This window comes from Wyeomyia smithii, chromosome 1 (assembly GCF_029784165.1).
Source record: "Wyeomyia smithii strain HCP4-BCI-WySm-NY-G18 chromosome 1, ASM2978416v1, whole genome shotgun sequence".
NCBI lineage: Eukaryota > Metazoa > Arthropoda > Insecta > Diptera > Culicidae > Wyeomyia > Wyeomyia smithii.
In genome coordinates, this window is record NC_073694.1 from 83,341,452 (window position 1) to 83,413,540 (window position 72,089).

The following is a 72,089-nucleotide window of genomic DNA, read 5'->3' on the forward strand; positions in this document are numbered from 1 at the left end:
GGACGAATTAAATAAAAACCTCGAGACACCAAATCTACTCCATCAGAAGAATTCCCAATATAATTTGCCTCGCCAACCAAAGTGTAACTTTGTCGTTTTCCATCAACTATCATTCTATTTATCACCTTCTGAATTGATAACACTAAATCCAGCTTCGGCAATCGAATGTGCAAGTAGTTTGGCAAGATTCCTTACCTATGCTTGCTTCAATGCATGTATGCTCTTCAACCGATCGGCAATCATATTCGCAAAAACTTTTGCGAAAACGCACTATAATCTGGATTGTAACCCTTTTCGGACAAACAGTAAATTATGACCGTGACCATCACTCGCTGATTTTTGATGACCAATCCGAGAATCCTATCTAACATTCATCCGTATCATTTTATCACCCGTACTCATTCGTTGTTCCCGGGCCAGATAATGCAACTGCTACTAAAAAGCTTTTTCGTTGCCCTTTAATGCAGCTCCTACTGTACCAATTCCTCTAAATCAGCGGTTCTCAACCTTTTTTTTGCGTACCTCTTGGCGATATTTTTCAAATCAATTGTACCCCCTGACTTGGAATATTCTAGCAGAGTGGAAGAGAGGTGGTAGATAATGTTGTGGTAGTCTAATTCACGTTTCAAATTGAATTATGGTTTGTTTGATTACTATGCTCATGTTTCAAGAGCAAGTTGAACAACAAATGAAGTATTATAAGAAACATTGCTTTATCCGCCATTACTGATTTTTCTTTCGCGTACCCCTAAAAGCTTTCATGTGCCCCTAGGGGTACGCGTACCCCAGGTTGATAACCGCTGCTCTAAATCATCAAAATTGAGGCGCATGTGTTGTTAAGTTAAACGACCAGACGTCCTGCATTTTGCGAGTCAGTCCCGCTGCTTAACAAAATGTCCTACCTAGAAAAACGTCCCGCAAAATGTCCCACATTTATCAAAAGTATCTTGCACGCCTTTGAAATATTCCACGGTTCACAAATATGAACCAATAAATGTAACATTTTTTCACTGGGACATTGCACCTTTAAATCACGTTTTACTTAGAAAATGCAGATCTTTTAGATGGTATAAAAAACTGATATAGCTAAACAACCCAATTCTCTGTGCAAAAATATCCAAAAATCAAAATGGCGAAACGTTTGTCTGATTCAGTGTCAACATAAACAGAATTTCTCGATGGTTTGCAAATAAGTGAGTTTTGGGAAAATTTAAATAATATTCATTCTTTAGCTTACAGGTTTCACATCACTTTAGTTCGGTGGTGGAGGAGTTACCTGAACACAAGCAGCTTCAGCGGATAGTAACCATCGTCGATGAATGTCGTTATGTTTATCAGTTTTGACGTTGTATTATTCATTTACGAATTGACGAATTTGTATACCCGAGATTTATTACGCAATATATTTCGTTAATGTCTGATAACCATTTCTGATCTATTGAAAATTATAGAAATAAATAAAACATATACGTTGCATAAAACGTGTTAGCATTCGGACAGGCTTCGTTTTGCTCGTCTTCATCTTAAAGAGAAAGAGTTTTCTTGCCTCTTAACAACTGCGAGCTTACATTCAATGTGCATTCTCTGACGAAAAAACGCTCCTAATTTGACAGAGCAAAAATCCAGTGAAACTCTTGTAAATTGCTCATACGCGCACGCAAGAAAAATGAAATAAAGTGCTCGGCGACCAACTGAGCATTGCGTTACCGTTCTCATCGTTCTGGGGTGCGACAAAAACAGTATAAAATCGAACTTTCTGCAGAATACGCACCCATGGTGAGTTGTGAATCTTCCTATAATATTAAATTCAAAAACGGTTAGGATGTGGCTTCAATGTGAACCTAAATGATTTATATTTGGCCAACTTCTCTTCTAGTAAAGAAGAAGCTAACGAAAACTTATTCACTTCTGTTAGAGCGTCTTGATAGAAAAACTTCACTACACTTTCACTTTTTGCCTTTCTCCTAGAAAGGTATAGCAATCACTGGAAAAACCAAAGGTATAAAAGTGGTCCCAATGGCCGAATGTCATATACCACTCGACTTCTTTCGACGAACTGAGCATTTCCTGTATGTATGAATGTATGTGTGTATGTGTGTGTGTGTGTGTGTAAGTATGTGCAACTTTTTTTTCTCACTCACTTTTCTTAGAGATGGCTGGACCGATTTTCATAAAATTAATTGCAAATGAAAGGTCTAGTTGCGCCATAGGTTGCTAGTGATTTTCATTGTAATCGGATTTTAAGTTTAGAGGTTATGTATCAAAATGTAAAAATCACGAAACATCAATATCTCAGAAACCACACAACCGATTTTAATAAAATTGGTTTCAAATGATTGGGCTGTCTCCAAAACCCTTAACTTTTGAACAATGATTGAACATATGGTTCAAAAGTTATGTAAAGAAAAGTTATCCTGAGGTTGTTTAAACTCACTCATTTTTCTCAGAGATGGCTGAACCGATTTTCACAAAATTAGTGTCATATGAAAGGTCTAGTTGCCCCATAGGTTGCTATTGAATTTCATTGCAATCGGATTGTAACTTTGTCCGTTGTTCATGAAAACGTGAAATCACATAATGAAAGTTAACATATTGACTTCCTCCTAACGATCACTGGCTAATTAAAAGGTAGAAAAGTGATCCAAATGGCCGAATGTCATATACTACTCGACTCAGTTAGACGAATCGAGCATTTTCTGCATAAAAGCATGTATAGGTGTATATGTTTGTGTGTGGGTGTGTACGTGTGTATGTGCACCTTTTTTCGCACTCACTATTCACAGAGATGGTCTGACCGAACAGATTTCAATGAAATTAATTGCAAATGAAAGGTCTAGTTGCCCTATAAGACCCTATTGAATTTTATTGTAATCTGATTTCTAGTTTAGAGGTTATGTATCAAAGTGTAAAAATCACGAAACATCAATATCTCAGAAACCACACATCTGATTTGATTAAAATTAGTTTCAAATGAACGGGCTACCATAAAAACCCTTAACTTTTGAATTTTATGAAGATTGAACATGTGGTTCAGGAGTTATGGAAAGAAACGTGTTCTGGAGACTATTTAATCTCACTCATGTTTCTCAGAGATGGCTGGCCTGATTTTTATAAAATTAGTGTCATATGAAAGGTCTTGTTGCCCCATAAGACCCTAATGATTTTTTTTTTCAAACGGATTATTACTTTGCCTGTTATGTTTAAAAATGTGAAATCCAGCTATGAAAAGAAACATATTCCAAGACAACTTACTTGGACTCACTCATATTTCTCAGAGATGGTTGACCCGATTTCCACAGAATTAGTATCAAATGAAAGGTCTACCTACCTCATAACTCCCTATTGAATTTTGCAGTAATCGGACTGTAACTTCGTCTGTAATGTATCGAAATGTGAAAATCACGAAACTTCATTATCTTAGAAACTACACAACCGATTTGAACAATATTGATATCAGATGAACGGGCTAGTTAAGGGTTAACTGATGAATTATGATTGAACACGTGGTTTCAAAGTTTGGCTGCCCCATACGTTACCTTTTCATTTGATTGTAATCAAGCTTAAGCAAGCGTTATGTTTTAATTTGTAAAACAACGAAAGTCTATTATCTCAAGTACTACACGACTTATTTGAACATAACTAGTGTCATACAAATGAGTCATCTCTCAAACTTACAAATAACAAACTTCATAACAATTTGATATGCTGTTTAAAAGTTTTAGAAAGAACAGAAATTCAAAGACTATTCAACACTTTACCTGCTTCGATCAATATATATGGCTTCAACATGATTTAAATGTGGTATCGTACTATCTGAACGTTCCCGGCATCGCTCGTGATTAAATTGTTCGAAATTAAGAGACATTGCTTTTATTTCGCTATTTCTTAAGTTCTAACATTACGTCAAATTTCATATTTTATACTTTAATTACAACATCAATATTTTAGAACCCAAAGAGTGGATAAACATTTATTGGATTTAAGCATTTATGTAAATCTATTTTTACAAATAATAAGTTTGAATGAGAAAGGCTGAGTCTGACCGCTAGGTGGATTAATTTAGGTTTTTTTTATTCACTTTCACTATTTAATTTTATCACTTTTCACTTTTCACTTGCATATACGTACACTTTTGAAATACGTATAGTGTTGAAATACGTATATGCAAGTGAAAAGTGAAAAGTGATAGAATTATATAGTGAACGCGAATAAAAAAAAGTGAAAGTGTACTAACGAGAACTACTCCCTCTTAAACTGAGAGAGCAAATAAATGTTTATCCCTAACACGTGTTGATAAAGAGTGAAGAAACTCTGCGACTGAAATACTCTACGCCTAAATGTGGATAATTACTCACTCTGTGTGAGAGAAAGTCTAGTTCTCCAAGGGGTTTGGCAGGTAGAAAAGGAAATTCAGGCAAAAATCAAGAGAACGGAAGAAGCCTGCTTTCGGATACTCAAATGTTTTTTACTTTACCAGTAATGAATTCTACGTGAAATTCACACGAAATGCATATGTCTACTGCATAAGATTCATAGGACAAATGGGACAAATCAGAGTCTACACGCAGCTTTATTTTAACTCTAATTTGATTAGGATCTACTCAGTTTGGTAATCTTATGCAAAATGTCAAAATGTCCTGCGATGCCGTTTTAAGTCGGGCTTTTATTCGTGATAATGAACGGAAACATTTGTATCGATGTACAGTGCCCAATACATGCAATCGATACAATTTAAATCCTTCGCAGTGTTTGGTGACGGATGATGACGGATTTTCTGGTGTGCGTACTGTACAAAAACATGAGCCACAGTTCACGGGCAACTGTGAACCGGTTGGTTGCCGCATTATATAAAGACACGTGAATGATTTAAAACTTTTGTAATGTTTCGATGAAAAATAAATCTATGATTTTGATTGTTCTGAATTTATTTTATTTATTAAGTCAGATTTACAAAAACCAGAAATCATCAAATTTCCATATTTAGGCAAACTGGGTAACTTGTACTCATTTTCGTTAATTCCTGGTTTGCATAAACAGAGTAGATTCTAATCAGTTTTTGACGTATGACGCCCTTACTCAGAAGTGAGTAACCGTAAAAGTACTCAAATTAGGGTACCTCCACTTTTTTTCAAAAATGGGTCATATCTAACTCACTTTAGAGTAACAATTAATGAGCGTGTATGTTTATAATATAGAGTCGCGCAAAGATGAAACCAAAGGAACCAAATCAGTTTCAAACGAGGGTACCAATCGAGCAATGTAAATAAACAAGGTGATAATGTTAGGAGTGGATGAAAAGTGTTGTAATTAAGCGTGATGAAGAATATGTATTTTGACGTAGAACTACGTTTTTCTTTAGCCTACCACATAGGGATGTAAATAGGAAAACTATTAACGAAAAGGGGACGAAAATTGTCCCTTTTTAAATGCTTATAAATCGGTTTGTTTTCAACCACAGTACACAGTACACAGCAGCAGCGAGGTAGCACCAAACGTCTCGATTTGCCAGTTAAGGGCTTCGGCCTTCTGTCCGCAATGAAGTTTTGCTTTACCTTGGCAACAGCACATTCTGTAGTGAATCCAAGAAAACACAATCTGTCGCGACCGTCTTATTTACTGAATGAGAAAACAGCTTTTACAGATTTATAACAGCAAAATGCCTTTCTCAAGGCAAATAATCAAGTAATTGAAGGTTAATATTTTTTGGCAATAACACAATCATTCTGTGCTGGATCCTAGCAATCAAATTCTGTCGCGGTCAAAAAATTTACTTTATTTATTTACCTAATCCTCCCCACTGTTGGGGCAGCACGAAGGCTGCGATCAGCATAACCGATTTTGAGCAACAAACTGCCCTGTCCTGTTAGAACGCCTCAACAAAGGTGATTAATTCGACTTTACAGGAATAAATTGAAGTTCATTCAATCAATCTGCATGAAAAGAATTTCGTCGTCTCCCAGCTGCTCAGTTGCAACAGGATGCAACACGCAATAGCGAGCAAACGAAATCGCTTGCTTGATATTACAAGCCGTAATACGTACGATACGATTTAAAATCGTTGCGTGCATGAGAGCACCATCGGTGTTTATTCGCTGTATACCAAAAATCAAATGCGAATTGTGGAATAATTCGTCTAAAAAAAATTACAGAATGGGCAAACAGAACAGAAAGGCGTGGCCTATTTCGTAGCAACTTTCGGCTATAAAAGAGTGTTTCTGGTAAAATCAGCTACATTCATAAATCGAAAGGGGCACTGGCTGGACCATCCACAACGTTGGCAGCAGTAGATATCAGCACTTAGCAGTAACAACGGATTGGTCACCGTGTCTCAGGAGCAGCGCGGTTTTTCTCAGCGTGTGTCGCCAGACTGCCATTATTCCCCCCGTGTTGAAGCAGCATAAAGATTGCCATCAGCAAATCTAGTTTTGTACAGCAAAATGCCTTTTTCAAGGCAAATTAACAAGTCATTGAAAGTTAATAATTTTTGACAACGCAAGCAAGCGTTCTGTGTTGGATCCTAGCAATTTAAATCTGTGGCGCCCGTCTAATTCACTGAATGTGAAATAGCTTCCACAGTGCATGTTGTCCGTGTATCTTAATTCCCCCACTGTTAGGGCAGCTCAAAGGTTGCGATCAGCAACCGATTTTGAACCGCAAAATGCCTTTTTCAAAGTAAATAAACAAATAATTGAAGAGTAATGCAGACATTCTGTGCGGGATGCAATCAAATTCTGTTGTAGTCTAATTTTTACTTTATTTAGTAAACCCCCCACGGTTGGGACAGCGCAAAGGCTGCGATCAGCATAACCGACTTTGAATAATAAACTGCCCTGTTAGAACGCATTCACAAAAGGAGTTAATTCGACTATGCAGAGCTAATATGAAGTCGATTCAATCAATCAGCATGAACAGAATTTCGTCGTCTCCCAGCTGCCAAGTTGCAACATGATGCAACACGCAACAGCGAGCAAACGAAATCGCTTGATGTTACAAATCGCAATAAGATACGGGTTGAAACCGTTGCCTGTGTGAGAGCTCCATCGGTGTTTATTCGCTGGACACAAAAATCAAATGCGAATTATGGAATGGAATTATGGAATGCGAATTATGGAATCAAATGCGAATTATGGAATTAGAAAACTGAACAGAAAGGCGTGGCTCATTTCGTAGCTCCCTTCGGCTATAAAAGAGTGTTTCTGGTGAATTCAGTTACATTTCTTAGTCGAAAGGTGGACTGAACGGACCGTCCGAAACGTTGACAGTAGCAGGAGCGGATTATTGCAGCAGTAGCAGCGGGTTGCTTGGTCTCTGATTTACGATTAAACAAATCACTTGCCCGGTGGTTGGTCATGGTCACATGTCTCAGTAGCAGCGCGGTTCTTTTCAGCGTGTGTCGTCAGAGTGTCGTTATTCCCCCATTGTTGGGGCAGCAAATAGGTTGCCATCAGCAAATCTAATTTTGAACAGTAAAATGCTTTTTTCAAGGCTCATAAACAGGTTATTGAAAGTTAATAATTTTTTGACAACACAAGCAAGTTATCTGTGCTGGATCCTAGCAATCAAATTCTGTCGCGGCCATCTAATTTACTGAATGTGGAAACAGCTTTCCCAGTGCGTGTTGTCAGATTGTCTTTATTCCCCTACATATTTTGAACAGAAAACTGTGCCTTACTTAAGGAAAAAAAACAAGTGATTGAAGAAGTATTTTCGAAAGATCTCGAGCGCCAGATTTCAACAGCAATTTCTTTCTGTTCGTTCATTCATATCGTATTCTTTCATATGCGAATTAGAAGCCTATAGCACTGCAATTGCAAAAAAAAAAACAAATATGAAGTGTCACTGCATGTTAATTTTTTTTCGCTGTTGTTCTCATTCATGTCAAGCTAGCAACATTTACTACAGTAGTGAAAACCCTTTTCTAATCTTATGGCTGTTGTAGTTCAAGGTAAAGCGCTCGCTTAGCATGTGAAAGGTACGGGGATATTGTTCTGTTGAAATGGGTCGATAGATGTGGAATTTTCTTAACTCTGGAGGTTCCAGATCACACAGCCATATATTTTGTACTCCAGCACAGCACAAAACGTGCACAGTATTGTATTATTCTCGTACAGTAGACTTCCAGAGTTTATTCAATGAAAATTTTCTCGATTTGAGCAAGCAATAGTAGATTTCAAGACTCGTTAATGAAACAATCCAAACTATACATTTGTTAAGGGGGAACCCTACATTAGAAGTTTGAAAAATAAAAAATCCCTAATTTTTTTCGGATGTTTGGAGTAGAGTGATGTGTTCGAGTATTTTGCCTATCGAGTAATGTATATTTGGAGATATAATTTGCATGTGTTGGATACATATATAGTGAGTATTACGCTGCTGTCAGCGTAACTCTCAAAACCATGTTTTTCAACAGGTGGGGCGTTTTTCTCAGCATCCATTGCGCCAATTTGGCTGAAATTTTTTTACAGCTGCTTGTAAAATTTTAGCCAAATCGGTTTGTAGATGCTGAGGAAAACTTACCACTAGTTGAAAAAAAATATGGTTTCGAGAAAAACACTGCCAATAGCGTAATACTCACTATATTTGCCGCACGGTACATAATACATCTTCAAATATACCTTAATCAATAGCCGAAATGCCCGAACACTTCACCTTTCTCTAAACATCCAATTTTCCAATTATCACAAAAATTCATTATTTTTCAATTTTCCAGAGTCGGTTATGCGGTCGTGTCTGGGATACAACCTCCTACTTTTTTCCGAAGTTTAACTACACATTTCAATCCAACATTAAACCTGTACACTGGTTCAGTTAAATTGAACAAAGCATCACCGGTGTTATCTTTCAAAACTGTGTACCTTGTGAAGAATTTCAAAAAATGATATTCGCTTATGCATGGTGAAAAACAGAACATAGTTCTAGATATGGCGACAGATGAAAAGTCAGCGAGTGTTATACGGCTTAGAAGTTCGACGATTTCCCGGACTATATCTGTAATTTTTTCAAGGTAAGTGATTTATCGCGTAAAAGAATCGAATTCTAATTTTGTTCCATTGTTTCAGCACAAGATCACAGAGATTCTGAAGAAAGCATCTTTACGCTAGAGGCAAGTATTTGTTTACTAAAACATCAGTTAATTAAATTAAATTCTTTGTTTGCTCTACAGGCTTCTTCAACAGAGAACTAAAGTTTATACTTGGTGATGAATTGTTATAGTAAAAATTTAATTTTAAATTTTATAAATAAAACAAACATTACATTATATGCAATCATTTCCATGTGAAACTGTTTTCATTTTAAAATCGAATAAAAATCATTTGAAGCTCGGTAAACATTCATTTAAGATTCAAAATCCAAAAACTTTATGTTTATATGTCATAACACGAGAATTGAAAGTGTTTTCCTTTTGAAAATGTGGTGTTGCACGATAAATAATTCTAAAGTGTTTTGCATATGAATTCTATATGTTGTGACCAGTAGGGCGAAATCAAGTGCAAAACACTTTATAATGTCGTGTCGATTTCTTTGAGTGTACGAATATGCTATGTGTAAAAAAATGTTTTACCTTCGCATATTTTTTCTCTAAAAAGACAATCTTTCGTATAAGATTCGTGGAAGGGGGGGGGGGGGGGGAGAGGGTAATGCAAAGCCTTATTATGGGGCCTTATTATGGGGGGAGGAGGGGTTAAAAATTTCAAAAGTCATTACATAATAATAAATGACGCCTAAATGTATATTCACTCTTTGGGTTCCAAAATATTGATGTTGGAATTGAAGTATAAAATATGAAATTTGAGGTAATGTTAGTGCTTAAGAAATGGTGAAATGACTCTTAATTTCGAACAATTTAATCTCGAGCGATACCGGGAACGTTCAAATAGTACGAAACCACATTTAAATTATATTGAGGCCACATATATAGATCAAAGAGAGTGTAGTTTTAAATAGTCTTTGAGTTTCTTCTCTTCCACTAACTTTTGAGCCACGTATCAAATTGTTATGAAGTTGGTTATTTGTAAGTTTGAGAGATGACTCGTTCGTATGACACTAGTTATGTTCAAATAAGTCGTGTAATCTTTGAGATAATAGACTTTCGTTGTTTTATTAACGATTTAATACATAACGGTTGCTAAGGTTCGATTATAATCAAATGAAATGGGAACGTATAGGACAGCCAAACTTCGACACCGATCAAACAAACCGTTTTGGCCCTAAAAATATGTTTAATCATCAATATTTTCCCAAGATAACATTTTTAAATAGTTTCTTATAATTGAGTCGTGTTCCAAAAAATTATACCAATAGCACAAAATGGCATCTTTTGCCTATGAAAATGCTATGCAAAGTTTCAGCCACATCAAAATGGTCGATTAAATTGGTTGCCCTTTTCTGTGGAATTGCTCATTATTAAAGAAATATCAACAGATATTGACCTAGTTTCCGCACCATGACAGAACACAGTTTGTAGAAATATTTGTTATATATTTTGTGATTAAAATCATATCAAAAATCGAGAAGTACAACCCGGGTAGCTCCGTTCCGGTCCGGTTCGAAATAAAATCGAGCTTCGAAGATTCCGGTCCCATCTGACTTTTGATTGGATTCTACCCGATCCGATGTCATACACTATTCAAAAGAACTTTCAATACGCCTCCCGCGACGCTGATAGCATCGTATACGATGTTTTGAGCAATCAATATTTCTTTCACCTGATCCAGGATATGCAACAGGAGAACATTGAATTATTTTCTTTGAAAATCTGACAAAATATGTTACGGAACAGTAAACTATGTTTATTCGCCTGACCAAGCTTGATTTTATTTAACGCAGATCTTGCTGCGAAGCCGCTTTCGACTTTGGCTGAAACCAACAACCAACTTTTCCATAACCGGCAGAATCGTGCCAGTTGGGTCAACGTGCAAAAAACAACAGGTTTTCAAGTTGACATTTGCCGGGATTTTCCCGGCGTGAAGCCCAATTTCCCTTTTTTTTCCCGGTGATTTGAAATTCCCGGCTTTTCCCGGTAGAGTGGCCACCCTGTATTATAATCGTAGAGTAATTAGGTTGTATAACGTTTCCCCGAAAAAAAATTTTTCGAACCGAAATGTTTTCCGCGAAGGATATATCCCCGAATGTACCGTTTTCCCGAATGTAACATTTTTCCGAAAATCATCCCCGAAACCCAATTCCTTCAGTGTACCATTTCCCCGTAATGTAATAATTATGCCAAACAACTGTTTGAGGCAGCAGCAGCATCAATGTTAAAGGTCTCAGTAGACATCTCTTCCACCGAGCAGCTTAAAACTGTTTCCTCAACTTTTGATATGATGTTTTTTATTAGACTCACTTAATCCGACGGTGTTAACCTTGTACAGTCAGGTTTTTTTTTACGAAAACCCGTGTAAAAAAACGCGTTAATTCAAAAATCCGCGTAAAAAAACCGCGTTAATCCGAAAATCAGAAAACCGGTGCAAAACCTCAAAAAATCCACGTAAAAAACTGACTGTATAGGGTTCCACTTTGGTCATCTGTGTAGTAGAATTATCAACAATAAATTCGATTCCTTGCCTTTTGAAACATCATGTTCGATTTAAAGATTTCTGCTGTCATCATACAAAGAACATACCGTGTACGGAAGTGGACAATCATAAAATATATTATTTCTGTCGTTAGCTCCTGTTCAAATGAGGGTGGAACATTTGAAATAGTATTTACTCGTTCCATACTTTTATGGTATAAGGTGTTTTTCCATTAAATATGCCTTTAGCTAGTAGTTGTATTTTTTTAATTTTGTTGATTACACTGCTTATCATGTACAATCATATTACGTTCACTATTTTCCGATCGTTGCTCATGGTTGGGAACTATTTGTATAACATAAGCATGAATTGAAAATTTTCAACATAGGTTCACTTGGTTCCATTGTTAAATTGAGTAATTTGATACGTAGCAGGAAAGAAATATTGTAAAATGAAAACATTTGTATTGAAATATGATAGTACAAAGGCTAAAATTCGCTTCGTTTAATATGTCATAATTGTAGATTTACAGGTAATGAATTCAATTTGCGAAGCTCATTTGGAATGAACGACGAAAACATTGTACAAAAATTGATTTCCGCTTTTCAACTGTAATAAATTCAATTTATTTATCCGCGTCAAACCAATTCAGATGTAAAAATGATACAAAACATTCTCTATCTTCTACATGGTATTCCAATCTGTTGAAAAACGTGGGGAGAATTGTTGCTGCATGTGATGAGTTTTCGGCGATTTGGTTAAGAAAAAAACTATGTTTCTAATTTAGCATCTAATGCGCGCACACGTTTACGACCATCATCTACTCTTTCGTGCTTTTTCCATACACGGTGATATTTGTTCTCTAGCGAGAGCATATTTAGCTGGAAGCACACTGCTGCACTCGCACCCCGGGGCCGTGATGATGATCTTCGTCCTCGTCGTAAGCATTCTTGTAGCCATAATTTCGACGATCGCTTTCTGGGTCCAATTCCACCTATAACAAGATAACTCAGTTAATTTATTATGTAAACCACACGAACTTGATTTCCTCGAATACTGCATTTATGTCTAAATGATTGTATGGAACTTTGCCAGATTTCACAATCAATAGGTAACTTAACTGATTTAACAACACAACATCAGAGGTTTCAAGCGCGTTGTAATAACTATGCCAAGTAGGTATGACTAGTGATGTCCGATTACTTCTCGATTAATCGAGTTAATCGATTATTTGCGGAAATATTCGATTAATTTTTAATCGAATAACTGACTTTTCGATTATTGAATAATCGAATAGTTGACCCCGATTATTGTTCGATCATAGTTCAACTTTGTCCAAAAATGGGAAAATTGGTGATTCGAAACCTCTGTTCTCACTTATTTTATATAATCCATTTAGTTGAAAATTGTAGTTGTCGACTGGCGACAATTGATTTTACTCGCATGCCGCACATTATACATTGTACCTTACGTCGCAAATAGTGCGCTGTATAGCGCATTACATCCCACGTAAGGATATTTGAAGTCGCGATTTCGATTTAGTGCTGCGACGTTGATATTTCCCGCTGAACATGTGAAAAGGGCCCAAGTGCCATATGTAAACAAGCCACAATTTCACGATTTTCAATGAACACAAGCTTAATCTACTCGTACAAATAAAATTGTTTGATTAAGAGTAAATTCTTTTATCAATAAATCTTATTGGTAAGAGCAGATTTCGCTTGTATTGATCAAAAAACGAGAAAATTTGGCTTGTTTACATATGGCACATGGGCCCTTTTCACATGTTTGGCGAGATTTCATTCAAAATTATAAAAATGCGCGCACGAACGAAAACTAAACTTTTTTTTTACGTGTTCACAAACAAAACTCTTGGCGTCGCACAGTGGCGGGTCTCCGAACAAAAGTCGGACAAAACCCAAAATGTTCATTTAAAAAGCAGAAAATCCATATCAGGTTGATTTTTTTCTGGAAAATTCAATTTTGGTGTCAAAAATTCAAAAAGTTGGAAAAATATCTCCCTAAAAAAAAATAAAAAAAAATAAAAAAAAATTAAATTACTAAAATTACTAAAATTACGGCTAAATTACGTCGGTTAAAATTACGGCTAAAATTACGTCGCAGTGTTTTTATGTATATCATTATTTTTCATACTCCCATCTTTTGTTATGTTCGAGGATCCAGTAGTCATCAGCGAAACTGAGGATAGTATATATAATATAAAATATATAATAATAATGATTACGGTGTACGGTGTCAGTACTAAAAACTGACTATTTTCTGGCGAAGCGAATATGGGAAACCAGTATAAACTGTCAAAATGTGAACCAGCAGATCGTGTGCCAAATTTCGCAGTTGGAAAACTGCTCGGCATAATCAATAACCATGAACGAATGATAATCCATATGGTTTAACAGTCGTGACTATATCCCGAACTAGTTGTTAACCCTCTAGTGCCCAATGCCGCCATTTGGCGGGCTTCAGTCGAACCTCTAAAAAGCTTCAATGAATACTTAAAAAGTGTTTATAATGATTCATAGTGATTTTACCGAAGCCCGTCTAGAAATTAACTTGGGCACTAGAGGGTTAAGCACGTTTTGTGGTTATTGATTATGCGGGGCGATCATGTAGTACTTAAATAGATATCGATTTTGGCTAAATTAATACGTCGCATTAATTTAGGAAATAAAATGTTAAATACGTTAAACTAGAATACGTGAGTAGAAAACAAAGAATTATTCATTCATATAAGATCAATGTTGTGTGTAATAAGCAGTCTTTAAAAAAACCCACTGCCATTAATCAACTGTTCTGCCTTTTTCACGCTATACTATTTTAAGAGAAATGTGCATTCGAAACGAACTATACAGTATATTATATGTTGAAATATGCAAAATGGTCCCATTTTAATAGATTTAAAAAACTTGAGTCTAAGTAAAAATTTGTCGTTTAACATGGTCAAAAGGGGGTTGTTCATGTGTTTTCATACTAGTAAAAATACAGTGTCTATATACGTTAGTGAATAATTTGTGACGTGTCACCATCGTATTATTGTAATCAGGGATACCAGATATGCAAATTTATCTGAAAATGAAGATTTTTAGAATCCGTGTGCAGACTTTTTTTGATTTGTCGATATTTGCAGTTTTTTCAGAGAGCAGATTTCATATTGAATTTAAATTTAATATTGAATATTGAACTTAAATTTCATAATAAATTTTCGGAGTAGAATTAAATGGAAATATTACCTATTCTCAATATTTAAAAACAGGTAACATCGATCAGCTCAATAGCATCAAACAGCGAATTCAAGAAGATTTTTTTGTCAAACTTGGTCTACATGTCGACAAACCGCACGCTGGCTTCGGCAGTAGCAATAACGGTGTTACAGCAAGACGTTTTTTCCAATGCAGAATTTTCTTTGGAGATAACAGGAGTCGATATTAATTTAATCTAGCGATTTCAGACGCTGCTAGCAACGATTTCGAGTGGTGAAAGAATTGATGCATCAAAATTTAAGTCCAACGCTACCGTTCATTATTACCTACGTAAAATTGTATGGATGTTCAACAACAGTACACAAATTACTAATTCAAGGATGTGAAATAATCGTTTAATCTTCGAGTCTCATTGACAAACTTTCGGAAGGATCCCAGGAATGCATGAATAAAGCAATCCGGAAAACACGAGAAAATAAATGCGACATGTTTCGTGAGCTGCTAATTGCGTCAGATCCGGTAGTTCCGAGTTTTAGACACAATAACAAATCGAAAAGCACTTTCACATAAGAGGTGGAAGATTTATTAATTTTCAGTCATGATGATACTGACGATGACGAGTAAAATGTTAAAACCTAATGCAATGGTTTGAAAAATTAATATTCATGTCAATTTAATATAATTATATGTGTTATTTTACCTTCTTTGCACACCTGAACGTAAGGCAATGAAGTTCTTCTAGAACAATTGAATGAAACTACTAACTACTTCTGTAAAACAACGTAACTTTCACAAATCACCATGCGCCTTCATTCAAACTATTTTATTTTCAATTAAAATTTTTGTTCAGCGGGGCAGAAAGGGGCAAAATGGGACCTTAATATTCGAAAAGTAGAGAAAATTTCCTATGAAATGCATACTATGCGAACTGTGGGAACCGATGGGTCAGATCGTACAGCACACGTTTGCGCAAAAAAAAAGTTTTTTTCAGACCACTCAATAGGTATTTCAAACATTTTACAAAAGTTATGATGAATTATATAAAAACATTCAACACGAAATACAATTCTGATTATTAATCTTCAAAATGCAACCTATCGCATGGAATTCGAATAAGAATTAGGTGAGTATTTACTAGTCGAAGTCAACCCCAATATGTGCTTTCTGAGCGAAAAAAATCATTAAAATAACATGACTTAACAACGTTTGAAGTGCTCTCAAAAATTCAAATATAATCCAATTGCCTTGATATTTGAAAAACACGTTTTTCAATACATTAGAACTTTTAAAAAAATATAAAATATCAATAATTAGAACTTGAGTTTTGTCCGGCTTCCGGCCACTGTGCGTCGCGACTACGAAGTTAAAAAAGATTTAAAGGGCTGTTCGCACTTACGCAAACGCACATAAGCGATTGTTAAAATATGTGTGAGTGCCAGAGATAGAATATTTTCTTCCCCCTTTTTCGCATGCAAGAACCGAACGAATTCGCGTTGACCCAATTATAGTATGGAACCGAATTCAAGGACAGATTCCAACGCTTTATAAAATACCGATGAAATACATGCCAGTTCTAGGAACATCCGTTCCTTCAGAAGTCTACTCAGCAAAGCCGGTCAAACGATTACAAAGCTGCGAAATCGGCTCCCTAGACCCCAACTAGAAATGTTCCTAATCTAACACTTGATAGGAGAGGATGCATGGTTCTACTGACGGCACCTACTCACGTCACAGGATGTCTAGGGAGTAGGGACATTCATTGTCATTCGAATGTTTAGCATTTTTGAGTTAAATGTTTCTTTTCTCGCTTTTCAAACGTTAACAAGTAAATTTATATGGTGGTTTCTATTTATTGATTCGTTTGCCTAATGTTTAGGATGTAGGATTCGATCACTTAAATCTAGTGTAAAGTTTTTCGTACAGCAAAATCACTTGCAAACAAATGCACAATTGCAAAACTGAAGAATTAAATGAATCGGAAAAATACTTTCTCAAAAATTCATAAAGAATTAGGCTAATTGAATTATTAAATATATTAAATAATGTGATTTCAAACCGAACAGTCAAAAAGTATCTTGAAGAAAGTTTTAATATGTTGTAAAATTGTACAATATGTTTTGCTGCGAAAAAGCAAAGTTTAGGTGTTACACTATTTAACACAGAATTTGCAGTAGAGATTCGATCCTAGGCTTGTTCGATGAACCAGCTTCGTACATCGAAATCAAGAGGTAGGCCACGGAATATTTCTAGAGCTTTCTGCCAGATTTGTCAGTAAAATCTAGAGATCAAGTTTATTGGTAACTGACTGTTGGTCAGCACTAACATTTTATTTTTGAACGTAGGGCTAACGCAATCAAATAATCGATTATCTCGATTAATCGAATATCTTGTGTCAGTTAATCGAGTCCTATTAGCGGGCCCGAACAAAATAATCGATTAACAATTAATCGATTAGTTGAAAAAATCGGACATCACTAGGTATGACTGTTTAAATACAGCAGTAAAATTTTCAATGCAGAGCTGCGATTTATCGAAGCATCAATCTGAACGTGAAGTAAGATAAATATTATCCCATTGCTTCCTCTAACGGTAAATAATTGGAGAAGCAAGCATGGAGATTTGAAACGATCTTGTGTTGATTACAGAATAATTATTGTCAACGGCAGTGAAGTTACAGAGTTCACTCTGAACTATACAGTTGATTACAGAATTGTCATTGTCAACGGTAGTGAAGTTACAAAGTTCACTCTGAACTATAGCACATGCCCAAGTCTTGCTGATTCTTGAACTTTAAAAAATCACTAAGTATGATAAAGTGATTTTTTTCATGCCAGTTCAGGGTGTAGATTTCAGGTGTTCATCTACCTACTCACTAATGCACTAAGTCTGTTAGATATAATTAAATTTATTTTATGCATCTAGAATGAGGGTCAGTGGTGTAGCAAAGGGAAGGTTATTGAAAAAAATCGGCTCGAACTCTCAGAAAGTCGACGAATAAAAATACTTTAGAGACAACAACAGATCGCTATCTTGAATTGCGATCTGGTGTTTGAGCAGCCCTCAGTCATCATCCCGATTTCGAAAATACCCATGTTGGATAGTATTTGTCCATTTCAGGATGTATTTTAGAAAACCAGAAGTCGCTATTCTGGATTTCAAAATGGCGTTTCTGGAAGTATATATGATGATTTTTGACCGTTCTACACCTTCCGAGGAAGACTAGTGGTAAAAATTCCTGCCAACACAGAAGAATGCAGCTTAATAAGTAAATTCAGTTTCCTCATTTTTCACCTTACTACACCAATCGAATACACCATAGAAACAAAAAAAAACAAAATCAACTGCATTACGGAATCTCATATTTATATATAAGCAGAAAAAAGATTATATTGCTTACTGGTATAGAGTAAAATATGTTCTAAGACATCATAAATGGAAATATTTACAGAAGTTATCGAAATTCTCAGGCAATATTTTTCTGATTAAATCATAATGTTGACACTGTTGAAAAATAAACTCACAGGATTTAGCAAGCTTATCCGTTTCCCAGTACTTTTTAATGTAGCATTGTCAAAAACACGGTTATTTGGTTCCAAAAATAGAAGCATAAATGCTTTTTGGGATATGTGGAGCCAAATAACATTTGGCAATAAAACTTCATTACCAAATGACTTCTTGAATAATGCAAAAAAAAAACAAAATTTAATCTACTTACCAAGCTACATTCTTCTGCGTTAGCAGGAATTTTCACTACTGGCCTTCCTGGTAGGCATTGCTCTAGAGCGGGTATCATATCGATAGGCATTGATTCAGGAAATACGACGAAGAACTGAATAATAAGTCGCCCTTTCTCGAATGGATCCTTGTATTGTGGCATTCCTTCGCCAGCAATGAATTTAATTGCCTCATTTTTTACTACTTCTCCTGGATAAGAAGTAATCGCCAGATTTCGGTCATCCAGAGTCCTAATAATTTTTTGGAAACCGCAGAGCGCTTCAACTAATTGTAGCTGCATGTGCATAATAAGATCTTGCCCAGAACGTTTAAAAACAGGATGTTCTTTTTCATCCAATACTATCACAATGTCGCCGGGTTGCAGTTCAGGGTCTTGATCACCTTCACCTGAGAACACAATTTTCTGACCATCGCGCATACCTTTTTCTACATTAACCTCAAGAATTTTACGATCTCGCACTGTCTTTCGTCCATTGCATGTTTTACATTTGTCCTTCTCATCGATTATTTCGCCTATCCCACGGCAAGTACGGCATGCTTCCTCAAACTGCTGCACAAATCCTGGAGCTATCTGCTGGATCTTGGTCACAACACCAGAGCCACGACAAGGGCTACACTTCTGTACTGATCCTTTTTTGCCGCCAATACCCTCACACTTATCACAGATAACGTTCTTTTGTAAAGCTAATTTCCGGGTCGTGCCCGAGTACAACTCCTCCAATGTAACCGACAACTGGTGAACCAAATCCTTGCCGCGCCGTTCTCGTTTGCTGTAAAAACAAAAGAAAGGGTTAGTCAAATACAAGTAATCAGATTGGTTAAAAAAAAAAAGCCTAAATATGAAATTTTAGTTCTGTCAGCAGGATAACGAAATTTTTTTTAAAATTTAATTTCCTAATTTTACCTGAAATATAGCATTCATTTTCTTGAAATTTTTCAGCATTCCGCACGAATACTACAAGGTACACAGCCCTAAGAGTTGAAACCAGAACTAAGTTTTTTTTGTTTTTTTTTTCGGGACCCCAAACCTTAAATTCATCGGAAGTCGATTGGGTTTGTCTCCGCTTGGCGTATTGCATTTCAAATTTGTATGAAGATTTGTATGGGAAAACCAACATTTTCATTCTAGTTCAGAGCACAAACTGGCCTAAACCATACGTTTTATAAATTCAGGTTTTTTGATAATTAACATCTTTGCAGAAGACACTGTAGAGCTAGGATGTCCCTAAAAATGCTATAGCTGCTCAAAGTTGAGTATGTCGAATTAAATGCTGAAAATCATGTTTTCTGCCAACACAGGGGTTGAGTCTGCGTTACTTATTGTTATGTAGGGGAGAGGAGCCACAACCACAACAGAAACGTTCTACATTAATTTATGTTTTCCTTCTGTAAGGTTTGTAAACTAAGTTTGATGGAAATGATTTTAAGCCGCAGAACGGCGGTCAATATATGCTTAGTCTGTTACCCGATTCTCCCAGGTGGTCTCGAGGTACGATGCTGGCCTAACAAGCCAGTCGTCGTATGTTCGAGTCCCGACTCGGGAGAGACTGTTAGTGTCAGTAGGATCGTAGCGCTAGCCCCGCAATTGTCCTGTACACTAAACAGTCGGTTGCAAAGTCTGTGTATAGTAAAACAGAAGGTCGAATTCCGAAACGGAATGTAGCACCAAGGCTTTGCTTTGCTGTTACCCGATTTAACGACGAAGACAATAAACTTTATGCCCCAAACAACTCGCAAGTCTATCTACACACTTTACTAAAAAGCAATGCAAAATTTAGTTAAAGGACTACCGTACAAAACGAACCAGCGGATTAAGAGCGCCCATACTATTGCTTTTGGTAAATATGCAGCATATTTTGATACGAAAACTGAAGAAAGGTGGGTTTAGGGGCGTTTCTCGCTTGAAAATGCGTGGCGGCACCAACTTTGAAACCCCATATCTTTTGAACAAAAAATATCACCAACTCAAAATTTTCAGGACAGTTTCGAAATTTGGTCGAAAATACCTGTTTTTTTCAGAATTTCCAGTCCCTCAGAATATTGTTTTTCAACATATTGTTTCGAATAGTTACTATGAAAAAATATTTTTTTGTCCAAACAAAAATATTTTTAGAAACTACAACATAGGATGCATCTGCTGTGAAAATTTCATTAAAATCGATGCAATATTCTTAAAGATATGTTTATTTGAAAACATAATGGCCTAAATTTCAAAGACAATAACAACTTGAAAACTTACTCGAATTCAGTAAAAATTGGAAAATCAACTTCCCGAGTGAAACTCTTGAAGTTTTTGATATTAATTTGAAAAAATTAGACATCGCGATTTTCAGTCATCCGTTTCACGAATTCTGACCCTATTTTCATCTTCCGGCCTATGAGAACTATCCAATAGTCCAATTTCTGCATCTAAATATAAGTTCATAGTAAAAACTACATATGATTCAACACACTCGTGGCCTTTGGCCAACTCGATTGTCCGGGATGAATGCTTCAGATTTTTCAGTGCCCCAGAACATTGTTTTTCAACATATTGTTTCGAATAGTTACTATAAAAAAATATTTTTTTGTCCAAACAAAAATATTTTTAGAAACTACAACATAGGATGCATCTGCTGTGAAAATTTCATTAAAATCGATGCAATATTCTTAAAGATATGTTTATTTAAAAACATATTGGCCTAAATTTCAAAGAAAATAACAACTTGAAAACTTACTTAAATTCAGTTAAAATTGGAAAATCAACTTCCCGAGTGAAACTCTAGAAGTTTTTGATATTTATTTGAAAAAAATTAGACATTAGATTTTTAGTAATCCGTTTCACGAATTCTGACCCAATTTTCATCTTCCGGTCTATGAGAGCTTTCAATAGCCCAGATTCTGCATTTAAATATAAGTTCATAGTAAAAACTACATATGATGGAACGCACTCGTGGCCTTTGGCCAACTCGATTATCCGGGGTGAATGCTGTCCTTACTCGCTACCGCTCGTTCGGACGTAAACTAGGGGATCACCCCTATGTTTGAAATAGGCCTAGGAAATTCAACAGTTGTTTAAGTGCACGTGGCCGCCGCTTCCGACGGCGGGTCGGCGGCCGGCTCGAACTGCGGGAGCAGTGCCGGCCTTGGGGGCCGCCACAGTCCCTTGCCCTCGATTATGCGGCAAAGCCGCATCAGGTATACACCTATGGGTACGAGCATACCTATGAGTATGGACAGCGGTAAATTGCCTAGGGTTGGTGAGGCTTTGAGACTAGGCCGTCGATTCCTCGCAGAACCGCATTGGTATGGTTTTAAATCAGTATGTTCAACGAAAAAACAAGTTATTTTACACATTCGTGGCAGGTTTCCATTTCGCCATTAATCTATTCCATTGCCATTAATCCTTTATTTGCCTCAAAAGCATGTATTTTGACAAATTGCTTTTTGGTTTATCGAGATGCGACCAAAACAATTATACTTTGTCACCTGAGGAAAATTAATTTTGATTCAAATTACAAAACTTTCAGCCATTTATGATTCAGCCTTTCGTATGTAATACATACTTTTCAGCCTTTCGTGTTTCAGTCTTTTGAGTTTCAGCCCTCCGTTACTCACCCACTCATTCTGCATAGTTTTATTACAGACTAACAGACGTAACACTAGTACCCAGCTCCATCGCCACAATGAACGATCATTTCAAATATTCAATCTAATAGTAGTTTTATCGCGTGATAACACCGCCTGTGACGCTGTCATGTAATCTCATACATACTTTGTAGTTTTGTAGCTCGTTCGGACTGAAGTCAGTAAACCTAGGAAAACGGACGTACTAAAACAAAGGCGACGAAATAAGTGTTTTATCAATTATACCTCCACCTAAATGATAGTTAATCTCACTGTCACCCTTTCGAAGGCGACACGCATAAAAATTTTCCCTCTAGGGGGTGACACCCGGGGCGGTCACGCGTTTCTCTCGCATCGATAGAATCGCGCAAATGTCTTATATACCAAAGTCGCTTTTTACGCGAAGGATACGTGCCGCGTAAAATGAACCCGCGTAAAAAATACGTACATTTCGGAATCCGCGTAAAAAAACCGCGTAAAATCCGGAATTCGCGTAAAAAACCGCGTAAAAAGCGACCTTAGTGTATTACGAAAATTTTATGACCTATAAGAAAGCGTGATTAATTAGTTACACATCATTTCGCACCTGCGTCGTGAAACAGTAAACCGAAAATTCTAGTATTGCTTAGAACGCACTTTCGGGAAATAAATTTCGAGAAAATTTCACACTCGGAGAATCAAATTTCGGGGAAATGTTACATTCGGGGACTTGAAATTCGGGAAAACGGTGCATTTGGGAAATCTAAACTCAGGGAAATGAATTTCGGGGAAGTGGCACATTCGGGGAAACAGTACATTCGGAGATATAACATTCGGAGAAATATCATTCGGTAAGTTGTGTTTCGGGAAAATGACTTTCGGGGAAATGTGACACAACCCATGAAATTATCAATACAGATTTTTTTGATACCAAATGTGTTGTGGTGACGAACCCCCCGTTGCAGCAGCGCTGTCCAAACGCAACGCTTCTACTGACCATCGCTGACCACTTCAGCTCGCTGACCGACAGAACGGATCAAGAACTGTCATAAAACCGAGATAAAAACAAAACGAGGAGAGCAAAAACGTGCAAAGAAAGCGGACTCGTGCAGTGCCTCATCATAATAATCATATTCATTTAACTTAATACTTATTAAATATTATTCCATACCGTAATTGATTTACCTACATTAAACTTACCGCTATACTTATCCTACGAGAGTAAAAGTAAGTGGAATTTACCTAAAATTAATCTAAAACTAAGCAAACAATCTATCTTAACCTAACTTAGCCTAAAATCATCCAGGATCAATTAGAGAAACCGACGACTCACCGCGTTAACCCGTATATAGTCGGTTTACCAAAATTGTAAGTGAATTAAAATTAGGAATGATTAACGTGCAAATAAAATTATTTAATTTTAGCTTAAAGCTAATCGCAGACAACATTTCGCGTTTGTTGTCGAGATTTGGAGAAATCCGTCAAACCCCACAACTTCACCCGTACATTCTTTAAGAATTTTGTACCATGTTGTGTCGGAGTAACGATATGGTGAAAGACCGTCGAGTAAGTCCACTCAACTGCCAGTCCTGCGATGCCCCGGATGGCGCGGAGGCTGAGATGATAGAATGCAGTGTCTGCAAGCGCTGGGAACACCTCGAATGTGCAGGTGTCAACGATAAGGATGAACTCCAAGATAACCAATACATTTGTAAAACGTGTATCAGTAAGCGAGGAACAAGTTCCAAATCACGTCCACTTTCCGCTGTTAACATACAGCCTGCTCGTGTTACAAGGGCGAGTTCGAAGAAAAGTAAGCAACAAGCAACGTCGGTTGCTAGTGTCTCGTCGAGCGTGCGAGTGACTATGATGGAAGCCCAGTTGAAGATTGCAGAAGAGCAACTTCGTCATCAGGAGCTGGCAAGAGAAGAAAAAATCCTACGCGAACGCAAGTTGAAGGAGGAGAAGGAACTTAAAGTGATGCAGTCTCAACTGAGGAGAGAGTCGATGCAAAAGCGGCAGGAAATTATTCGGCAAGCAGCAGAAGATAGAAAAAGTCGATCGATTCCGGATTCCAGTCAAATTGTGTCTGATTGGCTCGACCATCAAACTGGTGCAGAACATTTAGATAGGAGTGAACATTCTTTGAAAAGTAACCACTCACCTCGGCAGCAGTCAGAATTTTCTGGTGAATTTGGTAATAGGGCCAAATCAACTCCACAAATCCACACGAAACCTAATCGGGATAATCAACATGCATCCAGACATGAACCCGGCGGTAGACAGGCGACGGATTCGGTTCCTGCTATGCTTACACAGCAACACCTCGCTGCGCGCCAAGTACTGGGCAAAGAGTTACCAATATTCAGTGGAAATCCTGAAGACTGGCCCATCTTTATCAGCAGCTTCCAGCAGTCTACAATCGCCTGCGGGTACACGGATGCAGAAAACCTCATCCGCCTTCAGAAGTGTTTACGTGACCGAGCTTTGGATACGGTTAAGAGCCGATTGCTTTTACCGTCAGGGGTGCCACATGTCATAAAGACTCTGCGCACGCTCTACGGGCGACCCGAACTTTTGATCCATCCACTAATCGACAAGATTCATCACGTGTCGGCGCCTAAGCATGACCGACTGGATACCTTGATTGATTTTGGCATTTCGGTGCAGAACCTTGTGGACCACCTCGTCGCAGCCGATCAGAGTGATCATCTTTCAAATCCGGTCTTGATGCGAGAATTAGTGGAAAAGTTACCGGGCTCGATACGACTGGACTGGGTCACCTACAAAAGCCACTTTCGGACAGTAAACCTGGAAACGTTCGGTAATTTCATGTCGGGACTAGTAGACGCAGCAAGTGAAGTTACTTTCGACCTACCAGGTTTCGCTAGCATTCCTAGGTTGGACAAGCGGAAGCAAAAAGATACAGGGTCTATTCATACCCACACTCCTGATTTATCAAACCCTTCAACTTCGGGCGGATCACATGTAAGCTCAAGCAAACCAGCTAAGCCTTGCGCATCCTGTGGGCGAGACGGGCACCGGGTAGCAGATTGTCGGCAGTTCAAGTCGGCCAACTTGGATGAGCGCTGGAAACTCGTGCAACAGAAAAACCTGTGCAGAACGTGCCTCAACAGCCACGGCAAATGGCCCTGTAGGTCATGGCAAGGTTGCGGAATAGAAGGGTGTCGGCAAAAACACCACACACTACTTCACTCTTTCCCTGCTTCTGCTGATGTCAACATATCAGCAAGCCATGTAACATTTTGTGAGCTCTCGTGGCCGCTCTTCCGCATCTTACCGGTCACTCTCTTTGGAAATGGGAAATCACTAACTGTGTTTGCCTTTATCGATGAGGGTTCATCGTACACACTGATAGAGGATTCCGTCGCGGACAAACTTGGTGTTTCGGGTCCGACGAAAGCACTCACTCTTCAATGGACAGGAAATGTCAAGCGAATCGAAACAAAGTCGCGCGTCATTGAGGCTGAAATCTCGGGAAAAAATAATTCTTCCAGGTACAAACTGGTCCATGCCCGGACAGTTAGTAGCTTGGTACTGCCATCTCAGACTCTAAACTACCGTGAACTCTCTCAACGATTTCCTCACTTGCGCGGCCTCCCAGTGAATGATTACGAACTTGTTCAACCAAAGCTTCTGATCGGGCTTGACAATCTCAGGCTATGTGTTCCACTTAAGCTTCGCGAAGGGGGTAAACATGATCCTATTGGGGCCAAGTGCCGCTTAGGATGGAGTATCTACGGGTGTATTCCAGGTCAATCAGCCCCCCAAGTTTTCGTCAACTTCCACGTGGCGGCGGCGCCCAGTCATGATCAGGAAATGAACGAGCAAATGCGCGATTATTTCACACTTGAGAGTGCAGGAGTGACCGTTTCAAATGAAAAGCTAGAGTCTGAAGAAGACAAACGTGCGAATAGAATCCTCCGTGAGACGACACGACGAACGATGGATGGTTCCCGCTTCGAAACGGGATTGCTCTGGAAGGTCGACCCGGCTTTCCCCGACAGCTATCCAATGGCTGTCCGGCGGCTGGAAGCTTTGGAACGAAAACTCCAAAAAGATCCACTGCTGGCTAGACGTGTGCGGGACCAGATAGCTGTCTATCAGCGCAAAGGCTATGCGCACAAAGCTTCCCTCGCCGAATTGACTTCCGTTGACGCTAGTCGCGTCTGGTACCTTCCACTAGGTGTCGTGACCAGTCTAAAAAAGCCGGACAAGGTTAGGCTAATTTGGGACGCGGCGGCTAAAGTAGGAGAAACCTCCTTCAACTCCAAGCTCCTTAAAAGACCGGATCTACTGACTCCGCTGCCGAAAGTCCTCTGTCAATTTCGACAATTTCCCGTCGCCATTTGCGGAGATTTGATGGAGATGTTTCACCAGATAAGAATACCGTTTCCTGACTGCCAGTCTCAACGGTTTATATTCCGTGATAAGCCCATCGATTATCCGCAAGTCTACGTCATGGACGTGGCCACTTTTGGGTCGACCTGTTCTCCAACCTCGGCCCAATACGTGAAAAATCGAAACGCCCAAGAATTTTCCACGGAATTCCCTCGAGCTGCTGCGGCAATTGTCGATAAGCATTACGTGGACGACTATTTGGATAGCTTCAGAACAATCGACGAAGCGATAGAGGTGGTGAATGAGGTAAAGATGCTGCACACTAAAGGCGGTTTCACTTTGCGGCACTTCCTGTCCAACAAAGTGGAGGTTCTGCGAGGAATTGGTGAAGTTGCCGAAGGAGGTAGCAAACACTTGTCGTTAGAAAGAGAAGGAATATTTGAGTCGGTACTGGGGATGAAGTGGCTGCCCAGAGAGGACGTATTCACTTATTCTTTCGCGCTGAGAGATGATCTTCGATCGGTACTGGAATAAGGACACATTCCATCGAAGCGCGAGGTCGTCAAAGTGGTTATGACGCTCTTCGATCCACTAGGGCTGATCTCGTTCTTTCTCGTTCACGGCAAAATCCTTATTCAGGACATCTGGGCCAGAGGTACAGACTGGGACGAGACTATATCCGAAGATTTATACGAACGGTGGCAGCAGTGGACGAGTCTTTTTCCAAAACTGGATAAACTGCGCATTCCTAGATGCTACTTTCGATCTGCAATCCCAAAAAACACTAACTGTTTGCAGATGCACATTTTCTGTGACTCCAGTGAAGCAGCATACGCTTGCGCAACATACTTGCGCTTGGAGACAAGCAGTGCGGTAGAAGTGGCACTCATCGGCTCGAAAACGAAGGTTGCCCCACTTAAGACCCTCTCCATCCCGCGACTCGAATTGAAAGCCGCGGTTCTGGGGATTCGAATGTTGGAAACTCTTCAAAGCTACCACTCCCAGCTGCCGATTTCTCAAAGAATCCTATGGAGTGATTCAAGTACCGTGTTATCCTGGATTCGGTCCGATCACCGACGGTACAATAAGTTCGTTGCCTGTCGAATAGGGGAAATCCTAACAGCCACCGATCCGACGGAGTGGAGGTGGGTCCCCACTAAACTAAACGTCGCCGACCAAGCAACCAAGTGGAATAGTGGGCCACAACTTTCAACGGATAATCCGTGGTTCCGGGGACCAAGTTTCCTCTTCGATTCTGAAGAAATGTAGCCAGTCCAACGCCCGATTACGCCGACAAAAGTAGAACTCCGCTCAGAAAGCAACTTGATGTGTCACTTCACAACACGTGTGAACGTTCCGATTAAGATTTCCCGTTTCAACTCGTGGACGAAGCTACAACGAACGGTCGCATTCGTATTCCGCTACGTGGACAACTACTGCCGGAGCAAGAAACAGAAACCATTGCAGCGAGGAGCCCTCACCCAAGATGAACTGAAACGTGCCGAAGAGCTTCTGTGAAAGATCGCTCAGAAAGAAGCCTATCCAGAAGAACTGTCTATCCTTGTTGAGTCGCAGGGACCACCGGAAAAACGCCACCGCAGCGTTCACAAATCCAGCCCGATCTACAAAACATGGCCCTTTCTAGACGACCGTGGGATCCTGAGAATGCGCGGCAGAATCGGTGCTGCCCCTTACATACCAACCGAAGCTAAGTTTCCTGCAATCCTTCCAAAAGCTCATCCAATAACGTTTCTCATCGTAGATTGGTTCCATCGCCGCTTCCGCCACGCCAACCGCGAGACTGTCGTCAACGAAATTCGCCAGAAATTCGAAGTCCCTAAACTTAGATCGTTGGTTGAAAAAGTCATGAAAAGCTGCATTTGGTGCCGGGTAGTTAAAGCTGCTCCAAGGCCTCCTGTCATGGCCCCGTTACCCAAGATGCGTCTAACCCCTTTTCTGCGTGCCTTCACATATGTTGGACTAGATTATTTTGGACCAGTTTACGCCAAAGTCGGTAGGAGCCTCGCCAAGCGTTGGGTCGCCCTATTTACCTGCCTCACGATTAGGGCAGTTCATATGGAAGTGGTACACTCCCTTAGCACGGAATCGTGCATAATGGCCGTGCGCCGCTTTGTGTCTCGCCGTGGACCTCCGAGAGAATTTTACACCGACAACGGCACATGTTTCCAAGGCGCAAGTCGGGAGCTCAAAGAGGAAATCGATCGGAGAAATCATGCCTTAGCCGGGACATTCACAAGTGCAGAAACAAGTTGGAAATTCATCCCACCGGCTGCGCCCCATATGGGGGGCGCATGGGAGAGGCTTGTCCGATCGGTCAAAGTTGCAACTGGGGCAGTTTTGGAATCAGCTCGCAAACCAGATGACGAAACTCTGGAAACTGTCATTCTTGAAGCAGAGGCTATGATCAATTGCAGGCCACTCACATTCATACCGCTTGAGTCGGCCGATCAAGAGGCACTAACGCCAAATCATTTTTTGCTGGGCAGTTCCTCCGGGGTCAAATTACTTCCTATGACCCCAGTGGATAATCGATCCACGCTCAGAAGCAACTGGAAACTGGCTCAGTGCATCTGTGATGAGTTCTGGCGACGATGGGTGAAGGAATACTTACCAGTCATCACCCGTAGGTGTAAGTGGTTCGAGGAGTCCGAGAATCTGGCAGTTGGTGATCTAGTGTTAGTGGTTGGTGGGTCGGCGAGGAACCAATGGCTACGAGGGCGGATCGAGAAAGTGTTCCCGGGGAAGGACGGAAGAGTTCGTCAAGCGTTGGTGAGGACTTCAACGGGGGTTATTCGACGACCAGCTGTAAAGTTAGCTGTTTTGGACGTCACCGATGGTGGCAAACCTAGTCTAGTAGATTCCGGATATCCAGAAGGTAACCAAGGTTTACGGGCGGGGGTATGTGGTGACGAACCCCCCGTTGCAGCAGCGCTGTCCAAACGCAACGCTTCTACTGACCATCGCTGACCACTTCAGCTCGCTGACCAACAGAACGGATCAAGAACTGTCATAAAACCGAGATAAAAACAAAACGAGGAGAGCAAAAACGTGCAAAGAAAGCGGACTCGTGCAGTGCCTCATCATAATAATCATATTCATTTAAATTAATACTTATTAAATATTATTCCATACCGTAATTGATTTACCTACATTAAACTTACCGCTATACTTATCCTACGAGAGTAAAAGTAAGTGGAATTCACCTAAAATTAATCTAAAACTAAGCAAACAATCTATCTTAACCTAACTTAGCCTAAAATCATCCAGGATCAATTAGAGAAACCGACGACTCACCGCGTTAACCCGTATATAGTCGGTTTACCAAAATTGTAAGTGAATTAAAATTAGGAATGATTAACGTGCAAATAAAATTATTTAATTTTAGCTTAAAGCTAATCGCAGACAACATTTCGCGTTTGCTGTCGAGATTTGGAGAAATCCGTCAAACCCCACAACTTCACCCGTACATGTGTTTTGAAACACATGAAACGTCAAGATCTGGTGTTCTCAATAGAAATAATATAGACTTTTCGAGACTTAAATTTTTTTGAGTTTTCCGGGTCATAATTTTGCAGGCCTCAGAAAATCGATTATTTATTAAGCGACACATGCCTTACTATTGGAAAAAAAAACTTAACTTCAATATATTAAGATTTCCTTAATAGCAAGTAAGCATTCTAATTTCCTTTGAAACGAAATATTTTGAAAATTTCGTAATCGGAATATATATAGTTTGCTTGTCTTTCAGTCACGCACACGACAAACGAGTAACTTTGAGTAACTAACTGTCTTTTTTCCAAGCAAACTCTGCCCCTGAGGTACACTGAAGTTTGTTATTTTTATGTGTGTAGCAACGCAAACACTCCTGTTCTGACTACAAGTTACCTTTGCCTTTATCCTCCACTCACCTCCTCTCGACTGGTATGAAATCAGTCGTGAGGAAATCAGAGCTAACTGCGTCTTAATTTATATTCGCCACACGTGTTAAATTAGTACATGGCTAAAGCTTCTAATGCAGGTGCATCGAGAAAAACCGCCAAAAACGTAATAATGTGTGGATGGCAATTTTGAGATGTAAGAAAGACATAGTATCGAAGATATTAAGCATGTAAATGAAATTTAAAATAAGCCAAACCACTTTCAGTTGACTATGAACGTTACTTTATAGTTACATGTCCAAAAACTTCTGTAATATAACTTTGACATCAAATTTAGGTCGTCAAGTGATGGTGTAATGCAGTACGTACCCGTTGTAATTCATTGAAGATAGACTTCCTTCAATAAATCCTGTAAGTATACTACGACGTTCACACTGTACGGAGAAAACGATAATTCTTTTGTCGATACGTGAAAATTTCAGCAGTAATTATAAAATCTACAGTATAAGATTGACCCATTCCCGGCGGGTGATATTCAAACTTTGATTCAAGTTCATGGAAAAAAAGATCTATCTTTAATTTGCAAGACAGTTTATGTCAATTGTGTAAATAGTTGATGAGTAATAAGAGTTTGAAGTTCATTTTTTGAGGTAAAAACTGATTTCACTCCGCCGGGATTGGGTTGGGTCAAGTTATATTGAAGTATTAGAGAGCGATCAATGATTAAAAGAGAACAGAACTCAGTTATTTCAAACTTTGCTATGACTATTAACAAATTGCAGTTTGCAAATTTGCACGTGTAGATATTTTCTTTAGCAATCCAATTGTTTTCCATGAGCAATTGTTTTTGAAAATTGTTTTTTTTTTCAATCACATTCATTTTGTAAGTTTAGTAGAAATATAACATCGAACTATTATTTATGTTTTGAAGTTAAAAAAAATAAATCGTTAAAAAAAAATGAATCGTTCGAAAACAATTTTTCGAAAATAAATTTAATAAATTATAACAATTAAAAAAAAATCACAATCACTTTCTTTAGATGCCATGCCTGTGTTTACGGTTCACTCTGGTCGAACGCATTTTCGTTCTTTTCACAAAGTGCTACAGAGATTTTTTATTATAACACGCCTATGAAATGATTTCATTCTTTAATGGAACATAGATTATCAGTTTGCACATCCACTGGTGCTAATAACTCAATTTTAATGTCTGGTCGCACGCCGACCATTTATCATTTCGTATTAAATACCAACTTACAATAGCCCTGCATTTGAAAGTGGCTAGCCACTACGGGCCAACTAGTTTAATAAGATTTAGGACACCAAATACAGCAGGTATTCTATTTTATATATGATGGGATATTATCATAGGATCTCTCTCGTAGTTCTGGATCGTTATCCAGAACCAATTCTGATTAGTTAAAACCCCTAAATGTTAGGTTCGATTTTTAAACAAGTCTAGATAATTTGCAGGTTGGAAACGTTTTGGATGAGCCATGAATGATGTTATTGAAAAATGGTTTTTTTTTGTTTTTTTTTTTTTCAATTATTGGTATTCTTTTGAAGGGTTACTATGTCTGTATTAATAACCAGTCCCTTATTTGTTTGCCTACTGGTTACATTGTAAGCCTCTAAATAATATCTTTTATAGATAAATCGATCAGCTCAAACCGATGTAGGGGTATGAGGTGGGACCATCGCCATCATTATCATTCTCGGATTATCATTATCAATTGTAATTAAATCGATTACCTGCATGAAACTTTTATCGTCTTGATATTAAATAATTAAAAACAAATGGTATAAATAAAAACAACCTAAAAAAAACTCGTGTTAGGGTTTGGTCGGGAAAAATATCAGACTTGACCATCTCTAATTTCTATTCACCCCACTATACGGTACTTCACACGTTGCATTGAGCTTTTACTAGCAGTTACGCTTATTTTTTGTGTCATGTATTCTATAATGTTATTTAAGCAGTACTAAATTGTAATGAATTATATATGACTGCTGCTAGAGCCGCAGCGATAGCATTATTCATATTTTTTCTGGCATCTCAAAAGAATCGCTTACTTTCGAATGTTTTGAAAGTTTCGATGAACTGCGAATGGATGCGTTGATTTTTCTAACAGACAGTGCAACTAAATTAGGCTTACCTTCGTCCACTGAAACCCCCATTGAAAAACATCTCGAAGATATCCATTGGGCTGTGGAAACCACCACCACCACCTGCTCCACCTTTCTTTATGGCCGCCTCACCACCTTCATCGTAGATAGCTTTCTTTTCCGGATCCGATAGTACCTCGTACGCCATTGAAATTTGCTTGAACTTCTCACCCTCATTCGGATTTTTATCCGGATGATATTTCAAAGCTAGTTTTCTGTAAGCTTTTTTCAAATCATCTTGAGAGCAACCCGGTTTAACGTTTAAAATGTCGTAGAAACCTGTCTCCTTAACCATTTTGTGCCGTTTTCCTTGTTCGGTCTTGATTTTCTGTGAAAGATTTTAAATTTGTCACTATCGGTAATCACATGGAAACGATTTGCTTTTGGTCAATTTATTTTTCGCGTTGAGATTCCCCGAAAATTATTACATGAACAATACACAACATGCAATGAAATGTAGATCTGTTGCGATCTGAAGAGTTTACCAGATATTTCCCAGCTGAGTCATGCTACGGTCTCGCATTCACTTGTAAATTCAACAAACGTTTCGCTGGGTGATGTTTCGTGAAGAAACAAAATGGCGACCAGCACAAAAATGAAAAATTATATTTAGCGACACATGCACTAAGAAAGGTTCAACTATTGAACAGTTAAAACGTATAAAGACATTATCAATATCTGCTTCAACTCTAAAAAAGAAACTGGTAATAGGTACCCCGAAGCACGTTTCAATCGCATCGTAAGGTTCAATGCTGTCCTTTACTACAAGCAAAATCCGCAATAGTGTTAAAACGGATAGTTTAAATGGAATTGAAGACAATATTTTTTTTGCAGATGAGAAATTAAAATAATAACCATTTTTACCGCCTGAACGCCACTTGTGCTGCACCAGTTTTTGAGTTAGGTACTTACAACTTCGGTTCAAGTGATCTAATTGGAAATGCAGCCTGAACTATTTGAATACGTCTCGTTATATAAAGACAACAGTTATTAGTGCAATTATCGATTTTCTAATTTTTCACTTATCCGATTCAGTATTTTTTTTTATAAACTTGAATTAAGTTGTTCTTGGTAATAATGTTCGTCGCATAATTTGTTAATAGCACAAAGCTTGCGGTTTCTAGAAACTCTGTTTGGATACTGTTTGAATATCGCTAAGCGCCAACATACAGTTTACACAGTGCGTTTCTCTACCATCTTCATGCACACTATACATACCAACACAAATAGCTACACCTAACCAGGGAACGTTCTGGAACTCTACTGACTACTGACCGCAATGCTTCTAGAATGTTCGCAATGAAAATCACTTCAAGCACAAGCACACATTTAATGATAGAAAAATCGCAAGCGAAAATTTTTGACATAAACAGCAGAGCTGCCAGATTTTATTTTGAAAAATTTGTATGCACCCGTAAAAAATCTGTATTTTTCTGTATTTTGTTCGTGTGCCTACAAGTGCTCTGATTTGGGGTAACTGGGCTTGGCATCCAACCCTAAACTTCGCCTGAAACCGTGAAAAGGTTGGGTAAAATTCCTGAAAGAAAACTCAGGTCTATAACCGTGTTTTTTTTCTACACACTTATATTAAATCACCGAATTCGTCTTTTTTCACCGACTTTTCAACAGCTGAGCGCTCGGTAAAACGTTCGGTAATATAAACTACTACCGATCGATCAGTAATCAAATTTTTGTTGCTTTCTGTCATTATTACCGACCTAATTTCTCGCCAAACATGTGAAAAGGGCCCATGTGCCATTTGTAAACAAGCTGAATTTTCTCATTTTGTGATTAATACAAGCGTAATCTATCCCTACAAATGAGATTTGTTGATAAAAGAAGTTTTTTTTAATCAACAAATCTTATTTGTATGGGCAGATTAAGCTTGTATTCGTCAAAAAACGTGAAACTGTGGCTTGTTTACATATGGCACATGGGCCCTTTTCACATGTTTGGCGAGATTTGTGAAAACGGCAAATGCAATTAGTTGCCAAAACCACCGATCAAATCTGTAAGTTGTGTAAGACAATAAGGCAATCCACGGGTGACGTTTTTTTGCTTGTACGTTTGTTATTGTTGCTGTTTTTCAAGCTGTAAAATCAAAACACGGCCAAAACCGAAATCTTTTAATGTCGGCAATAATATCAAAAGTGATTTTTTATTGTTGTATTTAGGATTGGCACTCGCGGTACTAGAGCTACCGATCGGATAACATTTGTTTTTCACGCTTCTGGATCCGGATTGCATCCAAGTTGAGACCGATCGAACATACATAAAGCTGTCATGAGTTGGAAACAGACTGAAATCAGCTGATCGCAACTGTCTCGTGGATTGCCTTATACCGATAGATCTGTGATAATTGTTATTTGTTCACTTTTAATTATTTTAGGTAAACCAGAAATATGATGTAACATTGTTTTGATAAAAAAAATTTTTATTCAAATATTATTAAAAATTTTACCTATTAAAAATAAAAAAAAATCTGTATTAAAAATCAAAATTCTGTATGAATTCTGTATTCTGTATCATTTCTGTATCGTGGTCAAAAAATCTGTATAATACAGAAAAATATGTATACTTGGCAGCCCTGATAAACAGATGAAATATGAAATATGACATAACCCATGGAAAAAATTGGCAACTGCAATTTATACGCCTCTACCAACAAAATCGGGTGTTTTCAGTAGCAATACTCAGAGGGAGAGATATGCTGAGAAAGTGTTGTGAGCCAAACGAACATGTCAGAATTCGAGCCAAACGAACAAGAAAGGTAACACATTGAAAGGTATTGCAATAAGGTTCAATAAAGAATATATTTATTTTAACACGTTTTTCATGGTTTATTGCTAAAATTGAGAATGCTCCAAAGTTGCTTCATCCCAGTGATTTTTAACTGGTGGTTTACAAACCCTTTGTATTATCTACAGAATAATAATGAAAGTATATAAAATTAAACATAAACATAAAATTTAAAACCTTCACGGTTTTTGTGATGCACTTTATTATTCCCCAGGACTTCCACCGTCACCATCAGCCGAATAAAAAAGTTAGTGAACATTGCACTTTGATAAGAGATCTGGCACCTCTGACATGTGAAACCTAGTTGCCAAATCAGCGGTTTTTTTCATCGCTTATCTCTCCCTCTGAGGATCTCTAGTTTTCAGTTGGCCGTCAGCTTTAGAAACACGGTAAAAATTGTCATATTTATTTTAAGAAATTATCCATTGTACTCAATTCGTAACGACGCATTACAAGTTAAAATAATTTTGGATTGATTCTTAAATAAATTACATTCATAATAAATGTAATGTAGGGAAGATAATATATTTTAACAACTTAGGACATCTTTAGCGGTGGTCCAAATCGTTGTTTTTTTTTGGGAACAAACTCAAATTCAATGCTGCACCGGTGGTGTAAATTTTGTTTTATACCAGATCTAAATTGAAAAAATTTGAAACTGGTATACGTTTTGGTCTATTTTTGTCACTTTTTGGAACAAGAAATAGATCGTTCTAAAACCCTTTGTACGCTACCAATAGGTGGGTAAAATGTCATATGTTAATTGAATACCTCATTTTTAGCTATTTCCATATAAGCGTTTTGCGAGTGTTGGGGAATAAACAAAACGAAGATTTTTCATGACAATTCGAAATTCGTTTTTGTGGATTTTCTGAAGAAGAAAATGAACAGGTATGTCGTTTTTGGCTTCAAGGAATTCACCCAGCAAAAGGGGGAATTATGGAAGACCAGAACCGTAGGTTCAACTACTTGATGGTGATTCACTTCCCGTAATTATTATAAGAGAAAAAAATATTCCTTGCGCATTGTTTAGTTAGCTTTCCCTACTCAGTGAGGCAGTGTTTAGTAGATCACAAACAATATTTTGTGACCCAGCGTTGAATAGACCATTTTAAGACAGGTGTCACGGATCCTGCTGACATTGATGTTGCTTTTACTTGCGTTATGTCACCGGTTCCGAGCTTTCTGTCAAAATTTCATTCGTAAATTGAGTTCAGAAACGTCTCGTAAAATGGTCTTCTGTAGTGATGAACTTTATCTTCGCCTACATATTGGTTATGAAAAGTAGTTACTAAAACGCAATAAATTATGATGCGGAAATATGACTTTCAAATTGATTAATCAAAAAGCTTGCCTATTTTAATTTTCTGCTATTTTTTGCCACTATTCCATTGAAAAAATACATTTCGACATCATTGAAAAATTGAAAACAAAAATGGTAGTGACGGACCCCCTCTAAATTTTGGCATGTATCAAGTGTTGCAGTTATTGAACGACATTCGATATTGTGATTTCAGAGAAAAAATAGAATTTTGCGCTCTAACTGACAACCGCAACTGACAACCGAAAATGACAATCTCAGACAGCACCGATAAAAATGCGACTCATGAACTTGTTTGTCAAAGCGTATGCACTCTTAATTTACTTCAATTGAAATTGAATAGCATTGAAGCCCCCTTGATTCCTTGCCCTCGACTATGCAGCAGAGCCGCATTGATATGGTTTGCAATCAGAATGTTCTACGAATAAACTAGTTATAATCCATTATTTGATGTTGCTTAAACAGTATGCAATATAACATAGTTTTCATTGACTGGTGAATGACCGCCGGTTAAAACCTCAACAAAAAAATGTGTCGATGAGATATATGGGAAAAAGACCTCTGAATTTCGTTTAGAGATTTAGAGGTACGGCTCAAGAGTTTCGTCTTCTCGAAAAGAGTCACTGTTCTAAATTTCTGCACAATCGGACTTAGGGAAGTCGTGCGGGTAAAATTATACTTTTTTACCAATAAAAAAATGTTCGATGAAAAAAATTGTGATGCCAAATTCCTTAGAGATTCAATAAACGTTAAAATTAGTGTTTTTTTTTGTAAGATTTGGATCACTGCGACCATTATTTTGATCTTTTGTGGTAAAAACAAATTTTTATATATTTTTCAGCTGGGAACTCTCTCAGCTTTAATTTACTTTTACCATTGAGGACATTTTTCGAAAAACCGAAGCTTCTGAGCCCTACCGCTAATCGAAATTTGAAGGCCTAGTTTCCCCATAACTTCTGTTGGTTCCAGCTTGAGAATTCCTATGCTTCATAAAGTCTTTTTTTTTTGAAAATTTGTTTCCTGAGATAACATAAATGTCTTCCAGTACCGCAAAAGTATACAGCACATCGTTTCTATGTCTGTCTCCTGCATCTTCAAAATTGAGCTTTATAGACATAGTTGTTAGAGCGGGGGCCTAGTGTGGTTGGTAACGTCTCCGCCAACCACGCTCGACGCCTGGGTTCGAATCCCACCGCCGACATAGGTGTCGATGGTTGTGAGGTGGCGTGATCCACTCACAACCAACCCAACTGGTCTAGATTCAATCCTAGCCGACACCGGGAGATTTTCTGAGGCGAAAAATCTCTGGGATCACACCTTCCATCGCATGAGGAAGTAAAGCCGTTGGCGCCGGTCCGTTAATAAACGGGTCGTGAGTTAGGGTCCTGGGTGTGGAGTCACCTCCCTGGGCGTCGGTGATTGGCCACAACAGTGGCGGAACTAGACCGACGGAAAATAAGCGAGAATAAAAAAAAAAGACATAGTTGTCCCACGACTTTAGTTTTTTATATCATGGCATTGTTGTGATAAATACATCAAATCACCAAAAGCATGCGAACTTTAACAAACCCGTACCCGATGTTGTCGTATCATATTCACTAACCGATCTGAAAACAGGCGAAATGGTGCCCATCGCTGATGGCAATAAATCGTACATGCCTCTGATGATGAATATGATATTCTTTGCTCGATCAAGACAAACGAAAACCTAAGAAACAAATAAAAAGACTCTAATTAACTAGTGAGGTGTAGAGAATAAAACTTATTCGGATATTTTTGTATTTCAATTACGAACATTTCATAAACCCGAGTTGAACGTGTATCGAGTGCTATTCCTTACAGTACTTTTTAACCAGTGTTTGAGATGTCTGTCAGTTGCGGGTGTTGCTTCTTCTTTTTCTTAAAAATATCCTGCATTCTATTTTTTTGTGAAAGGACAATAACTGTAACGTAAACATGTTGCAGTTAGCGAACGACGACTGTATTTCCGGGGAAAATCTGTACCAAAATCTGTACCACTGGCGCAAAGTTTTTATTTTCTATATTTTTGAAAAAAAAACAGCTTCAACGCGAATTGTTTTCAGAAAACTGTGACTGCGTTGACTCAGTTAATAATAATTCCAAACTACTTGCTCGATTGTCAATATAACTTTTGCACACTTAAGAATGGGACTCGCCTCGGTAATGCATATTACCGAGCCATTGCGGTTCAATCTCCTGAAAATTCAGCCAAAAAACAACGAAACCCATAATTCAGCAGCACTACCGATATTTCGGATATTTTGTGTCAACATTTCAGTTTGGTTAGAGATTTACAAAAAAATGTAACAGCTATCGTTTTTTAACCGAGTGGTGCCATTCTCGGCAGCAAATTACCAAGATTTGTCAGTAAATTCGAAGTGCGTGGATTGCAAGATCGCATTCATTGTATCGTTGCAGAATCGGTCGAAAAGTTTTTTCGAATCTTTTCTAACCATTTAAAAAATCTCTACTTATCTGTACTTTTTCTAGAAATCTGTAATCTGTTCCGAAAAAAACCGAGATAATCTGTACATTTCCAGATAAATCTGTACAGTTGACAACAGTGGTTGGCTATTCGTTAATCGCCTTAATTGTAGTGGGAATATAGGAGACCTCAAGAGGCCAGAAAAATGTTCCTCGAAGAACTGAAAACGTTCAAAATGCAGGCTTGTTCCAATATCCAAAAACCTAACCCAAGTTTGAAGAACTGTAAGATTGATGAGACGAAAACGGAAGATGAACATCTACGCGATCAAATATTTTTCGCTATCCTCCGAAGCCCTACTTGTAGCAGAAATTTTTCGATCATACCAATCCATCCTGAGAAATGTCACTGACGCTGGGGTCAAACCGTCAAATATATAAAGTTTTGTGGATATAAAGTGTCTTGCCAAAGTAATCGTTTAATGTGCGGAAAAAATTATCGAATTTCCGTTTGTTAAATATTGACGAGGGTAAATATTTCATTATAACAAGTCTCATAAACTGAATTGTTGATAGTATGACAGATGTCAGCGGTTTTAAATCAACAAGATATACAACACCGGCGCGGAGAACGAAAAGTTGGTCTATATTAGCTGGTTCTATTCAGGTTTCGCTGGTGTACATCTAGAATAAAGTTGTTTCAAAAATAGACCACCACTGAAGATGCCCTAAGGCATGAAACATGCTGAACGCCAACGCGACCTTGCCTTGAACAACTCTACTCACGGCTGTTTATTAACCTTCGGCAAGAATCTAACCCGATCGCTCATGTTGGCGTTCAGCTTGGTTCAGGCCTAACTGAAAGCATAGACTAAAGAGACATAGATATCCAAGTTGGGCTACGCTGCATATAATCTCAAGGCAACACTATGAACTTGCCATCTGTAGGCCGTTGGGTGGTCATTTTCCAAATACCTTCACGTTAGGACCGACCAAAGACTGAAAAAGTAACCGGCAAATCGAAATCCTCGAGCAAAAAAAAAAAGGTCAGCATCTCTACAAAATGTCATATCACATATTGTCTGAAGTCTTCACATATTTTTGAATGTCTTCCATTTGTCTTCACAAACAAGGATGTCTTCACCGCAGGGTAAATGTCTTCCAATCTGGCATCGCTGGTGGTGAGCTTGACCAGATTCTCACACCCAGAAAAATATCATGTTTAGGGACGTTGCGATTAGCAATGGGCGATATTGTATCGGTATCGGAAACATCGATACTTTTGAGACGATATTTCGATTTTTTGGATCGATACACAAGCGTACGATACTCGACCGTATCGATACTAAAAACCGCGATATTTGTATCGATATTCTTTTATGCATACGAACCAGTTAGCTGAAATCGCAACATGTTTCAAGGGCTGACATCTCAATGTGTAAACGAGATCACCGCCACTTTTCATACGCTATGTTATGCTGTCTGTCAGTGTCAGTGGGGCCCACACATCGTGGATCCGCTGCGATGTTAGCTGCGATGAAGCAAAGCAAATAAGATAGAGATGCCAGCTAGTTGATACGAGCTGGAAGCTGGAACCACTAAAAAGCTGCCACTGTCAGTATAAAAATCGCACAAGTCTATTTGCACTAGCAAAACTTAGATGGAGAAATAGACAGAGAGAATGTTGTGAGCCAAACGAAAAAGAAAGATAACAACAATATACAATATAGAACATGTTTATTGCCATACGTTTTTCTTGTCCTATAGAGCTTTCTGACAACTTAGTCACAAACACTTAATTCGGGTTGTTTGCCTTATGGTCCCCGTGGCTCTGTGGTTACCGATGTCGGTCGGCTTGCTCTCCCACACGGTTGTGATATCGGGTTCGATTCCCAATCGAGTCGAGGAACTTTTCGAGCTGGAAATTTTCTCGACTCAGCACTGGATCACGGGGTATCGTTGTACCTTTCTTACACATGCAAAATGTGCCAAAAACAATATCGATAACGAATTCTCTCAACTAATCTCGTTGATCGAGACCGCTATTAGCCTCAAGGCTAAGCGTGCAATATTGTTGTGTTTGCCTCATGAATGATTCTTGCTTTACTTCACCGGGGTTAAGTAAATCGAAAAATATAGTCTATATATTTTTCAATTTGCTTAGCTTTGGTTACTCGGTACTGTAAATTAAATATTCATTAAACATATTATTAAACAAATATTGACAAGCGGAAACTAACTCATGCTTTCCGTCGACACAAGTTTAAGTACAAGTGAAAAATAAAATTGCAATATTGATTAGTAAGAAACATTCAGCGGTAGACTTCACTATCTTATTTTCGCTGACATATCTAACTTTTTTATGTCATCAACTTTCTCATCAATTTATACGGAAGTGTGTCAATAATTTATACAAATAAGACGGGAGCTTTACAGCCCATTAGGCCAGTAAATACAAATCTTGAAGATTTAAGTTGTTTAATTCATTTTTTTGCCAAAGCTCAGTATTTCTGCATTACCTGTATGTATTTGTTTGTGAAGTCATTTGATTCATGCTGCTCTAGAGAATGCGGATAGATACCAGAAAAACAACGAATAAGTCCTCATTATTTACCTTGTGTTTACAAAAATTCAAAAAATGTTCTTAGCTATTGTATCGATACTTCTGGTATCGATACTTTTTGGCCGATATTTCGAGTATCTCGATACCTTTGGCTCTTTGGGTATCGATACTGAAGTATCGATACTCTCCATCGTATCGCCCAATGCTAGTTGCGATACCATTAAACATCGATACTTAGGATCGATACCTGTATCGAAAGCATGTACTGATATTCCGATTGTATCGAGGCTAATGTATCGATACCGGATTGTATCGTTGTGCGATACCAGTTCGTTCAATTAAACCATTTATATAGACCACTTTACGAGACGTTTCTGAACTCAATCTATGAATGAAATTTTGACAGAAAGCTCTGAACCGCTGACATAACGCACGTAAAAGCAACATCATTAACAGCAGAATTCGTGACACCTGTCAGTTCGTAAAATGGTCTATAAATCTACAGAATCTAGAAACACAAGCCTGTGCAGAAACTTAGTCGAAAGTCGATTACGCTTTTCCTTAATAATTGATCCTGTTTTCGAAAAGAGCCGCTTGCATGGCTCTGTAGATTTCACCTTCGGATCTGCATGACCGTAGAAAAGGATCATTCCCGTAGGTTAATCTATAGAAATTTCTGTTAAATTGGCATTGCCGATGAGATGGCATGCATGCATACGATGCATCAAATGGGCACAGGAAACAGCAAGTTTTCTGCTTCGTTCGTTCTTCTCAACAGGGTTGTTTTGAGTCTTTTCGATACCGAGAGGTATGTATCGATATTGATGAAGTATCGCTGGTAAAACATCGATACCAAATATCCGAGTATCGGAAGCAGAAGGATCGATTCTGTATTAGTATCGGTGGTATCGCAACGTCCCTAATCATGTAACTTTCAATCAGATTTGTACGGCGGTTTTCAATCGACTTTACAATATAATCTAGATGATTTGCAATTTCAATTTGTTACAACAACAATGCAAAGAAACCTCGCGTAATTTTACAAATTAGCATGAGTCACAAAACGTAAAAATCTCATAGATACTCTCATCGAATTGTCGAAGGTGACAAAAAGAAAAAAACAAAGCTTAAATTAATTTCATTCATAAATTGAGTTTAGAAACGTCTCATAAAATGGTCTATTGGCGCATTTGATATTATCGATATTTCGATATTGCTGTACGATATTTTCGGTTGCCATCAGGCTTAGATTATTGAAACATAGATATCCAACTCAACCAACAATACGGGCAACAAAAATGTGGCGCCCCTCCGAGTATGATGGCGGTTGGGTGAACTACATTTAATGAGCACACACAGAAAAATATTAAGGTAATTGCTATCTTTTTAGGCTTGGTCTGATTCGTGCGGTGTTTTCAACAGACTAACCTATATGGTCTAGATAATAACAATAATTTATTACAACAGGACTATAATAAATGTCAATGTATGAGATGACCATGATATGAATTATTTATTTTGAAGATAGTATGACTAATTATTCATAGTCGTTTCAACAACATGTTTTTAAGCATAACCAAAGATGACTAGTACACAATACGTTACTCTTGCAGTATGCAGCGGACACGAGTTTCGCTGCGCGTGAACGAAAATTGAACTAATTTGTATACTGTTAATTTGGTGATGACAAGGTGGTGAAAGGTGAAGCATGTTTTTCAATATCATTGTATGGTCCTGTCATCTAATTTTCAATATCCTTATACGGTATTGCCACCTTGTTTTCGTTTTCATCTAGCGGATTGAGCATGATAAATTGATTTTGCTAATAATCACAGTTTTAAGGTCATCAGATGGCACCGTTATAAAGGTGTTGCGAGCAAAATGTATGAAGTCAGGTATCTTGCTCTAGTCATAATTAGCATAACTCATTTGTTGTTTGTACCAATTTTAATAGTCGAATGAGAACCACTATACAGCTTTAATCCCTTTGCGGAAATGATTGGGTTAATAATTCTGCCTCAGCCGTCAAATAATGCTGTAGAATGTTCTCCTATTCGGTTTGTAGCTTCCGTTGCAGATTATTGTTTGTGATCTCATTCATTATCAATTTCATTATTCCTTGCTTGAATGTTTAAATCGATTTATTAATATTTGCAGAGAACTGAGAAAATCAAATTTGGAAATTTTCACTCATCCTTTTAAGTTCTATTTAAAAACGATGCAATATATATTTTGGTGAATACCGCTAAACGCTATTTTTAACTAAGGTTTTACGTTACTGCGTTGAAAATCGTTGTTATATACGTCTCCTAATATCCTCAAAATTCACTTACAACGAGTAGCAAAGCATAGCATAACTTATTTCGTCAATATTCACGAACGTCAAGTACAACATAAACAATGTTAAAATAATTTAAGTGAATGTGAAGCTCTTTTTTCTTTTTGTCACCTCCGACAATTCGATGAGAGTATCTATGATATTTTTACATTTTGTGACTCATGCTTATTTGTAAAATTACGCGAGGTTTCTTTGCAGTTTTGTTGTAATAAATTGAAATTACAAATCATCTAGATTATATTGTAAAGTCGAGTGAAAACCGCCGTACAAATCTGATTGGAAGTAACATGATATTTTTCGAGGGTTATACTGTGGATCAGGAACGGTTGTGTTAATCGGCTGGACCTCGATGGGCGGAAGATTTATGTTGTGTGAGCTCGTTTCGATCGACACCTGTTGACTGCTGTTGTCAGTAGCAGAAGCGTGGGTGGCAGGATCTAGTGGCTGGAGGGACGGCGGTGGTGCTGACGGTAGTGAAGGTATATCGGGTTGCGGTGGCGAATTGGTGTGTTGTTTCGCATGTTGCTGGTTGATCAGCCGAGACACAAGTGTACGCGGATAGTTGTTGGCTTTTAGGTGTTGATGAATGATGGTGTTCAGGTGTGTAGCATTCTTCTCCGATGTTTATGATGTAACGTGATGAATAAAGTTGCGGGCAATATTAATTTTGTGTTTGTACTGATGATAAGAAAAGAAGTTCAGCATTCTCCCCGATGATATAGGTTTACTATACCATTCCGTTGAAAGTGATTGGTTCTCCTCTCGTTTAATTAGCATGTCTAGGAATGGGAGTTTACGGTCTTGCTCAATCTCGATTGTAAATTGTATTCGGTTCTCTTGGTGGTTGAAGATTTCTAGAACTGTGTTGATGGCATCTTTGGGAATGGCGAGGAACAAATCGTCTACATATTTGCGTAGAATAGGGACCTCGAAGGGAAGTTGGACTAATGATGTGTTTATAATTGATTCAAGAACTATAACAGCCAATATTGGGGACAAAGGGCTGCCCATTGGGGTTCCATACGTCTGGTAGTAAAATTTGTTGTTATATCGGAAATAGCTAAGAATGTAAGCTTGTTTTTTTAAAATTTCCAATAAGATTTACTTTAATGAGTGTTTAATTTATTCAGCTATTTGTAATTGACCGTAAGTTTTTTCAAAAGTGCTAACCATAGTCAAAAATATGAAACTCATCTGACGTAGAACAATAAAATTATTGTAAGTTGAATATATATATCAAATATGTGAAATTATAATAAATAACACCCCTCAACAGTTTCCCCTGATGAAGGCACCAACAAGTGCAGAAACGTTGGGACGAATAACAACAAATTTGTTCTAAACATAGAGTTTAAAGACTGCTGAGCCGAAACCCTATTATTGGTATTTTTTATTTGTGTATTAGAGTTCCTCCAGATATGAGAATGGTTATGGCTTTTTTGCAATGTGTACTAATTAAAACCTCAAGTCACAGTTCCCGGGTAACAGTGAACCGTATTGCTGTGGTTTTTAATGAAGCTGCTAAGGCAGAAGATACACTAATGATTTAATAAGGTTTGTTTTTTATTACATATATGTATATGCAAAATACAAAGATTTAAAAATAACTTATTTTGTTTTAATTGTATGCAACAATCCTCTGGCAGTTTCATTCATCAAAGGGATCAAAAGTCAAAACGAGCAAACTGAGTAGCTTTTACTCAGTTTCATTCCAAAGCGGTTTTCTAAGAAGAGGGTAATTCCTACTCAATTTCTGAAACATGGTGACTCTACCCATATATGAGTAATATCATAAAAACTCTGTTCAGAGTAGGTTCACTATTAACGAAAGTGAGTGACATCTCACTCAGTTTAGAGTTAAATTTGACGAGCGTGTAAAACAAAGGAATATTTCCTTCCTTCTTTCCCATGCAAAAACCACACAAATTCTCGTTGACGGTGTTGCTGATATTTGTTTGGTTTTTGTGTGCGAGAAAGAAAGGAAATATTTTTGCTTTTGTCATCACGCACGTTTTGACAATTACATATGAGAGTTAACATAAATCCGAACAGCCTTCAAAATATTTTTCAACGCGAATAAACCAAATATTTATTATCAGCAACACCATCAACGCGAATTCTTCCGATATTTTTCGAGTATCAAACGATAATGCATCGATATCCGAAATTATTGTTTGCTGAAGTCGATGCTATCATTGGCTGATATCGTATCGATACTTACGGTATCGATACCTTGTGACTTAAGAGCAAGCCCACCAGTGGCTAAACTGAAGTTTCTAAAGCTACACGGAGGAAAATCTAACTGGTTTGTTTTCAACATATTTTTGGTTGATGTATGAACAAAAAAATATTGTTGCTTCAAACTAGGATTGTATGATTACAAATTATTATTCTAGTTTGAAACTAACATAATCAGCCGTTTCAAATTAAGTGCACAGTTTTTGTTGAATCGATATATAATGTTTATTGTTATTACCTAAGGATTTGTTTATTTTGAATTGAAATTTATTTTGATACAACAATAAAAATGGTGTTTTTCAATCTTTTGTAAATAATATCTTGTTTCAGATTAAAATAAACCGTCATTGTTGTTTGTTTTCACCCTGCTTTGTAAGTTATCGATTATAAAATAATCGATATCTTGAAAAAAAAATCGATGCCAAAATTTTCGATCTTTGTATCGTCTATCTCTATCTGTCATAACTCAACGTGTTTTTCCGGTCCTGCCCGTGCTCAATACGACGTAATTTTGCTGGTGTTATTTATTGGTAACTCTAGTGCGTGCCGGTTAACTACACGGATAAAACCAGATATCGACAACATCAGTGGTGTAAGTATTTTTTCTCTGCGAGCTTGTTTCTTTTTCTCAAATCATCTACTGTTTTGCAGTTACGCAGTCTTGCACAATGTCAGAATCGTTTCCATCGGATGTTCCAAAACATGATGATATCAGTAACAATCAGAATCTTGACATAGAATATCTGGATGCCGATTCGCGATTCGTTCACTGGGCTGACAATGAAATTATACAGTTGCTACAGTCGTTCAAAGTATCAACGGAAGTTATACAGAAGTTCGTGGGTAAGAGTTTGTAAAACCATTGTTCCTACAAAAACCTACTAAAATTTTATTACAGTCAACTAATACAGTATTATGTAATATAGAGAAGCATAAATTTAATGCAGCAAACTTAAACGTTTTGCACAACGGATCAAACATTACGAAATATTTACGTATGTGCAATTATTACAATGTCAATATAGATATAGAAGAGGTAATGATCAGGATATGAATAAATATTTTTTATTAAGAGTTATCAGTGTATTGAAAAAACAATGCGATTACCTGACCAAAACAATCGCTGCAACAAGCCGTTGCAGTTATTATTTTGGTGAAAATTGCACGATGAAAATTTTTAATAAGGAAAATGTTGAGAAATAAAAATAAGCAAAACTTTGTTCAAAATAATCAAAAATTTTGGTTATTATCAACAAAAAAATGTCAATTATTAACAACAAAATTGATTGTTTCCAATCAAATTTTGTTTTCTTAAAAAACGCTTTGGTTGAAACTACCATAGTTTTTATTTGTAGTTAACGGTGGTCAAAAGTATAAACTTTTTTTTTGTTTGGATCAACCATGTATTTTGTTAAAACAATCTGCACTTGCTAGTTTATGATAAAACGAATAATTTATTTATTTCAACCAACCGCTATTGTGATGTTACCCAAAAGTTTGTTTGTCGCTATTTAAAACTAAGAATCTGTTTGAGTTAACATGAAATTTGGTTGTTTTTACCAATTTTTTTCTCCGTGTAGTTTGGCAACTCCCACCATAACGCGGCAACCGCACCGGGCGTTGCTATGTTGGTTTGGGAAATAGCAATCCCCACCTCGGGTAGTAGCGAGTTATTAAATTTGGCAACGCGATAGCAACGTGCCGCATCGTTGATATTTGATGAAAAATGTCAAACTGTTGTTTGTTTTGTTGTGCTCGATAATAAATGTTCGTAACAATATTATGAAAATAATAAGTGTTTCGAACATAATTGGTCGGCCCCGTAAGACGAAACGCTTTGCCTTGGTTAAACACGTCGTAGGACGCAAGTATCAGCGTGAACCAGTCTATTTTAATTTCGATTGAGCTGAAATTTTACACAGGGTGTTTTTTCGGGCGGGTAAACATTTATAGTTTTTTTGTTTTAATTCGAGATGACCATTTTGGTTGACACTCTTATCTACACGAAGCATGAAGCTCAAGTCCTCAAAAGATTGGTCAACCATGTCATTATTTCAATAAACCTGGAAGGTTTGCGCGAATTGCTCGGGAGTATTACCGACTATTGCTGCTAACTCTTTTGAAGGCATGTTATACCCTGTTCACACTACACCGCATATCACCTGATATTAGGCGATTCGTGCTATCGAGGCCATATATCCATATTACCTGATATCCCATACAGACGAGCTGTCAACGGATGTCACCTCGACTACATGCTATCGCGGATATCATGTTCGATAACCACTAAGAACCACATTTCAAGCAGTTGGCAACACGGCCAACAGACATTTGACGCAACCCTACAAATTTCGCACTTCGCGTTGCATGCGAGAAAAAAGGAAGGAAATATTTTTGCTATTTTCATCCCGCACATGTTGACAATTGCATATGAGAGTTCGCGTTGCACATAGGAGTACGTAGAACAAAAACCTGGCCAAAATTATTTCAATGAGTTTTCAGATAGCAAATATGTCTCAACGTGGTTTTAAGCTTCATATTTAGACATAAAAACTTATTATTAACAAGATTTCATCAAGATCTAATCACCTAGCAGTGATATATCAACTTTCCTCTGCTATTACTCTACAATTCTAAAAAAGTACAAATATAGTAAGAGCTTGTTCTGGTAAATACTTTTTTGTCAATACTTATCTATTATCTGCTTCTTTTAAAGCTTCTTTTATATCACTCGCTTTCAAAAGATCGTCTGATATGATATGTTGGAAACCGCGGTGCTTCCAGTAGATCATTGAGTCATGGGAACTGCGTAACTCAACTCATCCAATGGTGCAATTTCTCTTAGCATTTGCGTTTTGCGTCTCTTGCTTAGATCACTGCCATCAATCCTTTGCTTGGACGACATAAATGCGAAGCTCCCGACCAACTTTACAACATTACGGTTAGGCTATACCAATTTTGTCATATTTCGAAGCTGTCAATTTTATATAAACTAACTTTTGAAGCGACTCTGTTGACATCTTAAGATCGAGTGCTTCTTGGAGGACATTTGGGTTTTTTTGTAAGACTTTTACCACTCGATCATTGTTTTGATCTTTTGTGGTAACATTTGAGGGTTTTTTTGAGTTTTCCTGAAGAAACTAATCAAATTTTTACAATCGATGTATGACAAAGGCATGATAAATGCACTTATGAATAAAAACAAAAATTCAGCAAATCTGAATGTTCCAACTTCGCACTGATCGCAATTACGAATGGATGAGCATGGGGCAGATTTTCTTTCTGGTACTTATTGAGAAACACATAACCTTTCCCATGGTGGGTAAATTTTTGCTGGGACTTGCTGGGAACCCAAACAAAAATCCTTTTTTGTAAAAAAAATGTTGATCAAAAGAAACTGAAAAACACCTGTATGGTAATGCCTTGTTTTGAACAAGTTTTTTCAACCTATACAACACATTACCTATAGCGGGGGCCTAGTGTGGTTGGTAACGTCTCCGCCAACCACGCTCGACGCCTGGGCTCGTATCCCACCGCCGACATAGGTGTCGATGGTTGTGAGGTGGCGTGATCCACTCACAACCAACCCAAACTGGTCTAGATTCAATCCTAGCCGACACCGGGGGATTTTCTGAGGCGAAAAATCTCTGGGATCACGCCTTCCATCGCATGAGGAAGTAAAGCCGTTGGCGCCGGTCCGTTAATAAACGGGTCGTGAGTTAGGGTCCTGGGTGTGGAGTCGCCTCCCTGGGCGTCGGTGATTGGCCACAACAGTGGCGGAACTAGACCGACGGAAAATAAGCGAGAATAAAAAAAAACACATTACCTACACGAATTTACTTAACATACCTTTTTTGTTACCGCCCATATTGAATTTACGCTCAAGAATCACTTTAAAGTTATGATAACATGAGTGGAAGTTTATAGTTTTCGTGCAACAATTTTTTACTTATTCATGGGCTGTAACTAATATCAAGGTTATCATAGTTACTGTAGTTTGTAAACAATTCAGATAATTTCAAGATAGCCTGCATACAAAGTAGTAAGTATCAGAGAATCCAAAAAGAATCAATAGCACGAGGAACACTTGAATTATTTTTTTCGTATTTTGGCCAGGTTTTTGACTGAAATACTCCTATGTGCGTTGGTGCGAGCCAACTCACTGACATCTCTATCCTAATCCCGTTGCTCTTGTTGTCTTGTTTCAGCTTTGACCTGTTTTTGTTTTCTTCTCTTTTCAATTACCAAAGCAAATGTCAAATCATAACAGCTCACTTTAGTGTGAACGCTCGAGGTGATATCCGATATTATCTGGCGATATCAGGTGATATCCGGCGTAGTCTGAACAAGGCATTAGTCTCAGTTTCCCGTTGCGTCCGGTTGTTGAATAAAAAACCATTTTTCGCATCTACAGCTGTTTTAATCTTCGAAAACAACGTAAGACGAATTCGAAAGCGGCGTCGGAAATGGTCATCGGTATAGACCGGTGTTTTCGAAAAAAAAAAAACATTGTTAAAACGCTGGATGGCAAACTTCCTCAGCATAGCGGTCAATGTTTTACCGTTTGCCAGGCTGAAAGCCACCCCGAATCTTTCCAAAATACTTTTTCATACTCGCGTATAAAAAGATTTGTTTCGCGAAATCATTTTCTTCGTCACTAGAATCAACCAAATACTCGAGAACAATTTCCGCGTTCTACATTTAAATTTTGTTTGGCTGCAGATTTGCAAATATTAATAGCAAATTGTAGGAATCGAGACAGTACAAAGTACAAAATACAATTAATGACAGCTCGCCAATTTTGAGTATAATAGTTATTGAAAGCAACGTTGCGAAACGTTCCACGGTCTAACGCAATTACTTTAATTAAACATACAAGGATCAAAAAATCTATGCACGCACAAACGAAGAAACCTGCAACAGAATTGTGTTCTCGATAATTTGGGAGAACGAAAACAAAGTTAAAACAGAGTTGCTTGAAATGAAGGGGATATTTTATGAAGCAGAAAAAACGCAGATCATTCCGGAAACAAATGACGGACAGATAAATTGGTTATTACTAGATGCGCAGAATTTTTGGGGAATACGACACACACATTTTGCTAATGCTAGCTAGTGACGGTCTTCAGAAATTAGCAACCGCCGGCGTTAAAAAGAAATAAATGAATTGGTAATCCCCCTGGGAGGGAGAAACGGATACGAAGCTGTGTGAGTGTCAAAATGAACCAGAATGAGCTGTCATTGACTGTCAATTTGATCCAAGGAAAAAAAGGCATTTTTTGCGATGAGTATCGTTATAACTGAAGGGTATCACAGTGCTCGAAAAAATATTCATCGCAAACAGTTTTTGTATTCATTGTCGTTTTACAAAAAAAAAATGGTTTGTTTTTACGTTAAATAATAAATTTCATAAGCTTTAAGTAATAATCATGCTAGCGTACTTCGATTATCAAACTTGCGCTTCTCATGATTTAAGGCTTTGGTTACAATTCCGAACACACTTCATCTCGGACAAACTCGAAACTTTGAAAAAACTTTTATACAATAGCAAATTGAAGGAAACACAGACTCGAAAAATTAGTCTGTAATATTTGCACATTCAGTATTTCTTCGTTTGAGTCATGCATGCGTTACAGCATGAAGATAGTTACACGCTATCAGAAAACGACAGACGCGACAGCTGGCTTCTTTTTTTTTTCGTAACGTCCGTCATCCCCGTCGAAATTTTTTTGAACGTTCCATACCGTTGATGCCAGAATGATTATTTTTAATAACTTCTGCAGGTCAATGAAAATAAAACAAATTAAAATTGCAATATATAGACGAATAATACTCAATTTTTATTTATTATTTTATGTTCAATAAAGCATACTTCTACTATCAAATTTTTTCTTCCTTAGTTTCTTGGTACCCAAATTTTTTCTTCCTAAGTTTCTCGGACTTCAACCGAAATAGTAAAAAACGATTATTCAATGCATTTTTAAAGTTATAACCCAAGTATGATGACGGTTCTACAAGGTATGCTACATTTTTGTCTATCCACGCACACAAACAAATCTCGTTATGAAAAATTTCGCGTTTTGTATGGAATTCAGAACATTTTTGGAAATTTCTCGTTTTATGTTGTTTTATATCTGATTTTTTTGGTTGGAGAGTGAATCTCCAGTTGAAACACACTAGAAATTGATAATAATTTAGATTTAGTGTGAAAAATTGCGACAATATGTCGAAATAAAATATATAAAAATGCTATATTTCTAATAGTTGGAGCATAATCTTAGTCATTGTCATAGTTCATGACTTTTGTTACTGTATGAAACATAAGCGACTCTATTTAGAAGCGCTATTAGAACACAAGAAAATAACGAAAAGTGCAAAAAGGTTACCGGCAAATTGATGAAAAACAGCATATTTTACCTAAACCGCAGCATGTTTATGTATTCCCCACAGATAAAACATGTTTCAACATCATTTCTATAACTTTTCGGGAAAGTATGTTTTATAAGTTTAGTTTAAAATGCAAAATCATTTCAAATTTCATACAAAATTGGAAAAAGTTCATAACGATCACTAATACTAATGCATCGACGTGAATAGCATACCTTGTAGAACTGTCATCAAACTTGGAGTTATAACAGTGAAATACATTACTCGGTAATATCATGTACCTTGCAGACTTTTGCATCATTATTTATGAACAATTATAATAGCTAAATTATGACTCTCCAGCATCACTGCTTTACAGTGAAAAGTAACCTCGTTGTATTTTCTACGTGAAGATTGCGTTATCGGATTCAGCCAATCAGCAGCCGGTTCAAATTGGTTGCATGTAACGGTGACCAGCTGTCGCGTCTTGTCTTAGGCAACGACCGGTGCGAACATCGGTTGCTATCCAAAATAGCAACGGCCAGCGTTGTGAAAATACCAACTCAAATGGCAACTCACCGGTGCGCTTGCTCTAAACATCGTTATTTTTTATCGATGCAAACGATTTCGATATCAAGCTGGATCGATACTTTCGCCCCGATATTTTTTCGATACTGAAGAGAAAACTATAAAATCGGAAAATATTGTTGATTGCTACAAATTGTCTAACAGAAAAGTCTTGTAGAAGTGCGCGGATATGATCTATCGCGTTAAAGTCTTCTACAAACAGTGCAGAAATTTGGTTTGTGTTCTTTTTGTAAAAGACACCAACAGGATTGAATATACCCGTTCATTTCTAAGGCGGTTTTTCATGCCTCTTGCGAGAAAAATGCTGCCGTATTTGGTAATACCGTCTGCAGAGCAAAATCGTAAGCGCCGATTTTTGGAAAAAGGCAGGCAATAAAGATTTTTATTGATTCGCAGATAATTATTTTTTTTCCAGAGTCTCTGCAGATTTTTGTCAAAGTTTCTACACACTCAATCAGATAATAAATCTTCGGTATTATTACAATTTCGATCGGTAAGATTGAGAAAATACAGAGTAGTTTGTAAAATTGATATAACTTTACATATTTTCTGTATTCAGCGAATGATTTTACTGAATACTGCTAAATTTTCTACTCAACTGTTCGGTAAATTGAACTTTTACCGAATATTGGTAAAAAACTACTGGACCAACTATAGAGCTGTCAAATTTTCTCTATTCGTTGTTCTCATTCCGGTAGTCAAGTCATATTCTCGGTTCCGTTTGAACATTGATGTTCCTGAAAATTTTTGCAGACTTTTGCCTGCGCGAACGCAGATTTCGTCGGTTTTTCAAAAACACCTGGCATCTCTGATTTTCCGTATTAATGACAAGGGATTGGTATGGTAGCCTTCAAGCGTTACGAACATCTATTTCTGTACCGTTCATCACAAAACTTCCTTTTATGCAGTCACAATTTGCTTCTATATATTTTGGGGCACAATTATTGTACAAAATATAACTTAGAATATCACATTACATACAAAAATTTTGAGAAATTGCTCAAAATTATCTGATATGCTGTCAATAACTGCAGTCAATATTTGGTCGGTTTGCCCGGATCAACATAAGATAAGGGTAAACTGACCATTTTTCGGGTGCCAGTGCCAGTGATGTTGGTAACGCGTCAAATGTGTGGTAGCTGACAGCGGTGCCATCCCCGTGATTAATGATCAAGAAAAAATGGTAGCTTTACATGGACCCAGAGATGCCAGATGTTTTTGAAAAATGTCTGCAACTGCTCGAAAACCCGAAAAAATGTGCTCGAAATCTGAAAAAAATGTATCCGTGATCCGAACAAATTTCACTCGCGCAAGCAAAAGTCTGTAAAAATCTGCACACATTTTAAGAAAATCTGCGCAAATATAAGGAGACTCTAACAAAAATCTTCAGAAACCGTGGAAAAACTGCAAATATCTGCAAATCAATAAATATCTGCACACGGACTCCAAAAATCTGCGTTTTGCAGACAAATCTGCACATTTGGTATACCTGCATGGACCTGTTTCAAGTAGCATGCAGAGTATCGATACAGCTGGTATCGATGCTCCGCCCTCAATATCAACCTGGCATCGATACCTGCAGGGAAAAATTATCGATACTTGAGTATCGATACTTCTGCAATTTTTGGCTAATGCTAGTCGATGCCAAATACTCGATATATCGAAAGAAAAGTATTGGTACCTTCGGTATCGATAAAGTATCGCACATCCCTAGTAGTTGCGCTTTCTCTATTAGCCCTGACATAGCATTGGCCAGAATCTACAAAAGTATCGATACTCGAGCATCGATAATATTTTTCTTGTCGTATCGATACCAGGTTGATATCAAACGTGGAGCATCGATATCAGCTGTATCGATATTCTACCTGCTGCTTATTATTATTACAGTAACTGTTCGCTAACTGGGTGCTGTTTAACTGGGCTGCTTTTTAACTGGGCGTTCGCTAACTGGGCTATAGCCCAGTTAAAAAGCAGATGAACGTCAAAAATCAGCGTTTTTCATATTGCTGTCAAAACGAGATAGGGGCACATGAATAGTAAATTGAGATTGATTTTTTCAGTTCAATGGATTTTGGTTGTTATCACATATGCGATCCACTAGATATCCACCTACTGGTTTCCAGGTCGAATAAATATTTAGTGAAAAGAACTGTTTCCAGGCAACGTTTAATGCGAATAAAGCACACGCGAGGCCAACTATTTATTTTTTCTCATTTTCTGTTCATCAATCAGAATTTTTAGTGTATTTGTTTAAAACATTTTCAAATTTTCGCTGATATAGTTTTGCCTAGCGCCATTATATCCGAATCCCCCTCGATATTTCACGACATTTGAAATGTCAGCCCAGTTAGCGAGCGAAATTCGTTAACTGGGCTAGGCCCTCAGCCCAGTTAGCGAACGAACAGTGTATTATTATTATTATTATTATTATTATTATTATTATTATTTATTTCTACAATTTACCTGACTTAATGTCTTAATAAATATTACAATATTAGAGTTAAGTTCATAAAATGTTCGTTCTTTTAATCTTCTGCACGAATTTATTCCCGGATTCGTTGAAGTCAAACAAATGCTCAACACAAGCAAAAGCTCTTACACAGGCGGTGACGGGCTCATTATAACCGAACGATGTGCGATGAAAAGTGGTCTGCAGTAATCCAGCAGAGCGCGTTGTGATGCACGAAAGTTCACGAGAGACAAAAGCTTCGGCGAGTCGATTTCTCCATGGAGTAATTTGGCTATAAACACAGCTTGATGCAATCGGCGACGGTGCTCAAGTGTATCAATTTTGATCAAGCGGCAGCGATCTGGATACGGAGGTAAATTAGCAGGATCACGCCAGGGGAGCTCACGTAATGCAGTACGGACGAAGCTTTTTTGGATACGCTCAATCCGCAAGTTCCAAGTAAGTTGGTGAGGAAACCAAACCAGATTGCAGTTCTCGACTAGTGGGCGTACTAATGAACAGTATAGCGCTCTTAGGCAGTGCGGATCATTAAAATCACGGGTGAGTTTAGATATGAAACCAAGCTGGCGTGTAGCTTTCGAAATTATCGTTGCGTGATGTAGGTGGAATGTAAGTTTAGTGTCAAGAAGAACACCTAGATCTCTTACATGATCAACCCTCTTCAGTTCCAATCCGTCGATGCGATAGTCGAAGATAACCGGGTTAAAAATACGATGGAAGGTTATAACTTCGCATTTGTTTGTACTAACCCCAAGCCAGTTTTTTCGACACCAGCTGGTAAATACATTCAAGAAATTTTGTAGACGACGGCAGTCTTCGATAGTTCGAACTTCCAGAAACAACTTCAAATCATCTGCATACACCAGCTTGCAGCCATCACCCAGCAGCAGTGTCACGTCATTGAAAAAAAGTGCAAATAGGAAGGGCCCCATATTACTTCCTTGGGGAACTCCAGACTTGTTAGTAAATTGCGATGAAATATTAGAACCAAGTTTTACGCGTAGAACTCTTCCTCGTAAATACGAGCTCAACCATGCAACGAGCTGGTGGGAGGCACCTAGGCGTGAGATTTTACGCAGAAGTATTGAGTGGTCCAAACGATCGAAAGCCGCTTTGAGGTCGGTGTATATCGCATCAACTTGAGCTTTTTGTTCTATCTGTGAGATGCACGACGAAGTGAACTCCAACAAATTGGTACAGACAGAGCGGCCCGGCATAAATCCATGCTGAGTGGTTGAAATATAATGCTTAGTGCAGGAGAGCATATAACCGCTTACTATGATCTCGAATAGCTTAGAGGCAGCTTCATCAGCAAAAACGGAAGCGAAGAACTTTGCAAACAGCTCACATGACTCGGATTCCGATGTTGATTCATCATTGTCGAAACGTACATTCACAGGTACGGAAGAACATTTCCTTTTGGTGTTAACGAAGTTCCAAAAGTTTCGCGGATTCCTTCGAAGGTCGGTCTGCACCCGTAGCACATGACCCGACCTGTACAGTATGCGATTCAAATGACGATATTCATCACTATGACGTTTGAAATCAGACTTCGTAAGCGCAATTTTCAATCGGCCATATTTGCGCTGAGAGCTATTCTTTAGCCGTTTCAATTCACGTAACCGAAGAGTTCCCCAAGCAGGTGAATTAGGACGCTTCACAAAAGGCAGATTAGAATGTAACCACTGAACAATTACATCACAAAAACGGTGAGTCAATTCGTCAATATCGGTGCAGGTTAGCAGACTTTCCCAATCGAAGTTTAATAAATAGTCAGACAGCGCAGCAAAATCTATCCTACGATAAAAAATTGATGGAAGAAGGCTTTGAAGTAGTTGGATTTGCTGATGATATTGTCATTATTGTTCGTGGCAAGTATGATGATATCATCACAGACCGAATGCAAACTGCCTTAAACATTATTTCCTCGTGGTGCGATAGGGAAGGCTTAAATGTAAATCCTTCAAAAACCACTATCGTCCCATTTACACGTAGAAAAAAGACTAGGCTTAATGATATTATGCTAAAAGGTGAGCTTCTTAAACTCTCAGATAACGTCAAATACCTTGGAGTAACTCTTGACAAAAAACTTAACTGGAATACACATCTAGAGCAGGCAATAAAAAAAGCTACAAATACTCTATGGATATGTAATTAAACTTTTGGTAAACAATGGGGACTCAAACCGAAAATGATCCATTGGATATATTCGGCTATAGTGAGACCCAGAATTACCTATGCTTCACTAGTCTGGTGGACAAAAACAAGGGAGAAAGGTGCTCAAGATAAGTTGGAAAAACTTCAACGGCTAGCCACTCTCTCAATAACGGGTGCAATGAGAAGCACACCCACCAAGGCATTGGAAGCTCTACTGTTTATGCTTCCACTGCATCAATTCATACAATTAGAAGCCGAAAAGAGTGCCTTACGGATCAAAAGATCATTAAGGCTCTTTGAGGGCGATTTAACGGGTCATCTAGGTATTCTAAAAACTATTCGTATCAATCCCCTAGTGATAAACAATGAAGACCGGATGGAGAAAAGATACAATTTTGAAAGACGATTTCGAATGTTTGAACCTGAGCGTGATGTTTGGGAACGCGGTGGTCCTGATCTCCGCCCAGGATCAATCATTTTCTATACAGATGGCTCAAAAATGAACAATCGAGTGGGAGCAGGAGTAACTGGCCCAGGAATAGACCTGTCAGTTCCAATGGGCCAATGGCCAACTGTCTTCCAAGCTGAAGTCCAAGCAATACTAGAATGTTCTGAAATATGCCTACGCAGGAAATACAGACACTCAAACATTTGCATGATGTCCGACAGTCAAGCAGCGTTGAAGGCTTTGAAGTCTGCGACATGCACATCAAAACTAGTTTGGGAGTGTGTTCAATCACTCCAAACACTGGGTTGTAATAATCAAGTAGACTTATACTGGGTTCCTGGTCACTGTGGAATAGATGGGAACGAAAGAGCCGATGAATTGGCAAGACTTGGATCGTCTCATCAGTTCATAGGACCAGAACCCTTCTATGGTCTATCCGCTTGTTCCCTTAGAATGGAACTAAAAGCATGGGAAACTCTGAAAGTGGAATCCAACTGGACAAACACCTTCATCGGTAGGCAGTCGAAACGGTTCATCACTTCGAACGTTTCTATGACTCGTAAAATACTGGATCTTTCAAAAAAAGATCTAAGCACGTATACTGGTTTAATAACAGGGCATTGTCCGAGCCGTTATCATTTGAAGGTTATGAAAAACTTCAAGATGATACATGTCGAGTATGTGGCATGGAAAAAGAAGACTCGGAACATCTGTTATGCCGATATCCGGCAATTTTTATCAAAAGATATAAGGTCTTCGAGAGAGGTCTTCTGGAACCCTTTGAAATCTGGAGAACAAATCCCAGTACGGTTGTACGCTTCATACGAAGTATAATACCGGACTGGACTAATGCTATTGGCCAGACTATAACGACCACTTCCAATAGTGATACGTTATCCTGACTAAGCAAAATTAAAAAGGGGGAATATGTCACAAAATATCAAAAAATTGGTCGCAGTGACGAAAATACCCAACACGGAAAAAAAAATCCTACGATAATTTAGCGATCTATTTCCTACCTCAACACGTGCACGAGCTACATCGCTACTGCAAGAGACAGGCAAAGTAATAGTGAGGGGCGGATGATGTTGATCGAAAGGAAGCAGTGGCACAACGCTCCGTTCAGTCGATACTCGGCAATCAGATGGACAAAACACTAAGTCGAGTATGCGCCTTAGATGGTTCCGCTGGAGATTTGTCTGGCATAAGTTGTGGAAATCCATCCCGTCTACCAATGTAGCACTAGCTGCAGGGAGATGAGCAGAAATAACGGCAGAGTCGACAGTCCATTCTAGTCGCGGTTGATTGGAATTGCAACAGATCAGTACGATACTGTTATCACCTCTTTTATCGTACAGCTCACCCACAGAAGCGATATGCTTTTCGATGACGTCAACTTTGTGACTTCTGTCAGGCGGAATATATACACCGCACAGTAGCAGCTTCGTTCCTCTTATTGTGGTGCTAACACATACTTGCTCTAAACAGTTACCAATCACCGTCTCGAGCTAGCATGACAATGTGCCACCGCAATTAATACTCCACCAAAGCTAGATTTGTTACTGTTTTGGGAGCTGCGGTCACAACGAAACACGTTGAATGATGATCCAAAAAGCTGAATAGAATTGATCCGATCGTCCAAGCCAGTTTCAGTTAGAATTATAATGTCAAGATTACAGTCACGGGTAGCCAGAAATAGCTCATCAATTTTTGTACGCAGTCCGCGCACATTTTGGTAGGCGATTTGGATTCCGCTTTCATTAATGACGTCACGCTGCAACACAGCATTATTCAGTGCAAAAGAGTTAGAACTAACAGACAGATACTCGCCTCTGGTGGAAACCCGAAGGTTCCCACCGTCCACAAAAGTACGCATTAAATTCATATCACATCCGTCCTGGGTCGTCGGTACGAGTTTTTTGGTTGGTCAATAAACTCGCGAAATAGAAAGCCTGCGGGCCACGAAGCAACAGCGCCACGAAGAACAGCGGCCGAATTCCGACCACACATTTCTTCGAAGAGAAGAAAATTTCTTCATACAATACTTACAATGTAGAAATTTTCTTCTCTTCAAAGAAACGTGTTCTCGGAACTCGGGGACAGATCTATGAAAAGCGGCATTTGTTTTTATCTACGTTACGGTCAGTCAGAGATGGCAAATGTTTTTTAAAAAAGTTTGCAACTGCTCGAAAAACTGACAAAATCTGCTTAAAATTTGAAAAAAAAATCCCTGTCCCTGCAGTGTTAAGGAGATGACTAATTAAAGAAAGAAGAACATTGTTGAACTATGTTAAGAATATTCTAAATAGGGAACAAGAAACATTCTGCAGTGCTCTAAAACGGTACAAAACATTGCCCTAATTTTAGTTAAGCTTCCGTTTTATGTTTAGAGGATTCAAATGAATTCTGGCAAACTATATTACGACGGTTCACAGAGTTCGCCAAGAGCTGCAGTTCTTGTGAACAAAGCAGTAAAATGCTATCCTGTGACAGAATTTGTAAAACGAGATATTGTAGCGGTTATGGTTCAGGTGCCAACCACCAGGGGGAATACTGAGGTAATTGTTGCTTCGGTTTATTTTCCAGGTGAAATAAATGAGGCGCCTCCTCCTGAAATTGCTTCTTTTGTCAAATTTTGCAGAGACAATAATAGGGCATTCATCATAGGCTGTGATGCCAACGCTCACCATACAGTTTGGGGGAGCAAGGGCGTCAATGGTCGTGGTGAGTGCCTATTGGAGTTTCTCTCGTCGAATAATATAGATATTTGCAATAAAGGTAACAAACCAACATTTGCAATAAAGGTAACAAACCAACATTTGCAAATGCTATCAAAGGTGATGTTTTGGATCTGACGCTATGCAGTCCAGCAATTTCTGAAAAAATTGCTAACTGGCATGTATCGGATGAAACCTCACTATCTGATCACAAGCACATTTTGTTTGAATGGATTGGTGGGAAACCATCATCTGTTACTTACAGAGATCCTAAAACAACAGACTGGGATTAATATGCACAATATTTGCGAAAAGATTTACCCTTAAAATTGTAGCAGAGTTGGAACAGTTTCAGAACTGGAATCTATGACAATTCAGCTAAATGAAATGGTGATAAATGCATTCAATAATAGTTGTCCTGCCAAACAATCGTCATCAAATAGGGACGTGCCATGGTGAAACAAAAAGCTAGAAAGTCTTCGAAAAAATAGTCGGAAACTTGTCAATAAAGCATAACGTACTTCAGATTGGGCTCAATATAGAAGAGCCTTAACTGAATATAGCAATGAAATCCGGAAATCTAAAAGGAGGTCTTGGGTTCAAATGTGTGAATCTATAGAAAGGACTCCAGTTGTTTCCAGATTACAAAAGACCCTTGCCAAAGATCATACCGTTGAGCTTGGCAATCTAAAGCGTCACGACGGAATCTATACTAGTGGTCCTCGTGATACCTCAAATCTAATGATTGAAACGCATTTTCCCGGTTCTATTGAAAAGACGGATTCAGCCACCTCTGATTTAGTTGAAATTTGTTCTACGCAGACTAGCTCTGGGTCTACTAGAACGGAAAGTACTGTATCAGATGTGGCGGATGAAATTTTTACGAGAACCAGGGTGGAAAGTGCTATGAGATCCTTTGAGCTTTTCAAGTCTGCAAGTGTAGATGAAATATTTCCAGCATTGCTTCAAAAAGGTGAAGCAATACTAATTCCTTCTCTCATTGAGATTTTCAAGGCCAGTTTAAGGTTGAACCATATTCCATCAAAATGGAGGGTAGTAAGAGTAATCTTTATACCTAAAACTGGGAAGCGTGATAAGACGCATCCTAAATCATTCAGACCCATTAGTCTTTCTTCGGTTTTGTTAAAGACAATGGAAAAAGTGCTGAATGATTTCATTCATACATCTTCCATGCAAACAAAACCGCTTTCAAAGTTCCAGTTTGCCTATCAAACTGGAAAATCCACTATCACAGCGCTTCATACGCTGGTCATGAAAATTGAAAAGTCACTTTCAGCTAAAGAAATTGCTCTGTGCTCTTTCTTGGATATTGAAGGTGCTTTTGATAATGCGTCCTATTCATCAATGTCTAGTGCAATGAAGAACAAAGGATTTCACACGAGTATTGTTTACTGGATTCATACCATGCTTGCAAAAAGAGAAATCACTTCTAAGTTGGGAGGTTCGTCTATTACGGTAAGGGAAACGAAAGGATTGTTGAACTTCGTTGATTCCTGGTATATTAGTTAACCACTAATATAGTAATTTAGGTTAAACCACTTGATTACTGTTTGGAAAACGATAAATATATTTCTATTACTTATCGATAGTCAGTATAATTGGACTTAGTCAAATAGCGATATATAAACTACTTAACAATTATCTATCCATCTGCTAAACTGGCCCGCGCAACTAAGTAGAATCTAAAAGGAGGTTCAAACGTGTTCTTGTCGTTTTGTTGGGTGTAGACGGAGGGGAACGGGACTAGACTGGGGCATGGATGGATTTCAGGAAAACGTATATAAGGGTCATGTAGGGTAGGTCCCGGCTCGCCAAGACATCACGAACAGGAACAGCTGGCCGTCTACCTCCGGCCTGAAGGGAAGCTACAAGTTTAGATCTGGCGTCACGGTGAACAGGGCATGACCAAACAACGTGCTCTATGTCGTGATAACCTTCACCACAGGCACAGATACCGCTTTCTTCGAGCCCGATACGACGGAGATGCGCGTCAAATCTATAGTGGTTGGACATAAGCCGAGACATCACGCAAATGAAATCTCGACCTACATCCAACCCCTTGAACCACGGGTTCGTCGATACCTTGGGAATTATGGAATGTAACCACCTTCCCAGTTCCCCTTTAGTCCATGAATTTTGCCAACTGATGATCGTATTCTGACGTACAAATGCGAAAAATTCATTGTAAGCAATTGGTCTTTCATAAATATCGCCGTTTATTGCACCCACCTTAGCCAAAGAGTTCGCTTCTCATTGCCCGGTATTGAGCAGTGAGAAGGGACCCACGCTAAGGTAATTTGAAACGATTTTTCGGATAAAGCACTCAAATGTTCCCGTATTTTCCCCAGGAAATACGGAGAGTGCTTAACATCTTTCATCGATCGGAGAGCCTCAATAGAACTGAGACCATGGGCGCAACTACGGGGGGGCTATGGGGGCTTCAGCCCCCTCTAGAAAGTGTTTAGCCCCCCCTAGAATTTTCCAGAGAATGATTGTATTCAATATAAATACATTCCATACTACTTATCAGAGCATCAAAATCAACACAAATTGAGATGTCGTCATTCATTGGCTAAGAACTAGTTCTGCACCCAGGATCGTTCTCAAGCCTTGCTCTCTTACTCACCTTACCAGTCAGACAAGAGCTGTAGTAACTCGTGCTGTATCAAGAAGTTGTCGCCATTTTACTTGGTTTTGGGCTGTGTTTCACCAGTTCCTACGCCCCTTACTTTCTGTTGCCGGTAGGGTTTGCTGAAGAGAAGTGATTTCACAGGGTTGTCATCCGGCATCCTTACGACGTGACCGGCCCACCGCAACCTATTGTCTCTCGCCAGGTGCGCAATGGGGTTCTCTTCAAGCAGCGCTTGTAGCTAATGGTTCATGCGCTGTCGCCGTTATCCGTCGTCCGTTTGTACTCCACCGTAGATAGTCCACAGCACCTTCCGTTCGAAAACACCAAGAGGACTTCCGTAGAGAACTACCGGTTATATTAGAGTTTTGTAGTTTTTTGTATTGAAGTAGTCATGTCCGATCAGCACTGTGATTGGTGCGTACGTATGTAATGTCTGTGAAGAACGGGCCGTCGATGAGAACGTGGTCAATTGTTTTGCTGTACGTTGGTCGAGGAAAGAAGGGACTTTGGACTGCCAGCCCGTGGGAAGCTGCGAAGTTGGTGCATAGCTGGCCGTTGTCGTTCGTTACGGTGTACAGGCTGTGCGGGCCGATCACCGACTTATATAAGTTTTTCCTTCTGTTCATGTCCCCAATGACGATCTTGATGTCTCTACGCGAGCAGCTATCGTAAAGTTTCTCCAGCTGTGCGTAGAACGTTTCAGTGCACATTGGGAATAGTGTAGTTGTAGAACCAGCCTTTTATTCTCAACAAACACAATCTGTCGCTGATTGCCTGCCACTTCATCACACGACTCTGCATCCTGCACAGCACTATAAAACCGCTACCAACCTCATTGGTTGTGCCACCGCTTTGGTGGTACTGTGCCTTGCGGTCACAAATCCACCGTACCTTCTCTCCTTTCAGGTAAAGCTCCTGGAGCGCAACGATGTCGAAGTGGCGGGATTCTAGCTGATCCAGCGGAATCCAGTCGACATCCGGGGCGTTGAGCGATCTACTGTTACATGTACCGAGCTTCTAATCGTCGTCCTTATTTCGTCGGCTGGGTCATTGCCTATTGTTCCGGTTCGTTTTGAATTCTTGATTCTTCGTAGTATGTTTATTTTAGTGTGCTGCCTTATCAGGGCTGCGATGCCTAATCTCGCGACGGGGCTGCCGCCATAGGTGTAGCTGGCGAGACACCGCATTTCATAGTTCAGCCGGATCAGTCGCTGTTTGAGCCGCCCCTAGCCTGTGGGGTTCAGACAAGCTGCTCTCTAAGGAGAACAACTACCCCTTTCCTGTCAGCATACGACCAAGTTCCCACCGGTTCACCGGTTTTCTCTTGGTTGCTCGTATCACAGTCGGTAACACGTGTAGGTTGGAATAGGGCATTATGCCTTGAACCACACTGGGGTCTATTTTATTCCAGCTAGTACGGGTGTGCTGTTGAAAAGCACTGCCCAGCCATTTACCAAACCTGGCTCTCCTCAATATCGAATCAATGTTGCTGAAAGAGGTTGGCGTTGACGCTGTGTTCAAGATATTCAGTACATCTTCGGAGATTCTATTCCGAAGTGATTTTTTCTGCTGTTACGACACTATTTTAAGCGTTATTAAATAAGCATAATAAAACTCCTTTTTCCGTTTATTTTTAAATTTCATACATGAAAACTAGCCCCCCCCTAGAAATTTTCCTTAGTTGCGCCCATGACTGAGACTATCCGTAAAGATGAAATAATGGTCCGTGGGCATTTTTTCAATAATCCCTAGGGTGTACTGAATTGCAGCTAATTCTGCGACGTAAACAGAAGCAGGATTATCGAGCTTATAGGAGACGGCTAAATGATTATTGAAGATACCGAAGCCAGTGGACCCATCCAGAAGTGATCCGTCAGTGTAGAACATATTGTCGCAGTTGATGTTTCGATATTTATTGGAAAAAATTTTAGGGATCTGCTGCACGCGTAAATGATCCGGGATTCCACGAATTTCTTCTATCATGGATGTATCGAAGAACACAGTAGAATCAGAAGTATTTAATAAGTTGACACGATTTGGAATATTCGGAGAAGGGTTAATATTCTGAGACATGTGATTGAAATACAATGTCATAAAAAGGGTTTGAGAATTGAGTTCGATTAACCTTTCAAAATTTTCAATCACAGGACGGTTCAAGACCTCACATTTAATAAGAATACGAGAAGACAGGCTCCAGAAGCGGTTTTTCAATGGTAGAACTCCAGCTAAGACCTCCAGACTCATCGTATGGGTCGACTGCATGCATCCTAAGGCGATACGCAAACAACGATATTGTATTCGCTCCAGTTTGATCAAATGTGTGTTCGCTGCGGAGCGAAAGCAGAAACACCCGTATTCAATTACAGACAATATCGTTGTTTGGTAAAGCCTTATAAGGTCTCCTGGGTGGGCTCCCCACCATTGTCCGGTTATTGTACGAAGAAAATTCACTCTTTGTTGACATTTTTTCATCAGATACCTCACGTGACAACCCCAAGTGCTTTAAGAGTCGAACCAGACACCAAGATATTTGTGTTCCAAAACCTGAGAAATCGTTTTACCCATTAACTGTGTTTGAAGCTGAGCAGGTTCATGCTTCCTAGAAAAAACTACTATCTCAGTCTTCTCCGGAGAGAATTCGATACCTAGCTGTAAAGCCCAAGCAGACAAATTGTTCAAGGTATCTTGCAATGGTCCTTGCAAATCGGCAGCTTTGGCTCCTGTAACAGAGATTACACTGTCGTCTGCAAGTTGTCTTATCGTGCATGAATTTGCCAGACATTCGTCGATGTCATTTACATAAAAGTTGTAAAGAAGGGGGCTTAAACATGAGCCCTGAGGAAGACCCATGTAGCTAATGCGAAAAATTGCCAAATCGCCTTCGTAAAATGCATGTGCTTTTCGGACAACTAATTGTGCAAAAAATTGTTCAGAATTGGAGTAAATCCTTGTCGGTGAAGTTTACCCGAAAGACTGTCAATAGAAACGGAATCAAAAGCCCCCTTAATGTCCAAGAACGCAGACGCCATTTGTTCTTTGCGAGCATACGCCAACTGAATATCTGTTGAAAGCAACGCAAGACAATCATTCGTCCCTCTGGCACGGCGGAAGCCAAACTGGGTATCTGATAGTAGACCATTTGATTCAACCCAGTGGTCTAAGCGACGGAGTATCATTTTTTCCATCAATTTCCGGATACAGGATAGCATTGCAATCGGCCTATAAGAGTTGTGATCAGAAGCTGGTTTTCCTGGTTTTTGGATGGCGATCACCTTCACTTGCCTCCAATCCTGCGGTACAATGTTTTGCTCCAGGAACTTATTGAACAAGTTCAACAAGCGCCTCTTGGCATTGCTGGGTAGATTCTTCAACAAGTTGAATTTGATTCTATCTAACCCAGGCGCGTTATTGTTACAGGACAGGAGGGCAACTGAAAATTCTGCCATCGTAAAAGGTGATTCTATCGCGTCGTGGCCCGGAGACGCATCGCGAACAATGTTGTGCTCAGGAACAGAGTCCGGACATACTTTCCTGGCAAAATCAAATATCCACCGACTTGAAGACTCCTCGCTTTCGTTGACCGTTACGCGATTCTGCATTCTTCGGGCTGTGTTCCAAAGAGTGCTCATCGATGTCTCCCTCGACGTCTCGTTCACGAACCGACGCCAATATCCGCGTTTCTTTGCTTTAGCCAAGCTTTTAAGCTTGGTATCAAGCTCCGAATACCGTAAATAGTCGCCAGGTATACCTCCCTTCTGGAAGGCCAAAAACGCGTCGGATCTTTGCGTGTAGACATCGGAGCACTCTTGGTCCCACCACGGAGTGAGAGGCCGTTCTTTGATCGTTACGCCGGGATATTTCTTCGTTTGGGCTTGCAACGCGGCGTCGAGAATCAAGCCCGCGAGGAGGTTGTATTCTTCGCTTTTGAAATCATTTCCTCGTATAACTTCCAATCGACATTCCGTGTGAGGTCATACGGAATGTCAATTGGTCGCATGCGAGTTGACCCGTTAGTAATTGAAATAAGAATAGGCAAATGGTCGCTACCGTGAGGATCGAGGATTACCTTCCATGTGCAATCCAACCGTAGCGACGTCGAACATAAGGATAGATCCAAAGCGCTTGGGCGCGCTGGAGGTTTCGAGATACGTGTCATTTCACCGTTGTTTAAAATAGTCATGTCGAAGTCATCGCAAAGGTTATAGATTAAAGAGGAGCGGTTATCATTGTAAGGGGAACCCCAAGCCACACCATGAGAGTTGAAGTCTCCCAAAATCAAACGCGGCGAGGGGAGAAGTTCTATTAAATCAAAGAGCAGCCGTTGCCCAACCTGTGCTCTGGGAGGAATATATATTGAGGCAATACAAAGCTCTTTACCTTGTATTGTCATTTGACATGCGACAACTTCGATGCCTGGAATCGAGGGGAGGTTAATACGATAGAAAGAATAGCACTTTTTAATCCCTAAAAGTACTCCTCCATATGGGGTGTCTCGATCAAGGCGAATAATATTAAAATCATGGAAGTTAAGATCAGTATTGGAAGTAAGCCAAGTTACGCAAAGGGAAAATGCATCGCATTTGTTTTTATTTATCAAAACTTTGAATGAATCGATTTTTGGTAAAATACTTCTGCAATTCCACTGTAAAACAGTGATAGAATCCTTCAAACTAGCAGTTGAATAAGCCATCGAAGGATACGATCGCTGCAAGGAGGGGCCATTGGGCAGTCAACTGCTTCAAAAATGATTTAACTGTTGGGAGGAGCGCTGTAAGAAAGTTTTTAATAGGATCAGGTATATTGAAATTTTCGAAAATCCAGTCCACAATATTAGAAAAATTCGCCAATCCAGCATTTGTTTTGTCAACTGGATGTTCAAAAGGAGCAACTGGGGTTTTAGATGTTCCTGGAAGTGCTGGGAACTCCTTCTGAGACTTTAAATTGCCAAGCCCAGGAGGGGTCTGCTTCGGTTTTTCCGTAGCACCTTTAGTTTTTGTTGTACTGTTCTTTCCACTTTGGGAAGTCTTAGGACCTTTTCTGGGAAGCTTAGGGGAGGAAAGATTTTTCCTCTTTCTAGACTCCCAAGATTGGCAAAAGAAGTTCCCTCTAGTGGTTCGTCAGAGTCGGTTTCATCTGAAGACAACAGATCAAAGGGGTTCGCTGTTACGGTAGAAGTGGTCGTGGTCTTCTTGAGCATATCAGCGTAAGAACGCTTTGAACGCTCTTTGAGAGACCGTTTTAATTTATCCTTGCGCTGCATGTACACCGCGCATGTGGAGAGCTCATGCTGATTCTCCCCGCAGTGGATACATTTTTCAGCATTCGCACTACAGGAATCGTCGGCATGGTTCTCTCCACACTTACCGCACCGTGCCTTATTGCAACAGTAGGCGGCTGTGTGACCTAACTGCTTGCAATTGGTGCAGTTCATTAAACGGGGCACAAATAAGCGCACAGAAAGACGAACCCGGTGGATCAAGACGTGGCTCGGCAATGCAGACCCGGCGAACGTGACACGAAACGAGTCTGACGGAGTGTAAACTTATTTGTCGCTGACGAGCGACACAGATCGCAATTGTTTTACCTCTAATACTTTAACCTCAGGAAGGCTGCTGTTTTTAAAACAGCCTACAGCATCCTTCAAGAGGCACTCGACGGACAAACTCGGATCGGTCACGACGCCGTCGATCTCCACGTCTCGGGCCGGTATGTATACGCGATACTCCCGAGTAAAGAGCTCGAAACAAGCTATATCGTTGGCCTGTTTCAGGTCATTGACCACAACACGGAGCTTGTTTGGTCTAACCTTGATTATTTCAGTCACGGCCTTGAAGCGTGACGTCAGGTCTTTCGAAATTTGTATAATGTTCAGGGATTTCGACTTAGGTCCTGCTTTTGGCCGGAAATATACAACGAAACGTGAACCTGCTGTTTCGTCAAGGTAAAGCCTGGCACGAGGGGGAACTGGAGAGTGGACAGCGGGGGAAGGAGCAGGAGGGACAGGGTCAGGAGGGTTCGGTGTCGGAGGATCGGGGATTGAGGTATCCACTTCCATTGTGTTAAGGCTAGCGTCCTAACACCGACAAGAAACACGTACCTTTTCTTTGATTTCAAGCGATGCGTTGTCTTCGACAATGTGGTCACGCAATCGTTGGGTGCAGCAGCCGGCAGCCGGCAGCTGTGCGGATTTACACTTTCTTTTTCGTAGCTCTGGTTGTCTTCAACACAGCTAAACACCGAAACGTTCGGTTCAGCAGCGGCGGCGCAGCTACGCAGCAACAAAGCAAACAATAGCGGATGACCTTCAAAGCGGAATTATTTTGCACTGCACAGCACTCGTAAGACCGGGACCGGGCAAGCGATGCCTTTTGTTCGATTACTTTTTGCGAATATGAGATAAGTCTTTCATTTGGAATAACTTTCCTAGTTCTGACTTTATCCAAATTATTTTGCTTAGATTTTCTCCTACGATCAAGAGGTCATCTACGTACAAAATTAGGATCAATCCTTGTTGTTTGTTTCTATAAACACAAGAATCACTTTTTATTTGTAAGAATCTCAAGTTTGTAATTTCTTTGTCAAAGCGCTTGTTCCAACTTCTGCTTGCCTGTTTTAAACCATACAGACTTTTCTGCAAAAGAACAATTTGACCTTTTCCTATTTCATCATTGGGAAGTTGCATATAGATAACCTCCTCTAACTCCCCTTTCAGAAAGGCTGTCGTTACATCCATTTGATGGATGTGCAGTTTCATCTCATTAGCCACGGATAAAACTGTCCTAACACTTTCCATTCTTGCAACTGGGGAAAATGTTTCACCGTAATCAAATCCAGGACATTGCGAACATCCTTTAGCCACTAGCCGTGCCTTGTAGCGCCCGTCTTCTTCAATATTGAAAACCCATTTCGAAAGAATAGCCTTCTTATTTATATTTCTATCTGCCACATCCCATGTATGATTGTCTTCTAATGATTTAATCTCACTATCAATAGCAGTTTTCCACTGCGCCCAATCATCACGTTTCTTCAACTGCTCAATGGTTTGTGGGATAGGGTTTTCATCTGACGTTACTGCTGCTACCTTTGCCATTTGATAATCATTATACCTTGCCGGTAACTTTCTATATCGATCACTCCTCCTCAGTATTGGTGTTGTTGTAGCATTTTTTGCAGGCTGATCCTCGGAAGTGCTTTCATAGTCACTCTCCATCGAGATTTTGTCCTTCTTCTTGCCCTTCATTTTCAGGAATGTTTTCATCTCTCTCATCGTGTTCTTCAATCTGTTTGTTCTGCATAACAGTGATGTACTCGATATTCGAAACCTTATCAGGGGATTTATGCTCAACTCTATCTACAAGATGATCAAATTGATCTCTATAGAGTTTGTCTTCATCGAAAACTATACTTCTAGAAGTTTCTATTTTCCGAGATTGTTTATTCCAAAGCCTGTATCCATTATTTGCGTAACCCACAAAAAAGGCGTTTGGTTTTCGAATCAAGTTTATGTCGTTTTTCCTTTGGAATTTGAGCATAAGCCGTACTTCCAAATATTCTTAGATTACTCAAATCTGGCTGTTTGTTGAAGAACATTTCGTATGGAGTCTTGTTTTCCACAAGTCCATTCGTGGGGCATCTATTCGTTATATAAACAGCACAATGCAATGCTTCTCCCCACATATCCTTCGGCATTCCGCTTTCATGTAGCATTGCCCGAACTTTTTCCATCAAAGTCCGATTGATTCTTTCACTTACACCATTCTGCTGGGGTGTGTAAGAGACTGTGAATATCATTTGAATTCCATTTTCTTTACAAACCTTTTTGAATTCATTTACAATGTATTCACCCCCGTTATCGCATCTTATCTTGGAGATATTTCGACTGAAATGTCTTTCAACCAAGATTTTGTATTCTCCAAACGTTTCCAAAACTTCACTTTTCCTTGCTATTAAATAAGCAATCGTGAAGTGCGTATAATCATCGGTAAATGTCACAAAATACCGATAGCCATTATACGCCGTTTCTTCCATTGATCCACACACATCTGAGTGAATTATTTCAAGCGGCCTGCTCGATCTAGGAAGGCTCATTTGCTCAAAGCGCTTACTACTTTGTTTTCCTGCTAGGCAGCTTTCGCATACTCCTAGATTTTTCGCTTTTGAACAAAGGTTGATTCCCTCAACCATTTTATTTCTTACCAGTTTCTCTATACCTGAAAAACTTAAATGTCCCAGCCGCCTATGCAGCTTATCAATACTTATGGGCTTTAAACCAAGCAACGCAGTTGGGTCGACTTTAAAATCAAGAGTGAAATCCAAGCAATAACCTCACCAAAGCTTAGGAATGAGACAATGTGGATGAGGAATGTCATCTACAAAAATAACCTTTTTGCCTATCTCATTACATTTTCTGACCGAAAGTAGATTGGATTCAAGACCAGGAATAAACAAGACCAGACAGTGCAACCGGAGTAATTTTATTTAATCCAATTACAGTTTTTAATCTTA

At 38.9% G+C, this 72,089-nt stretch overlaps 2 protein-coding genes across 3 annotated transcripts in view; both read right to left on the reverse strand.

The window, feature by feature from the left end:
* Positions 1-11,627: 11,627 nt before the first annotated feature.
* On the reverse strand, positions 11,628-33,840 carry LOC129717839 (dnaJ homolog subfamily A member 1). Of its 2 annotated transcripts, none has more exons than XM_055668050.1 (4): positions 33,700-33,840; positions 32,472-32,809; positions 18,450-19,239; positions 11,628-12,510 (listed from the first exon to the last, which is right to left on the reverse strand). In XM_055668050.1, exons 2-4 carry the CDS (start codon positions 32,774-32,776, stop codon positions 12,394-12,396), a joined length of 1,212 nt encoding a protein of 403 aa, XP_055524025.1. In that variant the 5' UTR covers positions 32,777-32,809; positions 33,700-33,840; the 3' UTR covers positions 11,628-12,393. The 2 variants fall into 2 exon arrangements, with proteins under 2 accessions (XP_055524025.1, XP_055524024.1); XM_055668049.1 differs by lacking the exon at positions 33,700-33,840 and adding an exon at positions 33,337-33,680.
* A 16,056-nt stretch (positions 33,841-49,896) lies between these two features.
* The window catches only part of LOC129717835 (uncharacterized), an 879,733-nt gene continuing 857,540 nt past the window's right edge, over positions 49,897-72,089 (reverse strand). The window contains exon 5 of the transcript XR_008726749.1: positions 49,897-49,967. The gene's annotated coding sequence lies outside the window, so the exon portion shown is untranslated. The remainder of the gene's footprint in view (positions 49,968-72,089) is intronic.

Bases quoted from the DNA above. Each gene is read 5' to 3' on its own strand.
- LOC129717839 (XM_055668049.1), bottom strand. The intron at 19,240-32,471 runs GTAAGCCTAATT...TTGTTTTTACAG, and splicing joins GGGGGTTTCAGTGGACGAAG to CAAACGAGAACGGCGCGGCA. The intron at 12,511-18,449 runs GTAAGTAGATTA...ATCTTGTTATAG, and splicing joins ACGCAGAAGAATGTAGCTTG to GTGGAATTGGACCCAGAAAG.